This window comes from Cryptomeria japonica, chromosome 4 (genome assembly GCF_030272615.1).
Source record: "Cryptomeria japonica chromosome 4, Sugi_1.0, whole genome shotgun sequence".
Taxonomy (NCBI): domain Eukaryota; kingdom Viridiplantae; phylum Streptophyta; class Pinopsida; order Cupressales; family Cupressaceae; genus Cryptomeria; species Cryptomeria japonica.
Genome location: NC_081408.1, coordinates 452,029,180 through 452,101,268, shown reverse-complemented (window position 1 = coordinate 452,101,268; position 72,089 = coordinate 452,029,180). Strand labels below are relative to the sequence as shown.

Below are 72,089 nucleotides of genomic sequence, written 5' to 3'. Positions count from 1 at the left end.
AGGTTGATATGGAGGACTTCTCTTTGTCATCTATTCATAAATTACTTGATCTCCAATTTATTCTGGATTTTCTTGATCAACTTCTAAAGAAACATAAGAAGCGTTGCACTGACTTGGAAGATTCCATCACCAAGGCCAAGGTCATCACCGGAAGCCTTGCAAAAGTTTGAGGAATTCCAGAAGCGAGATTCAGCTTGAGGAAAATGACACTTAGTCATTTTCATGATTTTCCTATTGGCATTTTATTTTATCTATCGACACCTCAGGTGTCATTTTGTAATTGCACATGTGCATTTGTTGAGTGCACAAGTCCTAAGTCAAATCGAACTCTTCTTTTGACTTAGTCTTAGAATTAGTTATTATTCTTATTTTCATGTTGCACCCCTCTTCTATATATAGGAGAGTTATTATTGTGATAAGGATATTTTTTCCATCTTTGTTTATGCAACAAAACTTTGCCAAAGTGAAGAGCAAATTGAGAATCGGTGTTCATTTTGTAAATTTGAAATTTAATCAAGAAAGAGAGAAGCTTGACATTCAAACTTTGTTTTGAGTTCAATCTTTTATATGGTATGAACGTTCTCATGTCATTGGTGTTGTATGTTATTGAATGAGTAAAGTTGGGTATAGTCTAGGTGTTAAATATTGAAGAGTTTTTGAGTCTTTACAAGTAATCTTTGAATTACTTTAAAGTTTCAAAAATTGGAAATTAGTTGAGAGAGAATTGCTTTAAGTCTTTGAGCTTTTACAGGTTATCTCTATAAATTGTATTTGAAAGATAGAAAGTAAAGTCTTTGTGCTATACAAACTATCTGGTTAGAGTAGAATATCTTTTGATATATTGGTTAGTCTTTGAGCTAACAATACATTTGGGTTACAGTGGTTGATAGGAATTTTAGTACATAGAAAGAATCTTTGAGTTCTTAAATGTGCAAATTCTCGTCCCTAGGTCATTTTCAGAAAAGGGAAGTAATGGGATACTTTGTTCTTTCATGAACACTTTACTTTCCAAATTAGTTAGTATCATATTACTGCAAGTTTCAAGTTATTTGAGTTTAAGTAAAAATATATTCTTAAAAGAGAATTAGATGTAACTGGTTCTAAAAGAAGAGGACTAAGTTGTTATTGTACCCTGGATTAGTGTAAAGTTAGTAGGTAGGTGAAATAGAAAGTAATTGCAGTAGAAAGGAGGAGCCTTCCCTTATAACTAGGAGGGATTGTATCTTGCCTTATGAGAGATATCATCTCGTGTGTTGTTGTGAAACACACATTTTGTGAACCTTCATTAGTTTACAAAATTTTCACCCAACAAAAGCTTAGCTTATACATCAAAATTCTTGATTTTAATAGACACTATTTGATATATCAAGAAAAAACTCCATTTTTTAATAATGCAGTTTATTTTTAAAGTTTCATGAGTATTCATGGAAGGAAGATCTCTTATAGGAGGTTTCCTAATAATCACAATAAAAAAGACTTAATGAGGATATTAAGGAGAAAGAGCCAAAATAATCATTCCTTAAGAGGAAGGATAGGTCGAAGCCTAGAAAGATGAAAAGGAATGTACATTGGAAGTTCAAGGTAAAGACTCGTTAATAAATTCTAGTGATTTTTAACGAGTTATCACATGAAGAAATTGTTATTGTAACAAAGTCATTGAGAAATCAACTTTGTTGAAGATAAAGATTTAGTAATGGAAGAAAAAGTTCCATAATTTTCTAATAGTACCAAAAAAACACCTACCAAAATTCTCTATTTTGAAAAGGAGCTAGTATCATGTCAAAATGAATTAAAAGATGACCATATTAAAGGGCATAAATTCAAGAGAGGTCTTTTAGTTGTTGATCTTCATCATGATATTGGAAGTATTGCTACAAATATCTTAGGAATTACTAAATTAACAAAATGAGATAAACACCTTGATTGCCTCTATGATTATAACTCATCATAAGGGTAGAAATAATAGAAATAAATTGTTGCATCTTCATATTATTCATTACAATATTTTTCCTATTAAGAGAAGCATTCTAAAAATGATGAAAAGATGAAGGGGTCTATATGGAAGGGAGATTTGTACTCTTAAAATCAAAGTGTTTCATACATGATGGTGTGGGATTTGGGTGTTTTAGCCAAATCCAACATGCAGATTAAAGGTTAAAAAAAATTGTAATTAAAGATGTTTAATTGATTTTTAATCAATCCACGTGTCAATAAAATATTGATGAAGTCAAGAAGGAAGGGGCTTTATTTGTTACATGCAAAACTTTCAAGATGAACATGAATTATCCTCCAAAATTTTAAAGGGTGAGTTAATAATTGATTTTCAGATTAGCATGCTGGATGGATACACATTTGAAGAAGATATTTTGAGTTGTCAAGATAGAATTATTGACATGATCTACACAATTCTTATTCAACAAAAGAGAGTGTGCTCCTTGTCGGTATCTTAAGGTATGAAAAAGATGATTGTGTTTTGATTTGTTGCTTCTTTCTATGTCACTACAAAATTCTTTTCATCATAGAAAGCATGCCAAAAAGTGATAGATTAAGGGACCCAACTTGCAGTATAAAGCATGTGGATTCTTTGATTCAAGTTAAAGATTGTATTTGCAATTGGGATCCAAGGATCAATGCTCACATTTTATAAACCATTTCTTGGAGCTAAGCCCCACGATTGAAGATAAGATTTTAGGTAGTTGTCAAATGGAGATAAACATAACAAGATGTTTTTTGTGGAAAAACGTAAGATAAACATTTCATTTTGTTGCAGATTTTATGACTACACATGGAGAATTTTCAGTCCTTACATGGTTGCTCATCCATTTCAAAAAGAACAAATTGATGATTGCTACTCGAGTTGGTCATTTTTGCATGTTTTAATATGGTTGATGGACATTCGAGGAGTACATATAGATATGGTTGATGGACATTAGTTTCCATGTTTTTAGCAAAAGTTTCAAGATAATAGTTACAAGATGTAATTTATTCCTAAGCCTAAGGTAAAGAGAAGTTTGAAGGCAACTCATAACACATTTTTTATGCAGATCATAAGTAGAGAAAATAGTGCTTCTTCAACTCGAAATCAATGAGAATTTCCACAAGCACATTAGGAAAAGTATCTCTATATATTTCATCTTTGGGATTCCTCTAGTTCATGGCAAATGGACAAGATGGTTGCATTTTGGAGATTGTTGTTATAATGCTACACACTTCAAGTTCATTGATATGATTGCACTAAGGGCATTGTGTGTTTATAGCTACACAAAAGTTTTGGATCTTCGATTTATATGTGTATGCAGGAAAATGTGGTGATCAAAACAAAACAATTGAGATCAAATGACCTACATACCAATGAGACTCTTGGTGCAAGTATAAACTAAATTGGACTAGTTTAACTTCGCAAGGGGTTTCCCATTGTTCTCTATCTCACAGGATCCCTAAAGCCAATGTTTTGCTCTTAGATCACAGAGCAAATGACTTAGGAATGACAACTTCAAGAACGAGTGATATTGTGATCTATATGCATGAATGCATTCTAAGATCCATATGATATGTTCAAACTATGATGTTTAAGCTAAGATGAAGATACTGATATGATAAATATATTGCTAAATTATCCTAACATGATATACTAGCATAGATATATTATGATATGAAATGCTTCTAAATGCTTAAGTGATATTCTAACAAAGAGAGGCTAAAATGCTTAATACAATTTAGACTATAATGTAGATGCATAAAACTTGGATATGAGAATGAAGAATGAGAGCTCTATTTATAGGAAAAATAGGGCAATGGATGGTTGAGATTGAATAATCTCAACAAGGGTTAGGATCTCCTCTCAGTCCATGTTTACAATTTTCACCAATGAAATGGTGACAATTGTCAACAAGAGGTTGCTTGAGAGGAGATGTATGAGGCATTAAATGCCTGAGGAGACATGAAGGTTACCTTAGGAGGTTGGGTGAAGGTTAGGTTAGGGTCATTCATTGGATAAAGCTTTTACCCAAGGGATAAACTCATGTGCAAGGGTTAATAGGATAACTAGGGTCAAAAACATGAATGTTTGATGAGACCCTTGGGTTAGATGAGGGTTGAGTTAGAAAGAAAGTCTCTAACCATGAAGGGAGGTTGAATTAACCATTAATGGTTAGCAAGACTCTGGGGGCAAATTTGTAAAAGTCCTTCCGAATTTGGGGAACTCAACAAGTTAGCTTGTTGAAGAAATAAAGCTTTAAATGCATTTAGAAGACTTTCCTCCAAATTTGAGAAGTGACCTCCTCAAATTTAGGGAAAGGACATGATTAGGAGTTGATTAGGCTAATTGATTAGGATTAGATGGGTTCTAGAAGAATGATTAGGAGGCAAGTGAGAGAAAATGGATTTTAATTAAAATACAATTGCTTTATTTCAACTAAAATAGATGCAACTTGCATAAATACAAGTGGGGGATTTTTATAAATAAATTTGATTTATTTATGTGCAAAGGTCAATTTAATTAAATGTAAATTTAATTAAAAGGGAGAAAAGGGATTTAATTAAATAAAGTGATTTATTTAATTAAAGGCTAGAAAAGGTTTATGTGAATTTAATTAAATAAATTGAGTAATTTATTTAATCAAATAGATGAAAATGAAGAAATTAATTAAATAAAATTTAATTGATAAAGGGATGTGGTTTAAATAAATATTAAATATTTATTTAGGAAGGTGGTTAGATTTATACGTCTACATTTTGCTCCTCTTTGAAGTGATGTGTGTGCATATGTTGATTCAAAGAAAATCGTTGGATATGTTGTCAAAATTTGATCGATATGATGTCGTGTCTCAAAATGTTTGATATGATGCCCCAGATGTAGATTTGATAAATGATATTGATTATGCCCCCTCGGGAGATGAATCAAGGGTATGTGTGAAAGATTTGTCAAATTTGTCAAATTTGTGATCGTTTTGAGTTGATTGCGATATGATAATATTGACGATGTTGGATGCGCAAGTTGATTCATCTACCGAAAAAAAGATGTTGATAAGGTTAATAATGAAATAGTGGGAATAAAATACATGCCCCACTTATTAACCCTATGGTTTACCCTATTAAAAGGTAAAAAGTGATTTTGAAAAATCATTTGCACACTTGTCTTCTTGTGATTTGGACATTTGGAGCTCTGACCACAATGTCTATTCCATACCAATCTCATTGTTTCGAGCGCATCAAGCGATACCGGAGACCCACTGCATATGGCCCACCAGTAAGTGGCTCGAATCCCTGTCATTTTTTATGGATTTTGTCGATTTTCGTCACGTTTTTTATTTGTTGAGTCAAATTTCACATGTTTTAGCATGTTGAGTCATTAGTATAGCACCTGTGAAACAAAGTTTAGCACGTAACAACCCTAGGTCTAGGTTTAGCGCGTCGGTGCCAAATGTTAGCGCATTTGGTGGGTAGAATAGCGCATAGGGGTGATTTAGTGCATACAAAACATAAGATAGCACTTAGGGTAGGTAAGTTAGCGCATTGGGTGGGTTAGCGCATAGGGGGAATAGGGTAGCGCATGGGGACTCTGTTCTAGCGCATAGACCACTTTTAGCGCATAGGGATCATTTGATAGCGCGTTTAAGTAAAAGATTAGTGCATAGATGGCAGTGTGGCGCATTGAGCTTTGTTTTAGCGCATTGAGCTTTGTTTTGTTGGAAAATTGTTGGTTTTTGAAATGAGTTGTGAGTCTGGTGGATGGGATAGCTCGTGTAGATATTGATATGGGTCTTGTTTGTGTTATGATGCCTGATTTCGATATGTTGCTAGATTTTGATATGGAGTCATGTTCGATATGGGTCAAGTTGTCGATATGAGTCAAGTTTTCAATATGAGTTGCTTTTTGATATGGGTCAAGTTGTCGATATGAATCAAATTTTTTATATGAGTCAAGTTATCGATATGAGTCATTTTTCGATATGGGTCAAGTTGTAGATATGAGTCGCTTTTCGATATGGATCACTGTTTTTTTTTTACTGATATGATGTTGATATGAAATTTTTCGATATGGTACTTTGATTGATTGCGTCGATATGATGCTGATGTGGAATTCTTCGATATGGTATTTTGATTGACTTTGTCGATATGATGCTTTGTTTCGATCTGGTGCTTTGTTTTGATATGGTTCTTGATTGATTGATTTGTGATATGAGTCTTATTGATCTTTGATATGGAACTTGGTCGTTTAATATGGTACTTGATTTGTGAGATGAGTCCTGATATGATGCACTGTTATGGTTCACTGATATGCTTCTGATATGTTTCTGATTTATCACGATATGATACTGTTGATATGATTCATTTTTTAGTTGATTTGGTTTGATAAATTTGATGGAATAAAGAACTGATGGTGGATATGTTTGTGATTTGCAAGAGGATCTTGGTGTGTTACAATCTCAAGAGAGATTCCCGAAGCCATGGACACTTATCCCACGCTTGTCACAGGTTGACCAAGATGTGATTGAGGGATGTGAGTTATCATCTTTACTGGACATGCCCCGATATATCATTAATCGGGCTTTGTTGACAGCATTAGCAGAGAGGTGGCACAGTGATACACACACCTTTCATTTGGAGACCAGGGAGATGATAGTGACATCGAAGGACTGCTATCGGATCTTGCAAATTTCTGTGGTTGGGGATTTGCAACCTTATGAGCGGATCGAGGAGGGTGGTACAGAAGCTCGCGACGGATGTTCCATGATGATCATATTAGTGGCTATGAGATCCCATGGCAAGAGTTTTTGGATTTGGGTTACGCTCCTCTACCTTCAGTACTAGCAAATTTTATCGGTGGTTTCCTTTGTCCTTACCGTAGGTCGAAGGGACTGGCTGTTGGATGGGGATTGGTCCTAGAGGACATGGTGACATAGGGGCGCAGGTTTGCATGGGGGTCCTGCATGTTGGCCCACCTATACAAAGAGCTCCACCAGGTAGTGTATCTGGGATATGTTGGGGGTTGCATTATTAAAGGTGTGGGCTTGAGAGCAACTACCAGTGACACGACCGCTCGCGGATGGGGTTCAACCAGTTGGACGTGCATATGCATATGGTTACACAGGTGTAATTGTCTAGCGTAAGCTGGGCAAACTAGACCATTGGCGCAGGGCTTTGAATGATATTGATACGGTCATCTGGAGACTGTACATGGATTGTGAGGTGTGGGATGAGAATGGGCTAGAGAAGCCCTGTGTGTACATGTCCAGGTATTTGATTGGGCAGACGCCCTTTATTATTGAGAGGTTTTTGCACAGCTACATCCATAGATAGTATGGGAGACAGCAAGGGATGCCACAGGGAGCCTGTTTGTATGCTCATCGGCGGCAGGATGTGCCAGAGTGGGGACCGACCCTAGATAGTGCAACAACAGTAGCAGAGTATATGAGCATGACAAGGCAGATATGGGATTATGGGGTCGGGGTAGTAGATGAGGGGATGATGGAGGAGTTTTCGGTTTACTTCGTGGCACATGTGGTGGCATGGATATCGGATCTAGCAGAGTCGTTGCCGACATTCGATGATGATGAAGACGAGTGGCCACAGAGGCGAGGTGTGTAGAGGTGGAGAGAGGAGGATGAGGGAGAGGAGGGGGGATGAAGGAGGTAGTGGAGGAGATGGTGGAGGTGGGGATGGTGGAGGTGGAGGTGGAAGAGGTGGAGGTGGGGGTGGCAGAGGTGGAGATGATAGAGGTGGAGGTGGGCGTGGCAGAGGTGGTCTTGTGCTTGGTGCGGGTGGGAGTGTGGGCATAGGTGCGTTGTTAGCTGTTGTGGGAGGGATCGAGGGTGATGCAAAGGGTGGTCGGTGAATCGCTCAGAGGAGGAGATCCGATGTTTTGCCTCCACTAGCGCCTCAGACAGGGACAGGTGCAGCTAGGACCATGACGCAAGTCCCTATTCAGATTAGGGTGTCGACCCACGAGCAGGATGCTCAGATTAGGGTGATACAGGTCTCTGTGCAGCAGCTACAGGCACAAGTGCTAGTGCAGCAGCGACAGATTGCGTTGTTGCAGGCAGAGAGAAACACAACAGTACAGTGTCAGGGTCGAGAAGAGGCCCTTACTGATAGGTTGGACAGAGTAGCCGCAAGTGGTCCGCTCTGGGATACTTTGAGGGTGATACAGTACTCGGCCAAATTGATCCACTTGTGATGTGGTATGATGATGATTGATTCTTATACACAAATTTGATGATTTGTTGATTCTTTGATATGTGTGATGCTTATGATTTGATATGATGATGCTATGACGATTATTAGATGCTTAGATATAGATATGATGGTGTTATAATGTTCTTGTTTTGTAGATGTATTGATCATGATGATGTGAATGCATGGTTTGTGATGGTATTCTGGATATACATGTGTTTGATAATGCGATAATTTTTTTTTTAAATGATATCAGATGTATCTTAAAAATGAGATGTAAATGATAATGATAATGATAATGATAATGATGTGAGATGTATATTTAAAATGAGATGTAAATGATAATGATAATGATGTGAGATGTAGCTAAATATATGAATGCAACTAATTGATCATTTTAATTTTATCGTTGTCATTCCTGTTAGTCACTTGTTTGTGCGCATTTTGTGATCATTGAGCTTTTGATATGTTGAATGTTGATACAAGTATCATGGTATAATTGAACCATAACGATATGAGTATAAATTACATAATTTTTGTTATTGCAAGGTGACACAAGCGTCGAGGTATAATTGAACCAAGACGACCTAAGTGTTGCTTGCATAAAACAAACAAGAGTTAACCATTTTTATGTGCAAAAGAGGAAATATCTTCAATGATATGTTTCCAATCATGTCTCAAGACAAATTTGCACAGTACTAATGATCAACTTACAGATAGTAGACAAAGAAAATATCAGATTCCTTCGTTGCTTCTCTAGCTCAGTGCATCCTTGAGTAGCTCAGGAGATCTAATAGTTCAAAAATCAATATATAAACAGTCAAAACTTTATGCTATATGTAAACAAGTCATGATTCAAAATAGATCATCCATTGTGTTCTTGTTTTGCCCTAATTCCGATAGTTGATGTTGACAATCTCGATCCCAAGCCTGATGTGGAGTCTGATGTTTGACGTTGTGTTTGTTGTTCAAGGTACGTTTTGATGCTTGGTTTGACGCTTTTTTGTCCTATCACTGGTTGTCTGTGTGATGAAGCCTAAAATGGATTGCCCTTACTAAGATCAGGATTTTGCCCCCAACGTTGTCACAACCTTATACCTTGGATATATATAGTGATTACCAAGCCATGGTGGGATATGATTAAGATAACTGATTCAGAGAATCAGGGACATTGACTACGCTAAGTGTGTCCCAGATGCTGATAGGTATTTGGTAGAAAAGTTGTGATGGCCATAGACTTAGTTCAAAAAAGGATAGGAAATGAGTACATACAGATGGAAGAGTCAATCTCTCACAAATAGTGTCTGTTGTCAGGTTTTCACCAATTCTTTTTATTGCACTTTTTTATTTTTATTTTTATTTTTTTTGTCATAAGGTGCTTGTTTGCCAGGCTTTCACCCAAGTGATGATTTTTTATTGATTTTTTTTATTTTTTTGCTTTTTTGCTTGATCCGTGCATTGGACGACTCAAGTGTAGAACTTCTTCAGATGGATGTTGTTGGTGGGCCCATTAAGAACATCCCCTTCTGAAGTTGACAACTAATACGCTTTTGATCCATAAGTTGATATGATGACAAAGGGTCCCAACCAGTTGGGTTCAAATTTCCCCTTCTTTTCTCGGTCTTGCTGATTTCTAAGATTTTCTTTTAGGACTAAATCATTAATTTTGAAAGCCCTTGGGATGAACTTGTGATTATAGCTTATGCACATTCGTTGTTGATATGTCTTGAGATGGCCATAGGCACGTTGTCATCTCTCATCAAGAAGTTCTAATTCCTGCAGTGTGTTGACTCGATACTCGGAGAGATGGGATTTCTATCTCAAGCGGCAAAATTGCTTCTGAACCATACGCCAATGAATATGGTGTAGCCCCTGTAGGTGTTCGGATACTGGTCCTGTATGCCCACGGTGTTGGATTGAGTTGTACATGTCAATCTTTTCCTGCATCATTTACTATTTTCTTGAGGATCTTCAGGATTGTTTTATTTGATGCTTCTGCTTGGTCATTCCCTTGAGGATAGTATGGTGTAGAAAAGCGATGTTGGATATTGAATCACTTGCATAGCTCTTGTACATCCTGATTCTTGAAAGGACGTCCATTATTTGTGATGATGGAACTAGGAATGCCACATCTGCAAATGAGATAGTTGAGAATGAATGATGAGATATGTTTTCCAATTACGGTGGTCATTGGGACCGCTTGTATCCACTTGGTGAAGTACTTTGTGGCGGTGATAATGAACTTGTATCCATTTGAAGAGGATGGATGAATCTTGCCTACTAGATCGAGTTCCCATTGACAGAAAGGCCAAGATGTGGTAAATGGTTGTAACTCATGTGTCAGTGCATGTATGAGATTACCATTAATATGGCATTTAGAACATTTCCTAGTAAATTGATATGAATCTCTCTCCATTGTTGGCCAGTAATATCCCATTCTCAGAAATTTCTTGGCAAGAGTAGGAACACTTACAACAAAGGTTTTACGTATCTTAAAGATACTAGGGAAAAAGCTAATCGCTGAGCAAAACCGTTGGAGGGGATTTTCATCATCCTCCACATTTGATTATAGTGGGTTGGAATACTTGGCGATAAAGTCGTTTCCCACTTGGGTCGTACTCTTCACACTAGCCCCCTCAAGACTTCGAGAAGGCAGGTCCTCAAAGGTTGTAAAAAGTTCGAATGTAAAGAAAGCATTAAAGAGTGGATTTGGTTTTTTGATCACCCAATTAAGGGGAGAGCATATGCCTACCACTTTCGAGACACATAATACACACATTTTTTTAATCCAATATTGCAGTTGTTTTCTAAAAAGCTATCTAAAAGACATGTGGTTCTTTTTAACCCAATATAGCAATGTGTGAAGATAGCCAAAAAACTTTGAACCAAAGAGATCCTGGTCAACCAAAGTAAATTCGTCAAATGAACAACAACGATTTGCAATTTTGAAAGCTTTTGAAATAAAGTGAGAGTTCTTTTAATCTCCCAAATGAAATGTGAAGTTTCTTTTAATCAGCACCAAAGGAAAGTGGTGTTCAATTTTAACCCCTCTTTTGCAAAAATTGGAAAGTTGTGTTGTTCTTTTTAAAGCCCAAAGAAAGATGATCCTATCTTGCATAAAAAAAAAGATTTGAGTTTGTTGTTCTTTTTATCCATGCAAGAAAGAAATATGAGCTTTATTTTAAGCACCAAAAGAAAACATGAAGTTCATTTTAGGCATCCAAAAGAAAAGCTGAGATTCATTTTAAACTTTTGCAATAAAAGGAAAGGTGAGTTCTTTTTACCAACTTTAAAAGAAAGTAAAGAAAACTAAACTAATTCCTCCTATTCCTGCACTAAAAAATGTTAGAACCTACACACGGTTAGTCAAAAATTAAATCGTGATGGTGGGCTTCACAAGCCTAAATTTCTGACTGTTATAAAAAAATTTGCCCTTGTCAGCAGTATGTGCTAAACAGTGGCATAGATGCACTAAAGTATGGTGCAGAAGCGCTAAAAGACAGAGCCTACACGCTATTTTGAGACATGTATGCGCTAATTTGGTGCTTCTATGCATTGAAATAGAAGAGAAGAATATGTGCTAGAAAGAAAGTCAAATGCGCTAAGGTATGGTTGTTACATGCTAAACAGTGCAATGTATGCGCTAAAGTTTATCAAATATGCGTTACAGAAAGTCTTGGATGCGCTATTTTGTTATTCTGACGTGATTGTTGTCTTCTACCTACACAAAAAACTATGTTATTTTTTGGGACGTGCCCCACGATGGGCGCCAAAGATGTACACAGAAAAATGTGGTGATCAAAACAAAACAATTGAGATCAAATGACCTACATACCAATGAGACTCTTGGTGCAAGTATAAACTAAATTGGACTAGTTTAGCTTCCCAAGGGGTGTCCCATTGTTCTCTATCTCACATGATCCCTCAAGCCAATGTTTTACTCTCATATCATTGAGCAAATGACTTAGGAATGTTAACTCCAAGAATGAGTGATATTGTGATCTATATGCATGAATGCATTCTAAGATCTATATGATATGTCCAAACTATGATGTTTAAGCTAAGATGAAGATACTGATATGATAAATATATTGCCAAATTATCCTAACATGATATTCTAGCATAGATATATTATGATATGAAATGCTTCTAAATGCTTAAGTGATATTCTAACAAAGAGAGGCTAAAATGCTTAATACAATTTAGACTATAATGTAAATGCATAAAACTTGAATATGAGAATGAAGAATGAGAGCTCTATTTATAGGAATAATAGGGCAATGGATGGTTGAGATTGAATAATCTCAACAAGGGTTAGGATTGAAAGTTATCAATCCATGTTTACAATTTTCACCAATGAAATGGTGACAATTGTCAACAAGAGGTTGCTTGAAAGGAGATGTAAGAGGCATTAAATGCCTGAGGAGACATGAAGGTTACCTTAAGAGTTTGGGTGAAGGTTAGGTTAGGGTCATCCATTGGATAAAGTTTTTTTTACCCAAGGGATAAACTCGTGTGCAAGGGTTAATAGGATAACTATGGTCAAAGCCACAAATGCTTGATGAGACCCTTGGGTTAGATGAAGGTTGAGTTAGAGAGAAACTCTCTAACCATCAGAGGAGGTTGAATTAACCATTAATGGTTAGGAAGACTCTGGGGACAAATTTGTAAGAGTCCTTCCAAATTTGGGGAACTCAACAAGTTAGCTTGTTGAAGAAATAAAGCTTTAAATGCATTTAAAAGACTTTCCTCCAAATTTGAGAAGTGACCTTCTCAAATTTAAGGAAAGGACGTGATTAGGAGTTGATTAGGCTAATTGATTAGGATTAGATGGGTTCTAGAAGAATGGTTAGAAGGCAAGTGGGAAATGTAGGAAAGGGTAAGTGAGAGAAAAAGGATTTTAATTAAAACAAAATTGTCTTATTTCAATTAAAATAGATGCAACTTGCATAAATACAAGTGGGGGATTTTAATAAATAAATTTGATTTATTTATGTGCAAAGGTCAATTTAATTAAATGTAAATTTAATTAAAAGGGAGAAAAGGGATTTAATTAAATAAAGTGATTTATTTAATTAAAGGCTACAAAAGGTTTATGTGAATTTAGTTAAATAAATTGAGTAATTTATTTAATCGAATAGATGAAAATTAAAAAAATTAAATAAAATTTAATTAATAAGGGGATGTGGTTTAAATAAATATTAAATATTTGTTTAGGAAGGTGGTCAGATTTATACGTCTACAATATGATTGCTTAAATGTTTTACAACAATATTGACATACAAATTCGAGGAGAGAGGATTTGTAATGTCCGCATAGATTCGGTTGATTTCAATGCTACCAAGGTTAACATACTTCCTATAAGGGGGGATCATAGTTTCTGTTGATTTCAATGCCACCAAGGTTAACATGCTTCCTATCTAGGTTCATCTCCTAGAGCTACCTTTGGATTTTTGGGATGAAGATATCATTCAAGGTATAGCTAATGCTATTGCTCAATTTATTTCCATAGACGATGTTACTAAATCTAGAACCAACTTTCTTTTTGCTACATTTCGAATCTTGGTTGATTCTAGTTCAGAGTTAAACTATATTCCAAGTTTGGGTTCGGGAGCGTGATCTCATTATGAGACCTCGCAGTTGTACCACCTCCACAATGTTGGGCACTTCCTCTTGATCTGCCAAGATCTTCATGATAATGTTCATTCCATCAAAATCATGTTTGGTGTCGGATGTCCTCTCCCTCAAGAGGTGTTGGAAACTTTTGTGAGTTTGAAGTTGGGTGTCCTCTCCCTCAAGATGTGTTAGATACTTCTGTGAGCAACCTCATGGCCAAGGTTCCAAGTTCATCTTTGGAACAAGTTGAGTCTTACTATGAACTTGGTAGACAAGTTGTTGCAAACCTTTGTTGATGACCACACAAATGTGGGCAAAAGATGTTGCAAGTTTAAAAGGAAAATGTTGTGCTTGAGAATCCTTCAGATGACTTTTCCCTTATATGAGCAAAGTTGTTCATTCTCATCCATCACCCCTTCTGAGGCCTTGAATGATGTTTGGCTTCAAACCACCTTGACTGTCTTGGCTTTGTGATTGGTTTTGGGTTCATTCCTTAACCTCCTTTCAATTCCATCCTTAGAGCTCAAAAGCATTTTTTGTTTGTTTTTGTTGGCTTCTATCTTTCCTCTTGTGAGATACATGTTCTTTATCACTTTGACTATTATTTTTCAGCTCTTAGCTCCAACTTTTTTTTGTACTTAAGTCTAAGCCCTTTAATCCCTACCTAATCAAAACTATATATATATTTTTCTCTTAAATTTAAAAGTAATATTACTCTCATATTTTTATACATAAATAATATTAGTTTAAATCTACATTGGTAATGTATATAATAATAGTTCCTTCATTATTATGAAAGTAATATTTCATCCTGTGTAGGTTGAGAAACATACTTTGAAATTCAACTTCAAGGAAAGGAAAGCCGCAAGTTACTGTTAAATTTCATAAGTTTTCACATATACAAAGCTTAGTTAAATTTTGTTGGTTACTATTTACAAAATTGTTTAGTGCGAGGACAATCTAATTTTCTAAAAATGGTTACAAAAAAATAGCGAAATGGCAGATATCTTGTAAACATTTCATGCATACTTTAAACTTTGTTGGTTACCGTTTAGAAATTGATTCAAAAAGTCGTCGTAATTCTTCTATGATTTTCATGCTCACCAATACAAGCAGGTGAAATCTAATTTTTTATAATGATTTTTTTATAAGGCTAACAATGAAATGACCTCATAAAATTTTCTTGCTTGCCAAAAACATATGGAAGAAATGGGTTGATGGATACAGATTATTTGGGGTAAAGTAGCAGACTTTCTTGTTTCATATATGATACATTTTTTCACCCAACAGATTATGGTTGCCAATACAAGCGAGAGAGATAGATTTGATTGGATATGGATTCATTGGGGGTGCAGTAGCACATAATTTTTTATTAATTTTTACAACACAACAGACTCTATCACAGATCTAATAAACATTTTCTCATATCAGCCACAGAAAGAATTAATTAAGATTGAATCCTGGCATTAATCTCAAATACAATCATACAGTGTCTTAAATATGCAGCACAATATGCTGTCTATAATGAGTATGTATATGTATATACTATTTTATAGAGGAATTCTCGTCATGTTAAAAGTCAAAACCAACAAAATACTTTTTAGAGAGTTTATTAAAATTAAAACCTGGCATAAATCTCGAGTACAACCATATAATGTTTTAAATATGCAGCACAGTCTTACTGTGTACAATAAGCATGTCTAGATATCCATTGTTCTGTAAACGAATTTCCTTTATTTGTTGTCATATTAATACTAACCAAATAGTTCTCAAAGAGCACCAGCTTCTGACAAGAGTGGCACAAGCTGTCCATTCTTATGCTTTGCAACAGTATCTACACATAGAAAAATAGAGTTAAAGGTCTTCGAGTAATGCAATATGTCTATAGAACAGCCAAAAACAGAGTTCAAAAGGCTAACAAGCATTAAAATATATATTGTTCATATTTTGCACTCCAGGAAATCGACATCATTAGAATAAGTTGGTCTTGGTATGAGGATGAGTATGGGTTTTGGATTCCCGGTACACTGGTATGGCATTTTTTTTCTTTGGGTGGCGTTATAGGTTTGTATATATGTATGTGTATATAATACTATATATAATGCAATCTTTGTCTATTGTGAGGAGCAGCTAAAAACAGAGTTCAAAAGGCTAAGAAACATTATCTACACATAGAAAAATAGAGTTAAAGGTCTTCGAGTAATGCAATATGTCTATAGAACAGCCAAAAACAGAGTTCAAAAGGCTAACAAGCATTAAAATATATATTGTTCATATTTTGCACTCCAGGAAATCGACATCATTAGAATAAGTTGGTCTTGGTATGAGGATGAGTATGGGTTTTGGATTCCCGGTACACTGGTATGGCATTTTTTTTCTTTGGGTGGCGTTATAGGTTTGTATATATGTATGTGTATATAATACTATATATAATGCAATCTTTGTCTATTGTGAGGAGCAGCTAAAAACAGAGTTCAAAAGGCTAAGAAACATTATAATATACGTTGTTCATATTTTGTACTCCTCGAAATCGACCTCACAATAAGTCAGTCCGAGTAAGGGGATGGATTTGGGGTTCAGATACACCGATATGGCATTTTTTTTCCCTTGGGTACAATTATGGATTTGGGTATGGGTATGGACTCATATATATATATGAACTCAAAATTGCTGATAAATGAAATATTTATAAATGTCATAATTTGCAAAGATGAAAACACTTGTAAATTCACAATATGATAATTCAATGATTTGTCAAATGCCAATACAAAAGTGAAAGTTACAATCAAATATTCAATAGTTTTCGTATTGCTCTTCATCGAGAGCATCAAAGTTAGCATTTAGTTCAGTTTCATTTGAACCACAATTAACCGCAATGCCACTCCCACTAGCCATGCCATATGCAAAAGCTACCTCATCTAAAGAGAATTTGGCAAGTAGTGCAACTATGATGTTTAAATTAACACATTCAAAAGTCAGATCCCAATTCCTCATCAACCCGCCATTGTATTCAGGTCTCTTATGTGAAAAAGAAACAAGTTGGGGTGTGAAAAAAGAAACAAGTTGGAGCGCAGCGCACAGAGACCAACTTTGTAATGCCCCCTTCTTCATCCTAGGTATTTGGAGAGGACCCTTTAGCCTATTTCATTTCGGTAGGCTATTTTGAGGTTTATGAAGGGAATAATTTAATTATTTAAACAAGTGTCTTAAATTAATGTTTTACTGGCAACTTGCATTTAATTAAATGTGTTATTACATTGCATATTTTATTTTTATAAGGTGACTTTAGCTAGGGCCATAATGTAAAATAATATAAAGTAGCTTTTAAGGAGCTAAAAAAATTATTATTTAAAAAGTGATTTTAAATATCACTTTTGGAGACTCATTTCATTCATTCTGCATATATGATGTTCTCTTGAAACGCCAATTGTGGAGGTTGAACAGGCTTGCTCAACAACAATCTTAGAACAAAAACCCTGAGGCAAAAATTGGTTTCGGATGTGAAAGATCTTCCCCAGCCTATACGCCGTGATACATTCAGAATCAGTTTGTGTTGAATGTTTGAGGAGTACTAGACAAAGCTGAATTGATACGTTTCTTTCAGGTTTGCAGAGTTTGCAATTTATAAATTCATTGGGATATGCAGAGAAATAATAAATTTTAAGAGTTTGAATTATTTCTCTGGCAGATTATTTTATTTGAGTCTCCTACTAGACTCAATCGCCTCTTTTGCCAAAACTTAAGTGACATCAATTCACACATTAGAGGCCATTCTAGTTGGATATCATGATCCAATATACTGGCACACAAAAAAATGGAATAATATTGGTTGCGCAACCCGATACTTGGTAAGGGAAGTCGTGGCCATGAAATATTAATCCGGCAGGGTTTGCATACATTAGACTTGGTAAGAAGGATGGAAGAGGTATAAAAAGCCGTGGGACCTAGTTTGGTCACTAGACCCACCAAATATTAGGTGTGGAAGATATTAAGAATATTACCAGCTGCATTTTTTTATTAAGTCATTAAGAGAGAAGGAACAAAAGAACTTTGGAAGCATGAAAATTTGGGACTCTCTTAAATATGGGAGCAAAAATCCAATATTAAGTATCATCACATGAGAAGGAATTTTCTCAACAAGATAAATGAAAGGGCTTCAAAACTAAGTGGATGTTTTAACTTTTAACCAATAGAAAGGCAAATCATCGCAACATAAATGCCATAAGAGGACAAATGTAAACAAGAATTGAAGCAATGGTTTACACAAAAAAAGAAACACAAAATTTATATTGAATGTTTTGCCATTGTCTATGGCAAGTGACAATATAGACAATATCAAGGAAGCCAGCATTGGCATAGTGCGAACCTTGCCACCAAAGTTCAAACCCCATTGGGGTGCTATTGCTGAGTGTTTATTTTGGGGTTGAGGTCCCCCATTTGTGACCTCGTCAGTTCATAGCTCCAAGTCAAAAACCTTTGCCCCTCTCGACAATAAAAAAAGGTGACAACATCAAGAAGAACCATTAAAATATTGTAATGAACGACATAAATATATTTATTTAAACCTACAGAGATCACACAAAATTAATATATGGGATGGAACAATACAGAAAATATTTAACACCAAGTTATGTGAAAATTAGCTACATCTTACCCTTGTTGATATTTTGACATTCTGTGTAATGTTGAATTAACGGTCACTTAGATGGCAAAATTAATAAACTCTACAAATTATTCAAGTCTTAATACTCTGATGAGTGCTTCTGCCTTAGCTGCTCATTAATAAGTCAACATGGCATCACATGCGTCTCATCTTCAACTTGCCCATGTTTGTTGAACATATATGTTCTTCCCTTTTGATTCGTTTCTCTATTTCTAATGTAAAATGATGAGAACTTAATATTAATTGATTGACTATATGCTTTTTATGCATTGAGAATCTCTTTAAAATTACTTTGTTTTCTATAGGTGATTAATGGATTAATCTCACATAGATTGAATCTCAACTGCTAACATGATACTGCAAAAGCTTTAGTACTGTTTTTCAATACCTTGTCCCAAACAGTTGATGGCTCTTCAGGCAATCTATCTCTTCAACTCCACATTTTTTAATCTATTCAACCCATCTCGGTGCCAACCCTTCTCTTTAGTTGAAAGCATTGCTTAGCACAGTAATCTGTCGACAATTCTGAGCCTTAATTCTAACTTACCAGTACAGCCCTGCAGACTTGTCAGTTCAGTTCTGATCCATCCTAGATCTGGATCTGGGTTCGGTTCTGGCAAGGGTACAGACAGGGTTCACAAATATCCCTGGGGTTTGTCCAGTACAAACACGGCAAACCTGTGACAAATTTCCCCACTTTTTTCTACTGTTACAACAAATCCAACTGATTTCTAATATTTTTTCTATGATTTTAACTGTTTCCTGCATTCAAATTTGAGTTTAATATTGTATGTTCTTGTTTGCTAGCAGTCAAGTCTAGAGATTGACCGGGACAAGATCCAAAGATTGACCACGGCAGGATCCAGAGATTGGCCAAGGCGGTAGAGTTGGTAACAACCCACGACCAAGCATATTCTACTTGAGCTACATAGCCTCCTGGGGCACAACAATAATCTTCTGAAATTGAGGGCATTCCCATTCTGTCGGTATTGACACGGGCTGACAAGCAAGACCAAAAGAATAGGACCTTACATAGATACTCTGAATGGTTCTAGATCAGGGCACCAACAGCTAACTTGAATTGCAAGAACCATTGCATTGAGAATGATTAGGGAGAACGCATGCACTACACATATCCCTACAGGGTCATTCTGTATTCTACTACTCTACCAATAATATATATATTTTATAGTAATTATTCTTATATTGTATTTAATGGTCCTTTAGTCGTTTAGGTAGTTTCTATTTTTGTTAGTTTGTTTCTGTTTTAGAAACTTCTGTTTGTAAATCTCTATTTAAGAAGTTTAATCTCCTTTGCAATTTATAAATTTACCATTACGTGGTATCAGAGCCCAGTTAAATTTTTTGGCGCTAATTTTTAAAAAAATTGTAATTTTCCTAAAAGAATTTTCAAAAAATTCTTTTATAAGTGTTTTTGCTCAATTTAATATATATATATTATATATATATCGAGGGTTCTTTTACAGAAGCTTTTTTATTCGAAGTTTTTGCTGAAGGTTGGGTGTGTTTTTTGTGAGAAACGTGTGGATATGTTTCTGCCTGCACAGAGGGTTTTTCTGCAAAATCGCATGACGCGTTTTTCTTCTGGTGGCTGTGTTTCTGAAAATCGTGGGAGGAATTAATCATCTGAAGAATCGCGGTTTTGTTAAGAATCATGGGCGTCTTTGCAAATTGTGTTGGGTTCACGTGAAGGATTTGCAACGAATGTGTCTCATTTGTGTGGATTTAACAACATAAAAATCATACCAGAATTTGTCCGCAACAGGTCAAAGTTACTCTGCTCACGGCCTCAGGTTTCTCCTGCATGCCAGGGTTCCTATTCTATGTGCGAAGGTTTTTCGGTTTTTGTTCTGCGCAAGAGGGTTTTATCGGTTCCTGTTCCTTTTTCTGTTGTGTGACTTCCATGATTTCTTTGCATCTTTTTCCAGCTCGCAACTAGGCCTCGTTTTTCCACCTCTACTACACGCAGTCTGGGCGTATTTCTGTGGATGGTTTTCTGGCTGTTTTCTACAGGGGATTTGGTACTCTCTGCGACATGTCTGGTGATTTCTTCCAGGTCATGTTTGCCTTTTGCAAAGTTTTTTTGGCACAATGAACTAGGGTTTGTTTTTACCACGTGATGACAAGGTGTTCAACCGCATGAAGATTTTTTGGCAATGGCTTTCGAGTGCAGCAACCAGGAAGGGTTTCAGTCTAGTATTTTCAGGTTTTTTTATTTTTTCCAAAAAAAAAACCATGGTGAGTTTTTCATTTTTTGCACGATTTTTTCAAATAAAAATCATGGGTTTTCTGTTTTTCACGACTAGGGTTTCAGCATGCAAATATTTTCTATTTTTTGTACCGTGCTAAGGGCTTCTAGCCATGTCTCTATTGCCGCACGAAGTCAGTTGTTATTCTTCTGTTGCATGAAGTATGTTGTTCTGCAACATCTAGGGATTAATGCCAGCAGAGTTTGACGATTTTTCCACAAAATCGTGGTTTCTTGCAACTTATTTTGGGTCACACCTAGGGTTTCTAGGGCGATCAATGTTCTTCTACAAAAAGTTTTTCACAATTTTTTTACAAAATTGTGGTCTCACTTTTTTTTTGCCAATTTTTTATCAACAAAATCAAAGTTTTTTGAGAAGATGATCTGGATATCAGAAGGGATAGCTTTGTTACCCAACATCATGTTGAAAGGATTGTGGTTAACTTGGTCATATCTAGAAGTTTTGCCCAATAGACTCATGTCAGAGCATTATGAGAATAAGGGAGCAGCCTTCTATGCTTCCATGGCCAAATGACCTGCAGATTATGTCAAGTATTCTGTCGGGTAGTTAGTAGAACGACCATTAAGGAAAGGTATTAAAGTAATTGTTCTTATATTGTACTTAATGGTCATTTAGTCATTTAGGTAGTTTCTATTTTTGTTAGTTTGTTTCTATTTTAGAAACTCCTGTTTGTAATTTATCAATTTACCATTACAATACATATATATATACACAGAGAGAGAGAGAGAGAGAGAGAGAGAGAGAGAATTAAACGGAATTATAAACTTAAATACATTTGATAGTATGATACTTCATCATTGATCAACGCCAATGCCAATGCCAATGCCAAATGCCGAAATGGTAGTGATAAAGATAAATGTTAAATGCCAATCGATAGTTAAATATTTAATATTTATCTTTATCAGTTGGCATTTAATAGTGATAATTTTAGTTGTCCAAGTTCTTGATTTTGGTCTCTACTCCCAGAACCCCTCATTGCAATCAAATTTCTTATTATGACATGAGGTCCCAATAACTAGTGGGGGTTTGGGAGTGGAGACACTAATGGATTTGAGGGGCACCAATGATAAGCAACACAAAGTGTTAGGTGTGAGAAAATCTTGATGATAGAAGGGGTACAAGGGAACTTTCGTTCCCCCACAGGTAAAATGTGGGGGTTTAGTGACTATGCTCCCAAATAAATATTAGAGAAAATGAGAAGAGAGATTGAAGAGAGCAAAAAGATCTTTGTATTGGGTGAAATGATGCTTTTAGAGTTTTTGGATGCAATAAAAGAGTCAAAAGGTGTCTTTTTTTGTTACTTTTAGTCACTCAGCACCTCTGGGTACTCTAGGTACACCTGGGTATGTACCCAAGAGAAGTGTGGGAGGCCTTAAGGGTGTACCCAGTAATTTAGATTATATTAATACATTCTATATTCCTTATTATATTTACATAAATGGATATCAGATATATTTTTTATGTTACTAATATATATGAAATTTCATAAATATCATGTTTTTAATGCTGATATTTATACTTATTATTTATTAAAATATAATCTTATAGAAACATATCTCATATATATATATATATATATATATATGAGATATGTTTTTGTATGGATGAACCCAAAACAAACCCAGCCTGATTTTTTTATGTCACCAAATCTACGAAGCAAACCCTAACCAATGCTAGGAATGTTAACTTAAAATATGTTAGAAATAAAATCAATGTTTAAGACTAAACATTTGAGCTAATAGTTATCTCATTTGTCAAAGGCTAACTACTTATTTAATACTTATTGATAGTGAGCTTTGAAAAATAAAGCTTTTCTTGTAAATCTAATGCATGGTAGTTTCTCCTTGCTATTGTTTTACTTTGAACCCTAATCATTCATTCGGTATAAGATTCTCGTCTACTAGCATTGCTGTGCCTGCCTCTACCACAGGTACTAAGTGTTTGGCTTCTTCTCCAGGTTGGGGGCATTGATGTTGCTCCTGAATCTCTTTCTTCTCTAGAGGCATGGGATAGGACAGAGATAGCCATTTATAGTGGCATCAGTAGTGTAGTTATAGGTATTACACCTGGCAAGCCACCTCCCAAGATTTCTTTTTCTTTTTCTATGAGTTTAGGTGCAGTAGCTTCTAGGTTAGAGGGTGCAGTTTTTAAGAATAAAAAATTGTGAGCTGAAACTAAGGTAAAGTTAATTTTGTTCCCTATTTTAGTTTTTGGGGAACAAGTATTAGGAGATGAGTTCTTCTCAAAATGTGGTTTGGTCTGCCATTTTTATCACCCATGGCCCAGTGTTTCTGATATGCACAAATGGTCGTCAAGCTCAGCAAACATACATGGAAATCCATCTTGAAAATTACCCATGTGGTCAGGGTTTTTTTATTGCAATGTTTGAAATACCCAAACATAGAGACTTTATTCTTGATGATTGGATTTGGGCATGGAGGAAGCATTTGCTCCTCGTGAGGCCATAGTTCCCAAATTTCAATTCTTTAATGGAATCTCTTAATGTCATGCCAATTTGAATTAGGCTTCCTAACCTCCCTCTTCGATTTTGGATTCATTCTTGTCTTGTAGCACTTGGTAACTCCTTGGGAAGGTTACCATCTACAAATTTTGCCCATATTTGATTAAGCTAGATGTTTTGAAAGATCTCCCACCAGATATTGTGGTAAAAGTTGCAAATTGATCTGGAAGCAGCTTTTAAATTATGAGAGACTCCCATGCCATTGCCACAAGTGCTTTGCAACAAGACATGCTGCCGCTGACTGTTCTAGCCTTAACCATAAATCTGCCAAACAAGCTTCATGATGAAAGAAGCTCTTTCCCACCATTTTCATGTCATGAATGCTTCAAAGGAGGCTCTATCCCTTCAAAGACCCCACAATTATCTCTGATGTTTTAAAGCCTCGTTAGGGAGATCCTTTAATTCCTTCTTTGTCTTCTAAGAAGTCTTAGGAGAAGGCTTCTTTGATGGATGTTGTTTCTGCACATGCAGCACCATCCCTGGCAATCCTTCTTTCTCTTCTAAGAGGTTAAATTTGAAAGCTCCATTGGAAGATAAAGTTTTTCCTTAAATCCCCTTTAGAATATAGGGTGGAGGCAACAATTAAGCCTCCAATAGATTCTGTAGAGGCTCTCGTTCATTTAAATAAGGAATGTACTCCATGTGAGGAGAAACCTCTTATGTCAATGGAGCAGCATGATTTGGAATTTCCAGGAGGTGTGGATTGGACTATGGTTTCCAATCAAAATCCAGTGGAAACAACAAAAATTACCTCTAATGTGCTTAGATGTTGTAGTAAGAGTTCAAAAGGCTTGCTGTGATAGATCTTATCCAGCTTTAAGTTTTATCGTCATTTCACAGGAGAGAGCCCCAATAGAACCCTCACTAATATATCTAAAACAAAAAATCAAGCTTTAGTTTAGTACATTTTGGAGGCTTTACAATTCTCTTTCCAAAAGTTGCACATGTGCAATTATATTAGACACATCCCTACAAGAAATCTTACACACAGCAATAAAGTGACATGAAAAAAAATTCAGCCATCAAAGGAAAGAAAGATATGAAATTGAATAAAAATAATTGAAATGAAACTTCATATCAATGTAAATTATATACTATAAACCAAACAATTGTTGAGATACGTTTCTTTGAATTACTAACCATCACAGCCACCAATGTGTGTGCCTCCAATGAATACATTTGGGACAGTACGTTGTCCTGTCCATTCTTTCAAAGCTGCCTGTACATCTGGTCCATCACCTGTATGAGTGAAATCCATAAAACAGTGGCATACAATCAAACATGTATCACCAGAGCTCAAGAGAAATTATTTAACAGAGATCTACAAGAATACATTCAATGAGTTTTAATATTTTAAAATGGAAATACTTCAACACATTCACAAGTAGCTAGATCAATGGCAGCAAAACAAGGTTTAAATTACAAAGCATTGCCAACACTGAAAACAATTTATTACAATGTTAAGATTCCAAAAGTCATGCAAGTTGCAATATGAAAAAACACATTATGTAACCAATCAATGCCACACTTCCACTAAATGGAGATATTCTTTTATTATAACCATCAACTATAGAAACAATGACAACATTACTATGGAAACACATGGATCTCCAATGAAATTTGCAAACAATTTTCAAAATAAGTATAACAATCAATTTTGCTCACCCTAAAACCCAAAGCTAACAGAATCTATCCAATATGTCTGTTAGATAAAACTCAAAATTAAAAAAACATATTGAATGGAAATTAATCCTAATGTAAGACGCTCGTACTAATCTAAAATCCCTTTTTATATTACCTTAATTAATAAAATCAACATCTTACTAATCTACTCATCACAAAACAAGCGCTCACACAATACACAAAATGTAAGTGGGTATTTCAAGCCTCAAAAGTTCTGTTCAACTTCTTATGGCTCTCTGCAGTGAACTCTTCTCATGATCTTGTTTCCCTGGCTTTTAATAATCTTAAAATGTCATTGCAAGTTGATTCCATGACATTCAAGGCACTTACCCCGCTTATAGAGCAAGGTAATAGATGCTAAACACCAATTTCATTACCTCATGGGTGCTGCTCAGATCAGTGAGGATCAAAACATTCTTCTATTCACCTTTCTATTTACCATCATGACCAGTATTGACTGAAACATCCTTCTCCTTACTTATTCTCTTTACCATCAATGGTTGGTTCAACTGATTCCTACCATGGAAGCAAGGGAAACAAATAATCTCTCTTTTCATTCTTGGTTTTTCTCCTCAATTTTTTACTTCATCTTCATGATTTTTCTAAATTACTTCCTCATGGTCTTCATGTGAACACTATACCATGTACTTGTGTACCTGAGACCAAACCTATTTGCAGGCGAGAAAAGCTGTTTTGAGTGTTAATCATCAACCTTAGCAGTGTCCTCTATCTTCCTTCTGACTGTCAAGCAGTAGAAATAAGAGATGTATTACATTTTACATTGTCTTTTATCCATTGTTTCTGATGGACTGTTCTTAGAGAGCAGCTTTCTCAAGAGGTGACTCTTAACAACCTCTACATATGTTTTGCATGGAATTGCACTGATCTCTAAATGGCATGGATATTTTATTGCACGATTCACCAATATGAATCTTACATTCATTACTTTGTTATTCCCTATTTCCATGCTACAATTGAGTAACATAGAATGCTTAAAGTATGAGCTTCTTATGCTTTATGACAGATTCATAAACATCACACTGAAAACTAATGAGAGAAATTTAATTTCATATTATCCATATCCACTTGAGCTCTAGGTATTATCAACTTGCAAGAATAAGCATGAAGTGAGTAAATGATAACAACAACACAAGCAAAATAACACAAGATTAACCCTAGATAGATTCAATATGGGGGAAAACTTTAGCAAAGTATCCACTATCAATCAATTGTACAAGCTGGCTCCCTTCATGAAGGCCACTCTAGCATCCTCCCACCTGCACCTAATGTAGTCAACTACAATGGCTAAATACAATCTTAAGGAACATGGTGATGGACTTCCACCTTTAATTGCTAATAAATTAATAATCCTAGGACTAGTAATGCTAGAATGCAATTCTTAAGAAAACTCTCTTCAATCCTTCCTTGCCTTCCCATGAAGAAAGAATCTCCTCGCAGGTACCTCGATGGATGAATTTATGCTAAAAGCTGGATATATGAATTGACCAAAAGGTAATGGAATGTCCCTCATGCGAAAAGACGGAAGGAGAACCAATACAACTCCCCACACAAGACTTCAATTATATTGTTTTTGTCTTCCGAAAAAAGCAATACCAATCTCTTTGCTCTGTTGGAGTCTTCAATTTTAAATTTGAAAATTCAGTCATGCTGCAATCATGACTTTGTGCATACATCAATTCAAAATACATGCTAGTCTACAAATCACTCTCAAAGGAAACTACAAGATTTATCCCTAAACAATGGCTCATTGAGAATACAGACAATAAACATACATACTTAGTAAATTTCTCGGAACACCAATGATGCTGAAAACCAGACTAACCATGCTACATTGTATTGCCCAAAATGCATTCTACCTTAGTTGATAGTCCACTGCAATCTATACATGCATGGAAAAACGAGAAACAGCTCAAGACAACCTTTGTGGCACACTGCTAGACGTCTCCAATGTGGAAAATCATACCTTGCTATACTGAGAAACTGCAAAGTCTCCATTCTGCTACATCATCTAGACAATTTCAACCCCAATAGAATACGTGTTTAGATATTTTTCACAGCTAATTCTGTCATTGTTAAGAATTTAATGTATATTTTGTTACAAGTGTGGTTGTTGTTGCACCCAAAGGTCGACCTGTTAATGCCCGATACAACCGCTAGACTTATAGAATCCACATGAGGCGGTTAAGCCATGTCACAAACCCGAACGTTGCGCTGCACAACACAAAGAGACCAAGGGCGCACACCTTGCAACAACAACCCCCCCAGCTCAAGCGAGGGGTTTGAACCTGTGACCAAGCTCTAATACCACTTGTTACAAGTGTGGTTGTTGTTGCACCAAAAGATCAACCTGTTAATGCCCAATACAACCACTAGGCTTATAGAATCCACAGGAGGCGGTTAAGCCGTGTCACAAACCCGAATGTTGCACTGCACAGCACAAGGAGACCAAGGGTGCACACCTTGCAACATATTTTGCATATTTTTAATGCAGAATCATCTGGACCCATAAGCAATCCTGCATTGCCCAAAAATACTGGCTGATTAATCTAGGTTGGTTTTGGCTTTCTGTATTTTGCAGGAGCTATTTTTCTCCTTTTGTTGGTTGAAATTTATAGATAAAGCTGGACGCAGATGTTAACAGATTTATTTATTATTAAGGTTGGTTTGTTATCTCTGCTGATTCCATTAGGCCCGCATTTCTTTTGTCTTGGAATAGGCATCCCTGCTGGGACCCAACAGATCTCCCTTAGACATGAGGATTCCTTTATGCTGAGTTGTTGATTTATTCTTTGATGAGACCCACTTAGAACAGGATGTCAGAGCCAACAACATCTAAAACTCCTTCCAGTTTCCTTGTCTGTTGATTTGTCTCACTGCACCCCATGAATTTTTCTTCTTTGACTGGTTTTTAAATATCTTGTTGTACACTACATTAAGGACACTACTATTTGCATTCCAGCTGTTACTCTGTGCTGGGCATAAAAATCAGTTCCCATAAACCCAGTCGTGAGTCGAAAAGGACAGCAGTATAGGTCTTTTGTATTGCCGGGCCTTCCAACATGACAGGTAAATTTAAGTCTTGGCTAATCTTGGCTTGCAGCGAACTGCTGGGCAGTTATGTTATTAACTTATTAACCCTTGCCATTCCAATCATCCTCACCGCAAAGTCTGACATTTAAATTTTGGGCCATTACTCTTGAAGGTGGACTTGCATTTAGCAGTTCCAAGGTGTCTAACTGGAGCCAACAACATCAACTTCTATATCCAATGGCCCCACCCAATTGTGACCTTTGTTTTTACCTTTAAGGCAATATGCCTGTAAATTATTTGAAAGGCAAAACCAATGCATAAAAGTTCTGAGTTGAGTTCACTGTCTTAACTCTAGCTACATTGAGAGTAGTGTTTATGTGGAGCTAAAAGATTTTTCTGCCCTTCACTGCAATCCAGAGTTTAGTCTGCATTAGTCTTGCACCGCTAATAAACCGCACACTTCTCCACAATATTGGGGTTTGGGGCATTGTCCCCCAATGTGGGCTTTCGGGGCCAGCAGCCTTCAAGAAAAAAAATTGGGCCCTTTTTCAAGGAAGTTAATTGACCCATGATTTTAGGCTCCTTACTTTGTGATACCACTAAATTGTGTCCTATTGGGATGTGGCCATAAATATGGGCAAGGAATATCTTATTGTGAGTGAGTTCAAAGCAAAGTTTAACTGCCAAATTGACTCAACAAGACACAGTTAAAGATCTCCTATATCTCCTATTGAGAGAACTATAACTCTGCAGTTAATTGTAATCCTGTTATTGAGATTAATACATTGAGTGTGCTCTAGAGGCGGACTTTTTCCCAAAAGAATTTGCCCAGGGCGTATCTAAAGTTATCTCTTGATGTTATTCTGCTGAAATTTGTATACATTTATTCTTATTTGCATTGTTTCACTCATAGGATTAGTGTGGATCTAGTCTATTTTCCTTTCAATCATCTGCGACTTTTTTTCTTCTAATTTTTTATACTTTTTTTTCTGCAACCCTCTGCTATTTCAACCTCATAGAATATACAAGATTTTGTATGCAGACAAATTTATCAGCTGTAATTCTAGTTCCTCTATTTTCCATGCTTCCTTCCAGAACCTTCTATTGCCTACTTCTTGCACTATAGACTCTCTGCAGCGAGTGTTACTCTTCCACCCTCATTGCCATATAGAACAAGTGGCAAGGAATTAAAACACCAGACATGGATCAAAATTATAATTATAGATCCTATAGGTGCAAGGAAAACCGATTCTGATATTAATTTGCATGGGAATTTCATTTGCTCAATTCACCAATATGAATCTTACATTCATTATTTTGTTGCTCGCTGCTTCAATGCTTCAATTGAGCAACATGGAAAGCTTATAGTATGATGTTCTTATGCTTTATGATTTATTCATAAAAATCATACCATTAATGAAAGAAAGTTCACATTATGAATATCCACTTGTGCTCTATGTGTTAGCAACTCACAAGAAGATGTCCTGAAGCAATTTTATGAGAAAAACACGAAATTTATATTGGAGATTCACAATATAGAAGAAAAACTCCAGCACAACATCCACTATCAATCAATTGTACATCCTTGCACTGTTCATGAGGGCCACTAAGAACCACACCCTAGATTAATCTCACTTGCACCTAATTTAGTTAACTTACCCTGACTACATAAAATCTCAATAAAAGTGGCAATGGACTTCTACCTTTGATTGTCAATAACCCTAAAACTAGTAATGGACTTCTACCTTTGATTGTCAATAACCCTAAAACTAGTATGACTGGAATGTACTTCTCAAGAGAACTCTATCTTTCCAATTCTTACTTGCCTTCCCATGATGGAAGAATCTCCTTGCATATACCCTAGTGGGTGTATTTATGCTAAAGGATGGGTAAAGGAGTCAACCAAGAGATAATAGAATGTTACCCATGCAAAGAGACAAAAGGAGAACTGATTAAACTTCCCAAGCAAGACTACAAGTAATGTCCCCTTTTAGAATATACCTGACTTCTGCCCAAAAATAACAATACCAATAATACAATTTATTTACAAGAGTATTCTTTCACTAAATTACACTATAGCAATTGCATTTAGGAAAATAATCAATTAACATGAAGCAAAATAATAATGACAACTCTTATTGTAAATATGCACATTATAACTTATTCCTATGTATTTGAGGGGAAAGCACGATAGGGTGCCTAGACAACTACCCTCCTCAACTAAACCCAATGGTGCTGAACATCCAACTAAGACAGTTCAGCCCCTTGGCCCACAAATACCAACTCAATAGATGGACCACTTAATTGAGGGGGCCCGTACTCCTACACCTCCCTATTATGTTCCCTTGAGATTTCTTAAAATGATTGCCTTAGAAAAATCAAATTTGCATAATTACTTAATGTAATGTCCCCTACCGGTACAGTGCCTTAACCTGTAGCTGAAAGCTTGATTATGGATAACCCTGCAATCACAAGAATGTGCACACACAATACCTACAGCATATAAGTATTTCGAATCAGCCTAATTTAATAATACTAACATGCAGACAGAAGAAAGTATCATGGACTAAAGGGAAAGCAAAGGGCTGCTTGCCTACCAAATCCAAGGGCTGGTTGCTTCAAACCCCCTTGCTAGATGGGGGTAGTCTCCCTATGCTTCCTCTTAATCCTTAATACCTTCAGACACTCAGTCTTAATCTTGGTCTTGGGCAGACTGGCAGGGAGATTGTAACTGGCTCCTTGACTCCATGGGTCTCTGACCACATGACAGCCCCTCGTTGCCACTGGTTACTATCTCCAGTGCTCTCCCCAGGATAGAGGTGAACTTAAGGTCCGAACAACTCTATAAGGTATTCAGACTTTAATTTAAATGTATCATTCATATAACTCCTAGCAATTTAGTTACATACGGTATAGTTAAACAATGTACAAGTAATTGGATTGTATTAGTCTTTTTAGTGCAACATAATTACAGTGTGTAGGCAGAATTAAATCTATTATAAATGGACCATATAAATATTTTCAGAATCATATTAAATACTGATATAAACTTCAAGATATCTACCCAATACTGTTGGCAATAGTTACGATTCCTGTTATGAGGCGTTAATATCTGCTAATGGTCTTATGGGACCATACGTGGGTCTGAGAATATTGTCTTACGGTTACCAGTGCGTGGTGTAATTAAACACAGACTACTCGTGGGTATGCCAGTTTCTTTTGGCAGCATGTGCTGAGGTGGAAGTGATGATGCCCGATGCTGATTTCTGGGCAATATTTTTATTTCTTACTTCTCGTGTATTTTCTTCCTCTTATACCCTGCTAGATAGAAGGGATGCACCTCTTGAATTATGAAAGGACATATCCCTTCCTAATTACATCTCTTCACAACATAAACAAATCGCATCTCTTCGTACTTTTGGTCAAACTTAACTAACACAACGTTCCATATTGCTAACGTAACCATCAATTAGTCTTTTCCCTAATTGCTGTCCTCATGAATTGATCACCGTCATTGACTATTATTACCGTTGATATTCTTCTCATAACAAACACTGACTATAGTATTATTCATCCTTAGTAATCATCGTTATCCGTTTATTACTCCTGGCCTTGATAATTTTTGATGAGAAATCAACGTAATGATGTCAATCATTTTTGTATATGTCGTCTTCAGGTATGTTCACTGATTTCAAACTTAAGTTGCTTCCCATCGATGAATAATTGTTCGGGCCTGGGTAGTATCGCTCCAATATAATAAATCTGTGTCGATGATTTTTTTGTATAGAACCCAAGCCTATGACTACTTGTGTGGGCAACTATTTCTGAAGATTATTATATTGGCAGCATGGGAAATGATATGCCTGTGAATGGAGAGAAGAGGTGATGTGGCTCATTGAGGGGTTCGTATTTCACCTTTAGAAGAGTTTGGGAGGACTTAATATGGTTGCAAGGGAGACCATTCTGACATACGTCAGATCTGGTCTGCCACAAAGACCACCATTTGATCAGCAGCCATCAAGCTCAAGGAACCGGTGAGGAGAAATTTTCAAGTGTGTTTTCTTGGGTCCTTCCCCTATCTTCAGCCACTAGTCATTAAGAAAGGAGAAGTGGGGCCCGCAAGGACTTGGGCAAAGGCCCTCAAAGGTAAATATCAGCTCAAGGATTAAAAACAGAAATAATATTGTAAAATTTATATTATCATTTGATAAATATGAAATTAATATTAATCAGAGTAGCCAGAAACTCCTTTGTCCCTCCCTGGGCACGCATATCCCCATATCCGTTCCCGTATCTGAAACGGATACGTATCCGATACAGCCCGGATACACGTCGAATACTGTACCCACACATGCACAAAAAACCTTAATTTCCAATCATGTTAGATACTATGTGATCTGATTCTTTTAAAATTTGACGTAAATCTTCCTAAATTTAATTTTTAAAAACTTCATTCATGCATTTTTAAAAAAAAAATTGGTATAAACAAAATCTACACCAAATGAGAAAGACAAATGAAATGTTTTTCTATTTCAGTAACCCATTTTTTGGGTTATCTTCCAATGCAACTCTACTTTTCTTGCATATTGTAAAATGTTAAATCAACTTATCATTATTTATGTAGCAATTATGTGACCATATTGCTTTTGAAGTAATGAAGATCTCCTCGAATAACTTAGAAAGTTGTGTTAAATATGTGTATGTGTTTTTAATAAATGACGTATCCAGCCGTATCCATATTGGGGGTCTTAAAAAATGGCCGTATCTGTATCCGATACCGTATCAGTATCCGTATTTGTATCCATATCCGTTTCCATGCAACTTTGATTGATATTAATATTTAATTAATATAAATTACATATTAAATCTTGTTTATTATTATTATTAAGATTTTATTTAGTTTATTCTATTCATTTATTTGGTTATATATATATATATTTTTATATTTTAATTGTATTATTATTTATTATTAAATTCTATTTTAAAGCAGGCATCATCCTGCTTCGATTGTTTAGATGGGGACATCACACTTAAACAAATATATGTCACTAAATTCACAAACTAAAAAACATGGGATTCAACATATAGCATACCAATTGCTTCAGGAATATAATATTTTTCTGCTATATCTGACTGTTATATAGTTTCAGATTGTTACTGCTTATAAGTCCAATTACTTGTTGTCTTTCAATTTCAGATCAGATCTCACTTGCTTGATCAATGCCTTCTCTCTCTCTCTCTCTCTCTCTCTCTCTCTCTCTCATATCCTCCACGAATGAAGGGTTGCATCCCTTAATCTTCGATCGCTGCTGTTCTTTGGCAACTGCTGCCTTTTCCTTTGATCACTGTAATTAAAGATAACAACCTTTTCTTATCACTGTTTGTTAAGGGTAAATAGGGTCGTTGCTTATAATAATTTCTACCACTAAATTAATGTCTCCAAGAACCTCTAGTAGTAAGTGATTGATGCATTTGCCTTCCTTACAGAGTCAATCCAATATAGATGTTATTTCATATTTATATTATTCTTGTTTCCTTACGGTGGGGGGCATGACACTAAACTTCTGATGTTTGTCCTAAATGGGTCAACTCCGACAATGGCAAAAACCATGAGTTGCACTATGTTAGCCTAATGACAAATTTGTCAATGATTGAAACCTTAGGAATTTTCACATGTGCTCTAACATTTGTAGATCAACATGTCTTTTCAGTCTAAATCTGTTCAAGAAACCCCACAATATGATTTCTCTTTCAACCACTTGGCTATGGGTGCTTATCCAAACATTTTTGGATTAAGATACATCAAGAGGAGATACCTTCCAAGCATTGTTACACCTCCAAATGGAATCTTCCCAGTACACATGAATAGACTATATTTATTATCAACAAGTCAGTTGAACACCCTTAAATGATGTGCCATAGTGCCTTGTTTTAGTTATTCAGTCCTTAAAGTAGTCTTCCTAAGCATGAGGCCTAAGGCTATAGTAGCATGTTTTGCCCACTTGATTTCATGTGGTCATTAATGGCAAGTTCTCCTCTTCCCACCCTTGTTCAATCATTTGTAGCCAATCAAATGCAGCCCCTTCAAGATGCAAATAATGACACTAAAAATTGCGTTACTCCATAGAGTTGAATAAGAAATAACAAGAAAGAGCCAACCCCTCAACTTAATAACAAGCTCAAAAATCAAAATCTTCTCCATTTGTCACCAATCAAATGTTTTCAAAGTTGTGAAGCCATAAACCACAAATATTGCAACCTAGTTAATTAAAGATTTTAAAATTTCACAATCAAACATAATATCATGTATCTTGATAACCAATGTTACCAAGTCCAATCAAAGGCTTGTCCAAGTTCACCTAGAGTCCCACCAAAGGCTAGTCTAGGTTCAAATCTAGGGCCAATTATCCACAAGGATCACCTAGGGTCCTACTTGGGCACGCTAGGCAAATCTTGGGGATAACCACCCTAGATGGGACCCAAACCAGTATAGGGGAGTTCCTAAGGGACCTAATAACATTGGTTATAAAGCCCAAGTGAGAACCTAGGCGATGTGAAAGACCCATTGGAAACCCAAGGTGCTAGGCAAGACCCTAGGTGAACTTGAACCAAACCCAAGCAAACCTAGGGGTACATAAAGGCCACCCAAAGAAGAAACAAAACAAAACAATATTTACCATTTTTATCAACAAAAAAGTATTTGCGTACCTAATTTTGCCCTTGAGTGATAAAAGTGTGAAAATGGCTTTGCCCCCCAAAACCCCCACAAGGAGCATTGCCCCTAGATCCCCGGGAGGGACACTGCCCCTCAACCCCATTAGGGTTCCACTCATAGACCTCACTAGTTACTAGGATCTCTTATCACAAAAGAAACTTGATTAGAATGAGGGTGTGATGAAGTATTGGGATCTAACTCTTAATTGTGTTGACTTAGGTGTTATTGTTGCACAACTTGCCAAAAATCTTTTTAGATGAGGCAACTTGTACATATGGCTAGTGGAAGTGGCATCGTAACTAATTATGGTTCAAATGAAATTGAACCGAGTGTTGATTTTGATGCTCTTGATGAGTAACAATATGAAGATTATTGAAAATCCATTGTAATTTTCATTGTGTAGTGACATTTGACAAGACAACGAATTATGAATGTGTCTTTTCTTTTGTACAAATTATGAGGTATTTAAATATTTTGTTCATTAGCTTTAAAATTTTATAATTTTATTATTATATATATAAAAATTTTAATATATATAGCCGAACTTGAACTCATACCCATACCCAAGGGGGAAAAAATCCTATATTGTTGTACACCTACATAACCTAGAACCGAAAACTTAATTGGTAACAATGCGCATTGTTTCTAGTTCGAATCTTCTTGGAGACCCCTTTACTAGGAAATTACAAGACCAATAATATGTTTATTCAGAAATAATAAAAAGATCCAAGCCCTCAATAATATCACAACCATAGAACTTAGAAGTGAGATTTTCTCCATTAGTCTATGGAATTCCCTTCTCAATTATCTTAGTTACCTTGATAGTGTCCAATATTTTATTTTAATTTTGAAGAAATGCAACATCACATAGTAAAGAATATTAGAACCATATAAGACAAGAAACATGATGAAAAGAAAGATCCCATCATATAAAAGATTGGATATGCTAACCTGTGAGCATTTGCTTGTCTCTCTCTTTCTAAAAATTGTACTCTCTTTCAAAACTAAGAAATACCTTGCATTTACTCTTGTAGTCTTGGACAAATAGTGTACTTCCTCCTCAGTTAGTTGTCATCCTTCCATTGAGACTTTTCTTCCATTTAAGCTGGTGTAACACTATCTTCTACTCCATGGAAACATATCTATTGTTTAGAGTCTTCATTAATTCATTATATTCACAAAAGGAATAATGCCATTACCTTGCTTAGGCTGATTTAGCCAAGATAGTGGCTTAAACTTCTTGTATTTTCATGGTTCTCTCCCTTCAGCTGCTTTAAAGCATTTTCCAGCTTCTTTGCCACCAAAGTATTATCAAGCCTAAATGTTGAGGTTGTTTCTCAACCTTTATAAAGAATTCCATTCCTTGATATTCTTTCCAAAACCCTTCCATCACAATTCATCTTGAACAACTACTTAAAGAATTTGAAAAGGCTCTATTTTCTGGTATTGCTTTTCTTTCTTGTTTGAAATAGGTAAAACGGGAACCAACATAATTGTCAAGGCAAAACTGCCTTGACACTCATGAAACTGCCATGCCACTACAAAACAGCCATTGCAAATGTGTAACTACTGCCACCATGTGTACCTGGTAGCTTTGTCATTGACAAAACCCGTTCTCTATTTTTTGCTCTATTCTGATTGAGGTCCTTTGTTTATTAATGAAGCAATTATTTCTGGGTTCTCGTGGACCATCCAACAATAATACAATTTCCAATTCCAAATCATTTTGTTAAAGCAATTGAAATATATAATCATCCATGTTGTATGTTATCAAGGCCAAAGAATTTCGGCTCTAACATCACTACCATGAGTTCACTATACATGGAGGTGAAGAAAACTCCCCATAAACAGACGGCATACCCACTTCTGTAAATTTTCAGACCATGGTAAGCAGATTCTGCACTAAGGAAATTAACCCTAACTACAGAGTAGCTTAAAACAAAAAACTCCAAACAAAGCAGCAGATCTGAATATGCAAAACTATGAACATATACTGCTGGAAATATAAACGGCAACTACTCACAGATCTGAAATCTTGAAACTGCATCTACCTTCTATTAAAGAAGAAAGAAGAATTACATTCCACTTGCTCAAAACTCAAATATGCTCTCTCTGTTTCAGTGGTGTGCCTGGTTATCTTTTGTAGAATGAAATAAATCTATGGTTTACAATTATAAATCCCCATCTCAGTAAAGCACCCAGGCTAGAAGAAGAGAAACCCTAAGCTAATTTTTTTTAAAATGAAAGTTATACAAGCAACTTGTTCTAAAATAAGAACATCAGCTAATTGGCAGAATTCAAACCCAATCTAAAAATAAGAGAAACAAGTCCTGCATGAATATAAAAGCATTCTAAAAAAACAGAACAGCTGCACCCAGCTTAGAAAAAAAAAAAGCTTATATGTTAAGTGCTGTGCTGAATTTGGTAAGTGAGCCCCACTGAAGGAGAACAAGTGACAAAACTGCCGTTCCATGCCGATGCTGCTCTGGAATGTGCTTTCAACCCACCTGCACACAGACCAAGGCTGCTGCTAGGTGCGCTTCTCTGCTCAGTGCAAACTACAGCGTACTGCTGTATTTTGCTGTATTTGGCAATCAGCAAAATACTAGTATGAACATGAGAATTTCGCCATTAATCATCCACATTAACTTCCATCCATCTAATCAACATGGAAATAAATGAGAAGTAGAGACCATGAAAATGTTGAATCAACACATGAAATTCACTATATCTTCAATGAAAATAATATGCTTCTTGCAACAAATTATTGGCAACAATCTCCTTTTCTCCCACTATACTCTAGCTATCTGCTCTTAACCTTTACAAATGAGGAGAGCAAGCCTTATATAGTGCTCTTAATACAATTGAATGGCTTGGATCAAATTCAAATCAATGGCCAAGATTGAAAGATAGAAACCCTAATTAGGGTTTGTTACACCCATTGCATAGCATTTAATGCTTGACCAATGATAAAATTACAAAAAAATAGGGCACATGTCCTTACTTGAACACCGACCAATGAATGGTGAGGTTAGATAGGATAATAAATATTTGATGAAGTGACATGTGTCACTTGTTTCACCTTTAAATGAGCTAGGTTCACTGAACTTGGACATGTTCACCTTGATTGATGAATAAAGATGAGTCAGCACCACCTCTAACTCATCACCAATGTTTGTGATTCAGGTAATATCTCTTGATACTCAACATTTCCAAGTGACTGATGTGATGATGGTGGGAGATATACCCAAATTGCATCATCTTTTAACTTTGATTAACTCCTTTGGAACAATCTACTGCCTTGATCACATTTGCATTCACTTTCTCTTGTGTGGAAACTCCTTCCTTATGATATCTAGAACTCGGTCATGCACTGCATCCTAGCCTTGAACTTGGAACACTTCCCCAACTTGGTGAAATTCCTTTTGATGTATAAGTATCTTTTGGTTATACTGGCTTAGAATCTTGGATTTTCGAAGGAAATTCAAGATGTTGCAATTGTCCTTCAGCTTCACTACACTTCTCTTGGTGAGACATCCTTGAATTTCTTTGCCTTGATGTGCTTGAGCAATCCCTCATGACATTGATGTAATAGTGAAGTCAAGCTAATCTCCTTCTTTGTGTTATTGAGTGTGATTTTGATGTTGTAAATGAGCCGATGAGCCTTCACTTTTCCTTCCTTTTCATATGCTTTGTCGGCTTGAACCTGAAAAGAGCACGAATACAAATCAAGAACAATGTGAATAAAGTACTTCATACTGTCCTAAATCTTGCCTTCAAACCTTTACTTAGATCAAGATATGACTGATTTTTACTTGGGAAATGATATTCTCGGTTCTGATCCATGTCTGATTTTACTGATTGCAGGTCTGACTTCACCTATTAAGGGTCTGATTTTTATCTATTTGCCCTCGGTCGTGGATCTTAACACGTCAGGACTTGTTGCTTAAGATGTGACCGGGCATTTGAAGGTGTGGAGACATAACCTGGTCAGGCTTTTAGGTCAGTGAGGACATAACCTAGTCAAGCTTTTGGGGAGGTACCGCCATGTTGTGTACTTGATCGGAAATTTGAGGTAGTGCCACCATGTATGGAATGGTGGTTGGGGTTTTTGAGGTGAGTGGCCATATTATGGTCAAAGTTTTTGACTTGTGCCGCCATGATGTGAGGGTGGAGATTTGGAGAGGTGCTGCCATGAAGCATAATGGTTGGGGAATTCAAGGGGTGTGGCCATGTTGCGAGGTCGGAGATTTTAAGTGGTGAGGCCATGAAATGAGAAGTGGCAGGGACTTTGAGTGGCCAGGCCTTTTGATTGGTAAAGACATGAAATGTGAGTAGCGAGGTTGGGGATTAGATGGGTGAAGGGAGCTACTTGTTGACTTCACTGAGTTAATGATTGTCTCAATCAGATTCACTTTCTCACCAAACTAGCCTTTTGTTTGGCCCGATATCCTTTTGCTGCTCGTTCCTTTGCCAAGTCATGAATTCATCAGCCTTTTGAGGTAGGTCGGACTTTTAGGTGGATGAGGACATTTGCCAAGTCATGGTCGAGGTTTTTGAGAGGCAAGGACATGAAGTGGACGGGCTTTTGGAGGGTGCCACCATGAAGTGAGGGGTGGTCGGAGATTTGGAGGGGTGAGGACAAAACGTGGAAGTTACCTCCTCAACATCAGCATTGAAATCACCTCACTTATCTTCAAAATGTTTGCATTGTCATTCTCCAAGGCAAATTCAAAGATTCTAACATGTTGATCTTAGCAACTCAAGGGAAAATCGTTGTCCATCATCTTAACCATGGATTTGAGGGTGGCAGGACGAAGTCTTCCCTTACCACATCAACTTCATCACTCAACAATTTCATCAAGTACAAAGTAGTTCACTCGTAAGGCTGACTTGGTGTTTCTCTCCTTTCCTCGCCACTTAGACTTTGTTTAATCTCTATCGAACACTCCATCTCGGTTGATTGCCTATCACTCCTAAAACTCATATCCTCACCTAACATGAAGCTTATCCTATGAAGCACCACGTAATGGTTATCCTAACCCTATGGCACTACATTTCCTCACAAGCAAAAGGTTAGTAACACTAAAACTACAGCCAAGCTAGACAACCAAACTAAGACAACAACTCTAGAAAGCAAAAAGTGGGCGTCTCCATTTGCAATGGAGCGATGTATGAACACATCACAACACCAACCACACACCCTCATTAGCATTTTGCAAGTAAACATAAAGAGAGTAAGAAATTTTGTCCTTAATTCCTAAAGTGGACCAAACCCACTTCTCAAATAGTTCATATTAGTTTTAAGATGTGACATGATGCTTGTATTACCACAAAAGTTGTGCAATGATACATAACTTAATATTTTCTGGGATGTACTCTACCAAAAAATGTCAATGAATTCTTGTGTGAATGAACTAAAAAAGCTTAAGGTCAACAAGCTAGCTTTCATGATATTATGGAAGGCTATATTGTGTTTTCTCTCTACTAACAAAGGCAAGCCTTTTCTCATCATACCCACTATACTAAAGAAGGTTAATATTCACGTTTTATAGCATCAAAGCTTTTCTGCAAACTGGATTGGAACCGTCGTTTCTCTATGTTAGCTCAAGTTGTTCAAATAATTCAACATTTGATATTAAACAAAGGAGACGAAGGCTCCTTAAATAGAGATTACATGACAATGTTTCTAAAAAGAAACAATCGGTTAACTGAAGCCAACAAGCTATTCTAACTCTAAGACTCTAAAAATAACTTAAGATGACCATTATAGATAAAATATTATATTAATACCCTCCTTTAATAGTCATTGTACTCATTACACTACAGAAGACAAGTCTTTTGATCACAAACGCAAAGAAGGCTGCCCCTTCTCTTCAGAACACTCTGTTGCTACTGAGACCCTCCTTGGATCTACGAAATGTTAATGACCAAGAGTACCAAAATCCTTCCAACCTAATGTTGGGAAACAAAATTGTCCCTCCCTATAGCCAAAGATGTTGAGAACAACTTCTCAAACTAAAACCACGATTTTGAGGAAAAATCGGCAAACCCTCCAGGGAGCAATAGACACGATTTTAGCAAAAACCGCCAAAAAATTTGCAGATGTTCACCCCAACCCCATGTGCGACCCAAAATAGACTACAAGAAACCACTATTGCAGATGTTCGCCCCAACTCCTCCAAGTGTGACCCAAAATAGACTGCAACAAACCACGATTTTTGTGGAAAAAATTGTCAAACCTGAAAACTGAAGTTACAATCATTGTTTTTTCGGAAAAAAACAGTAAAAACCCAGAATTTTTTAAGAGAAAAATTGTAAACCCCACGAATAATTTTTTAAGGACAAAAAATTTAAAAAAAAACACAATTAATTTTTTAAGGACAAAAATTATAAAAAAACCTCTTGCACAGCACAGAAACCCTTCCCATTGCGCACAAAAAAGCCACCCAACAAGAAAAACCATGACCCAAACCAGGTTGTGAAAAAACAAACAGAGCACATACAGAAAATCGTGCGCGCAAGGTCGTGAATTCTCAAAAACCCGTCGGAAAATATAGACGTAGGTAAAAAAAAATGTCAACCTGGAAAATCTCGACACAGGTCAAAAAAAAACCCTAACACACGAATGCAGAGAACAAACAACCCAAGTTGCATAGGTTGGAAAACGCAAAGATCGCGTGCAAAAAGAAGACAAGCCCATTGCAGATCCAGGACGCGGGAGAAGTAAACACAAAGGGGAGGAGGTCGTTGTGTGAAGTAAAACGGAGTCTCACGTGAGGGAAAACGCAGATTACAGTGTCACAGACCCACTAATTTACATAAACCCTCAAAAATCCAGAGGTGATTCAAGGTCGCGAAAAAACAAACCCTTAAAATTGCCCGCAAAACAAATTGCGAAATACATGACCCACAAAAAATCCACCTCAAACCAAAACCTTCACAAAGGCAAATCGCAGAACTGGAAAACCCTCCCAAAATCTTGGGCCCCTCGTGAGGGAGTCAAACCCAAACTGGCTCCTGCTCTGATACCATATTTAGATAATTAAATATTTGATATTAAATAGAGGAGATGAAGCCTCTTTAAATAGATATTACATGACGATGTTTCTAAAAAGAAACAATCGGTTAACTGAAGCTAAATAGAAGCTAAAAATAGTGACATGCTATTCTAACTCTAGGACTCTAAAAATAACTTAAGATGACCATTATAGATATAATATTATATTAATACAAGTTTTTGGGAATGGGGGAAGGGGAATCTAGTTTCCAAGACAGTCTTTTTCCTTTTTTGCCATTTTAAGAGAGGGGGGGACGACAAAGGGGTCTACTATATAAAAAATGGGGAAAATTTAAAATATATAGGGAAATTTCAAATATATTCATATGATAACAATGTAACATTGATAAATCTAAAATATAAATCATTCATCATATACATTATACATAGCAATTGAGTTAAAATGAGAGTTGAAATTCATAAATTCATAAATATAATTCATTGAATCTGGAATCACTGTCAATATGCATGCAATTATATCAATATCAAAATGCCCAAAGGCTGCAAGTTTTAACAAAACATTTCAATCTACAGGTGTTTCAATTCCTCTTATATCAATCTGGAATCACAGTCAATATGCATGTAATTATATCAATATGAATTGTATCCTTTAAGAAGTGATTGCATCATAATGTCAAAAGTCTCAAAAGAGTCAAAGAATCAAAACTAAAACAAACAAAGTATGCTGCTGCCCTTAATCTTCATCAAATCCAGACTCAAAAGTAAAACAAAAAAACTAAGACTATTTTTTTTTTGAAGTTGCACACCCAAGGGAGACGGCCAGCCGTCCCCAAGACAACCGGGGTTGTCTAAGACGTCCCCTGCCATCCCCCAGGCATCCCCACTGTTTCCAACAATTGGAAACATTTCTTGCAAAAACAAAATTTTGGAGACGACATGGGGACGTTTTCTGCCATATCCACGTCCCCGGGCCATCCCCTTTTCCAAAATGCCTCAAAAAATAGATGAAACACATCCTTGGGTAACATGGACATTCCTTTCTAGCTCAAGTTCTCTAACCACCTTCTCTTATGTTATTGTTAGGGTAAGGTCCCATGGAGGGAGGCTATTTCAATGGTTGCTACTGAGCTTTTTTAGGAATATTTTAAAGCTGATGATCCCATGCTTTAGCAGTACAGTTTAGCTTAAAAGTTTAAGCTCTAAAATTTTGGGAAGCTGGTGATCTCTTGAAGAATGTTGCAAATAAAAAATTAATAAATAAACACTATTTTCTTTCTATTTCTTTTCTGCCAGGAATATAATATATTAGCTAATTGACAAGTGGCAGAAAAAATTCCTAAGTTAGTTGGGCAATTTCTAGCCCCATCACTATTCCACCCACTGAAATATGCAGTCCTAAAAAGTAGGGGCTGCTATTTTTCAGGAAAGGATTTCAAATAATCCTGTAGCATAAAAAAATTTAATCATGGGACCTCTTGCTCCATGAAAATAGATCCCGGAGCCCCCCAATGGGACCTTGCCCTTAGAGGATGGTTTGCAAGTCCGTAGGCCAATCTCTATGTCTATAGACTAAAACTCTAAAATGATGCTAATTTATTCATATTTATCAAGATAGAAAAGTGAGGACACTAGTTGAAATGCAATCTGTGTTGAGTTTATGATTATCAAAGTCAAAATTGATGATTCCTGGTCAAACGTAGTTTATATTGACCTCCCAAATACAATGGCATCATGTCATAACACTGGCCAAGTGGATCTGAGCTCTATGTGCCAAGTGTGGATAGAAAAAACAAGGCAACTAAGAGATCATCAAGGAAGATAGGTTGAGAAACATGCGTTATGGTTGACAAAACAGATCTAAGAATCGAAAACCTATTATCAGCTACTTGTGAAACAGTGGAACGAAATCTCTTTAACCAAAACCCTGAACCCAAAATCAATTTGAGAAAACAAATTATTTCCTAGGCTGCTCACCCAAGATCCATGTGGGAGTAACTGATGGAGGCACTTTCCCGAAATGCCCATGACACTCTTCCAATTAAGAAAAACCATCAAATGTCAAACTTTCCAATTACTCTATGGTGCAAGGTATCATTGACCACAACTGCTTAAAACCTGATCAACAGATTCATTGGCTGTAAAGAATGACGAAACTGGTGCAATATACTAAAGAGGCCTAAAATTGGGGAACTCAGCTAGCAAATTGCAAAAAAAACATTGGAAAAAATTTGAGGGCTTCAGGATAATACTAACTTGTAGTATCAAGCTCAACGACCTCTGTCTTTGCGCGCAACGTTGCCAACAGTTGCTTGACTTGTTTGCAATACGGGCAGGATGTCTTGCTGCGATACAGAAACCCACATAAGCCCACACTATTTGTTATTTTGATTTATCAAATAAAGCATTAAAAAGATAAAAATGGAACCTGAAAACAACTACTGGGTGGGAGGAAACGATAGACTTGGCCTTCTCCATTGCCGTTGCCATTAATTCAGGATTCTCTCTGCTGGACAAACTAATTCCCCCCCCGCTCCGCTCTTATATCAAACCAGAGGAAAACTCAATTCGGGTACGTTTCAAAAAAACGTGTTTACATCATGCAATCTAAATTGCGCCATCTGTCATTTTTCCACTTAACAAATTATTTTCCTTTATTTTAAAAATATTTTAAGGATTATTTTATTTATATTTTTTTATTTTATTTGAATAGATATTTAATAATTTAATTTTTCATGTTTTGTTTTTTCTTATGGACATTGTAATAATTTGAGATTCATTCAAATGTCAATATAAAATGTCTATAAGTAATAATAAGTGTAGATCATAATTTAAAAAATATGTCATTAATATATAAAAATGTGTACAAATATTCTATCATAAAATATATAATATTTATATTATTTATTTTATCTTTCTTTGAATGAGTATTTTATAATTTAAGTTTTCTTAAATATATGTTGTTTTGTTTGTGTTCTTATGTACATTGTAAGAATTTGAGATTCATTCAAATGTCAATATAAAATGTCTATAAGTAATAATAAAGTGTCAATCATAATTTAAATAATATTTGTCATCAATATATAAAAATGTGTATAACTATTGTTTCATAAAATATATAAATAATGGTAGTCAAAATCTAGTCAATATTGACATGGTGTGATTAATAAGTTGTGGTGTTGCTATTCTTGCATCAAGGTTCAAACCTAGTTGGGTTGATATTGTTCAATGTTTATATTGGGGATGAGGTCTTCCAATTTTGGCCTCAATCAGTCGTTCATAGCTTTGGATTAAAGTATTGACCTCTTTTTAAAAAAATGGCAATCAAAATCTAGCTTTACATTAGACATCCAGTCAATCAAATTTATTGCATACAAGCATTACATAATCATAACACTTGAATGGGGAGGAGGTTCAATGGTTGTGTCAATTGTAATTTATATATAATATTTTTTAAAATTTGAAATTAACATTGGGTCAATAAAGAAGCCCAATATTTTATAAGAAGTTTTATGACAATGTATGTTTACTGACTTGCTAGTATAAATAAACTCTTAAAATTATATAATTATATTTGAATAACCATTGGAAAAGGATACTCAATAAAGCATAAATGTTATTTATCATTTAACAATAAAATCATTTATCATGAGTAATTGTTCTTCTACTTTTATGGCTAGATGTAAGGACCTCCATATTATTAAATAAACACAATCCACAAAATACACATAAATATACAATCATTTAAATCAATTTGCTCAAGAGTACTAGAATAAAGACATGATGTCATGATCATTATTATTTTAAAATTATTATTTAATAAAATTTAAATTTATTATGTATTTTTATTAATATATTAATTAAATATTTATTGATTTTTCCTTTAAATTCTAAATTAATAAAATAAGAACTTATATTAGTAACTATATTTATTAATATTATTATAAAAAAAATTATTTATGAACTTAAGTAAAGTTATATAAAAGGAGAAAGCTCTTACCTTATTAAAAGCTAAACTTTATAAAGAAAATCTATCGAATATTTTAAGGAAAAGCTAACATTTAACAAGGGATGCAATGTGTCATGTTCCTATCAATAGTTAGATGGGAAAGTAGAGAAATGTAAATGGAGATCTAGAAATAGAGAACAAGAGAAAGATATGAAGAGAGAAAAAGAGATGGCAAAGGGATGGAAAGAGATGAAAGAGATTAAGTTAGGGTCTTGATACATGATAACAATATTCAAAAACTAAAAAAGGAGGGTAAATACACTTAGCTTTGGGCACAACGATGAAGAGACACTACTAATTCAAAGCCAAAATCATTTGCAAGAAGATCATTAATGCTCTCCATTTGGAGGATGACACAAGCTCTATCGAAATCTCAAGACTTGTTGTGGTCCATATTTGAATCTCTTGGGTTTGAACTCACCAATAGATATGTAAACGGAGAGGAAGACGTAGAGAGATAAAGAGATATAGATGGTGAGATAGATTAAAGATATAGAAATAAATATGGAGAGGGACAAAGAGAAGGAGAGAGAAATAGGGGGAGATAGAGATATATAGAGTTGACTTTAGGAAGATCCAAAGGAAGGTTGTAATGTTGGTTTTACTAGTTGGGAACTTGTTGAGGACAATAAGGTTTTTTTTGGATGACAAGTAAGATAAACATAATGAACAAGGCCATTCAAAAACTGAGATGGAGATGGAGATGGAGATGGAGATGGAGATAGAGAATAAGAGGGAGTTATGGAGAGAGAGAGAGAGAGAGAGAGAGAGAGAGAGAGAGAGAGAGAGAGAGAGAGAGAGAGAGAGAGAGAGAGAGAGAGAGAGAGAGAGAGAGAGATGTAAGAGATTAAGTAAGGATCAATACATGATACCAATTTATCCTGACCAGGCTGAAAATTTATAGCTCTTGACTCAAGAATATTGATCAGCACTTTATTTTCACTAGTAAGGATATCAATGTTATCAAAGGATTTTCATCTCCAACTTTTAGTTGTGCTACCCTCTATATATTCGATATAATTTCTGACATATTTCCCCCACCTTTATTCCAAGAGGGTTTGGGAGTGCTTGAAGTTGGTCATCTTGTTAATTACCGAATATCCACCCCAAGAGTCAGATGAAAACAGGGTTTGGTCACCATCTCCCAGATTCCATGTCAGTTTTTCTATAATAATGCTTCTACAATCTAACATGAAGTTCCAGATGCGAAGACCTCTTGGGGGGTTAGCAGTTATAAAGATGCTTATAGAGTTATTGTTATTCAAGTATTTATGACAAAGGATTTTGACCCATTTTAGGTTGGGGAATTTGTACATTCGCACTATTAATTTCGCTCCTAAGGATTTACTTTGTTCTTTGATATTCTTAATTCCAGCCCCACCATCCTCCTTAGGTCTACACACTTTATCCCAAGCCAATAGTGTCAATCTATTTTTATCCCTTGACCCTTGCTAGAAGAAATTTCTGAGGAGTTTATTTAGCTACTCCTTTTTAACTGTCGGGAGATCAATGCAAGAGAGTCGGTAGATTGGCATGGTAGAGAGGATTGATTTTATCATTTTAGCCCTACCAGCAGAGGAGAGTCATTTTCCTTTCTAGGATTCCATTTTGTTTTTTATTTTGGTAACTATATGATCCCAAATTTTTGAAGATCTATAACTTCTAGCAAGGGATAAACCCAAGTATTTACATGGGAGTTCCCCCACCTTGAATTTCAGAGTATTATAGATTGCATATTCCTCATTTCTATCAGTATTAAAAAAGAAGATTTTAGATTTTTATGTGTTAATTTCCTGTCCTGAGGCTTTGGTGTAGGAGAAAAGAATTAATTTGAATGATTGTGCCTCATGTCTATTGCCTAGGTCATACAACATTGTATCGTCAACAAACCAATGGTGAGTGATGGGATCTAGATCATTGGTTAGTCTAATGCCTTAAGGAACTCCCTTTTCCTAACCCTAAAGATGGATCTACCCAAAGATTATGCCATGATGATAAAAAGAAAGGGGGATATAGGGTCCCCTTGCCTCAAACCTCTAGAAATGTTGAAGAAGCCCTCTGGGGTGCCATTCACTAGGATGGAGATTCTAGGAGAGGAGATACATTCAAAGATAAGTTTAATCTAGTACTTGGCAAAACTAAAGGCTTCCAAGCATTTACATAGGAAATGCCAATCCACTTTGCCATAAGCTTTCTTAATATCTAACTCAATAATCATACTTGACTCCTTGTTTTGTTGGATAGAATGGATGGTCACTTGGGCAATGATGATACCATCATAAATGGATCTGTCTGGGACAAAACCTATTTGGTCTTTGCTAATATGCAGAGGGGGCAATTTTTGCAGTCTGTTTACAATAGTTTTGGTGAGCATTTTATAGATAGTATTGCATAGAGCTATTGCTCTGAAATCCCCAAAGTTGTCTACATTATCCTTCTTGGGAATAAGGGTGATAAAAGTATTATTGATTTCTTTGAGCATATTACCTGAATTCCTAACTCCCTCCAATGTTGTTGTTACATCATCCCCAATAAAATGCCAGCATTTCTAGAAAAAGGCGGTTGGGAAGCCATCAAGCCCCAGTGCCTTGTCAGGGTTCATTTGCATTAGTGTTGTTTCCACCTCTTCTTTAGAGAATCTCACTCCTAGATTTTTGTTCTTCTCTTCAGTGACTATTTTAGGGATGTTGGCTTGGATTTCAGCTCGACCCTCCCAATTATTTAGGATATTCTCATAATACTTTACAGCCTCAGATGCGATTAGGATAAGATCTTCAGTGATTTAATTATTCTATTAACAATCCTTCTCTGTCTAGTGTTATTGTGGAAGAACTTAGTATTTCTATCTCTATCTCTTAACCACAACTCTCTAGACTTTTGGCACCAGAAAACTTCTTCCTTAGCCAAGATATCCTCATAATTCGCTAATAACCTCTTTTCTTCCAAGAAAAGAGCCTTATCCATCCCTTTTTCCATAACTATCTTATTAATCACACTCATTTCTTCTTCGATTCTAGCCTTAGTCTCAAAAATGTTGCCAAAGTGCATTTTATTCCACCTTAGCAAATTACACTTAAATGCTTTTAGCTTGCTAACAACTCCAAACACCCTCGAGACTATTGTCTCATTCCACCATTGCTCAATGAGTCCCATGACCTTGTCCTCTTTCAGCCACATCAATTCAAACTTAAAAGGACACCTAAATTGGGTCTGGATTCCTCTGTAATAGATAAATGAATGAGATAATGGTTAGAGCCTGAGATAGGGAGGATTTTTACAGATAGGGAATTAGGGAAGTCGATCAGGCTACCCCTAAGAAAAAACCTATCTATTTTTTCCGCTATGAAGTTGAAGCCTAACCTTCTATTGTTCCAAGTGTAAGTTTCCTCTATTGTCTTAATCTTCATAAGGTTGGTTCTATGGACCCATTCACAAAACTCTTTTTCTAATTGAGACTGTTCTATTCCCACCCCATTTCTCCTTTGGGTTCAAAATGGCATTAAAATCTCCCCTATGATACAAATCTAGTTGGGGATTGCCTTCATAAATAGCTCAAGTCGTTCTAGATCCATCTTTTATCCTTATTTTGTATTGGTCCATATACGTTTATAAGAAGGAAACGAAGGTTGTTTTTTATACCTATTACCCAACCACTCATCTAATGTGCCTGGCTACTAACTACTTCAAAGGAAACCACTCTAGGATCCCATATTACAGCCAAACCCCCTGAAGCTCCATTGGTCGGGTGACCAACCATCCCCTTGAAACCTAGTTTTTTCTTGAAGGTCTCAATATCAGCTGAATTAAGTTTAGTTTCCTGAATCATTATTATCTTAGAGGTAGTTGTTGTAATGCAACATTTTATGATTTGTTGCTTGTTAGAGGCATTCCATGAAAGGGGCTTCATGGCTCCTTGTGAAGGTACTTACCCTTCCCTACATCAAACATAGAGGCTAATTTTACCTGGCCTTGTGTAGACCCATCCAGATTTCTCAATTCTGATAGAGATCTCCTGCCCCTTCTTTTAATCTGCTTAGCACAGTCCAGGGTTTCCTTACCACATTCGTTATAATCAATCCCAAGAATTTCCTCCCTGAACTTTCTGACCTCCTCATCTTTGTTTCTCAGCCCTTCCAACAGCTCAACATCTTTTCTCAGCTCCTCTCTCTCATCCCCTTGCTCCATTATCCCCGCAATTAGGGCCTATTTCTGAAGGATCAGTTCATCTTCATCAATAATTTCCTCTATAAACCTATCCATGAGATCATTTATGACACCGTTGCAAGCTTGGTTGAGTAATGATTCCTTCTTATCCTCATTTGTATTACCTCTTTATGATGGAGGCATCATGTCACCGTTGTCCAACAACTCAGGATGGATAATTGTCGACTGTACTACACAAGCCTCCTCTCCAGATTATTGTTCTTCCCAATAACCTTTGAGGGATTCAAAGGGAAGGGCTCATGAGTCTCACTAACCTTCCCTATGGTCTCTAACCCCGTACTGAAACCATTCAGATTCTCATCCCTGTTTCCACACAACCTATGAATATTTTCACCCTTCGAGACTGTATGATATGAAGGTGGAAACGTATTATCATGAGTTGGGTTCATCAAACTTGGTGATACAATCCCCAGCTCAGAAATATTGCATATGAAGTTTCAATCGTGTTGTTACCTGATAAGTTCTTAAATTCCGGAGGGGTAGTAAGGGGAGGAGATAAGGAAAGTTGTTTATCCAACACACATTCTCCCTCTTCAATCTCAGGGGGGGTTTTAGGATGATGTCATTCTCAGTGAGCCTAGATGGATCCCCAACGTCCCCAGAGCCACTCGACACATTGTTTGGATTGGCTATATTCAGATTCTCTCTAATAGGGGATTTAGGGGTAGTATTTTTCTTTTTCAAAAGAGAGGAGGGTGATAATCTAAAGGTAATGTGTTCCAACACCAGGCCGTCATAAAGTTCAAGTTCTAGATGATATTTGCAGTTGCCCATTGTGAAGATGATTGGTTTAAGTAGGGATGTGTTGGGATCCAGATTGATAAACATTTTAAGATCCGAGGATCGACCATTCCCTTTCTAGGCCCACAAAAACTCTGAGGCAATCACCAATTTTAAATAAAATTTGTTCTACCAGGATGTATTTAAATCTAACCCATTTCAATTTTTTTCTGAAACTATTAGTGCTAGGGCAGAAATTAGGTTGCCAATCTATGAAATTAAAATTAAAGCTCTGATAAAATACATATTTCCCATTTAACAATTCCAATTTTAATGATTCTCTTCTACAATCAATATAAAGAAAGACATCAGGGAGAATTGTGATACTTACCTAGCCCGCATAGGTCTTTTCCATCCAGTGAGCAATGGAATCAACAAATTGCCCTTCCCCACACCATTTGGCAAATAGACCATACTTTCTACAGTGGTCCCTCAAACCTTTGGAAAAAATTTCTTCAAAGACTTGCAAAAAATCATCCTTGGTCTAGGGTTTACAACTTTAGATCTGTTTGGCCTCTCTCGTGCTATGGGAGTGGACAATTTTGAAGATTGCTTCGTCGGGTTAGGAATTGTGATTAGGGGCCCATGATTCCTGAAGTTATTACTTGATCTGAATTGGGCATCTCCTCTAGGAAGATCAGGTTTACCATGTGGGTTGGAGAAACCTCGCCCTCTAGTAGTACCAACCTTTGATCGGGTCTGAGGCACACGACGATGGGAAGAGGAGGCACCAGAGGTAGGGTTTCAACTTTCCCCTAGGGGGAATGAATTGGCACCTGAAGCAAATCTCAATGTGAATGAGGATATGAGGGTGATCCAAACCCTGTCTCCAAGATTTTCACGGATGAAATTATCAAGGATATTGCCATGGTCCCCCTTGGTTTGATCATGTTCCGCCCTACAAGATTTCCTGCTTAAAACATGTTGCCATTCCTTAGAATTTTGCCCAATGTTTGCATTTTTGAGATGTTGAATTTGACGCTACCATTCCCCTGCAGGATTAACCAAAGCAGGGCGAGATATGCGGTCTGCACCTATGTTAGAGAGAGGATGACGACCCAAAATCTCAAACCTATTCTCAGGAAACCCACGGGCAGGTAAACATGGGAGAGGGATTTGCGCTCTGCTCTGCTTTACTGTACAGGATTTTGCATCTTACGAACCATTTTTTAAAATTTAAAAAATAGAATATATATTATCTACTTGGATATATTACATAAAATAAAAAGTAATTTTGTTTTAATATATATTCCTACATAATATAACTAAGTAGATTTATGCACTTAGTAAATAAAATAATATATTTCATATATATAATATTTATTTTAATTTATTATATATATATATAATAAATTAGTGCATATATGTTAAATATTAAGAAAACTAAGACAACTCTTAAAGAGAACTAAGACAATTCTTTGATAAACAAATCCATTCTTATACAAAATTTAAAACAATTCAATAACAAATAATTATTATTTTTTTAAACATAATGAATTAAATTTTGAAATCATCTTCATCTAAAATTAATTAAATGAACCTATTTGTATTATTTTTATTTACTTTATCTCAGCTAATCTTAAAGAAACTTTATTTTTAATGTATGTACCTTTGCAACAAAGAAAATACACTAAATAAGTGAAGGCTCAAATGTAATTTAGGAAAGAATGTTGTTAATATATAACAGACATTGCTATCATACATTAAAAAAACAAATTGAACATTCAATTAAAATTTGTGCATAGGCATGGTATATGATCAATTTCTATCATTGTTGAAATTTGTCAAAACTATGTCATTAATTGCAGAGAAGTAAATGCCACAAGTTTCTATTTCCACCTTATGTCGACATTGTTGTACTTGCATGGTAATTATATTTGGTGGGCATTCATGGGCATTGATGGTAATTATTTCGTTGAGATGGCGTATACAATTGTCATTATTTTTGGTGTTAAACTGTCAAATTGTCAATGTTTTTCATATTAAACTATTTATCGTACCCAGGCAGTGGTTATTCGGACTCCAAAAATGCACTAACGTATCAGGGAAAGTCACATAACATACAATTACAAGTACATTACAGACTGTTGATCGCGAAAGCCACGACTATGATTTTTCGGGGGTGTAAATAACATGAACGTTTTTTAAGCCAAAATAGTTGCGTCCTCATACCTGTACTACATGGAGGAGCGTATTTAGACAATGAATATTCAAGAAATATTTTATTGGGAAAAATGATTTTTTCACTTACTCCAACCAATAAGAAGAAAGAAAAATGGGAAGAATTAATCATGTAAAATAAAAATTAGACATAGACTTTAGAATATTTGTCCAAAAAAATTAATTCTATGTATTCATTGGTTGAATTAAGTTGAGAAGAAAGAAAAATGGGAAGAATTAATCATGTAAAATAAAAATTAAACATAGATTTAAGAATATATGTCCAAAACAATTTAATTCTATGTATTCCTTGATTGAATTAATTAAAGAAAAAAATTCAATGAATACAATAATATCTTGACTTTAGGAAGAACCAATAATAAGAAAAGTTTTAGGGGGGAATTTCACGCAGATTAAAAAAAATAGAAACTTAACTTAGAAGGAAATTTGTGTTATGCAAAGCCCAAAATAGGGCTAAATGGAATGCAACATATTCGAAACTTAAGTGGGCAGCGAAAACAAATAAATGCAGGTAACAATGATTATTCTTGGGGGGAAATATTTTGTAGTATGGGAATGATTCAATCGCTTGGATCTTGGGATCTCTTGCTATAAACAATTGTCAGACATGTCAGATTAAAAAATGGAGATTTATTGAAGGATAAGATTTGATTAGGAAGTGATCTGATGTTGGATCTATGACATTTATTTGCTTAAGTGCATGCTCTTAAATGTGAACAAAATTCAATGCCTTAAACTTAATTTAAAGTTCATAAAAAGACATTAAATAATGGAGCAACAAGAACAATAAAGAGAGATAATTATGACACTAAACAAAGAGAGAGGAGAGGAAACAAGATTGATTACAGAGTTCGTCTGAGTGGACTATGTCTCCGAGTCTATCTCAACCGAGTGACCAATCTATTAAAAATGCTCCAAATGCAATACAATCTCTAAAAAGAGCCTCTTGGGAACTGCTTTATGATCTTTTGTAGCATGTCCACAAAGTCGTGATACAAAATTCCTCACTCAAATCACCTCGCATAAAGGCTCTCAAAGCCACAAGGCTGATTTACAAAGAGTGGGAAGGCAACTTTGACTCAAAGGTACTACTACAGAAAGATGAGCATCATTACATCTAAGAGAGAAAAATAATCTCCCTTCTTGAGAACTCTCCACAAGGAATTCCTTTATAAAATTCCCTCTCCAATGCTTCCCATTCGAGAGAAAGTAATCTCCTCCTGTTCTCTATTTCAAACTCACAACTTACCCCCTTTTATACAATTTTACATACTAAAATAGGGTTAACAATAATATTTTACAATATTCCCCATATCCACTATATTAGGCCATTGAACTTTTATGATAAGCTTTGTTTATAGGGGTTAACTCGAGCCCTCGTTTTATGGCTCACCACCTATGTGTTAACAAAATGCGTTAACTGTTGCGCTATTGTTGAAAGATTCATGTGGCATGTTGGTGGTCGGGCACATTTGTAGGAAGGGAGGATGGTGGTTCAAAATTTCCAACCCTTAAATTTTGGGATTGCAATCCTTAAATAAAACCAGCATCACATGTTAACATAAATACACTGCTAGCTCATGTGCTGGGGAATGAGAATAGAAACAAGATGATCAAGGGTTTGAACCTTACCCCTAATATATTTTTTTTGTTTTTGTTTTTAGAGCTTTCGAGGATCCACCTGGATCAATCCTCCCCACTAAAGAACTTTTGGACCTCCAAAAGTTGTCTTTTAGAACCTTTGACTTCCTCGGCTCAGATTAAATTTGTCCTCACCTTCGAAGCTTCATAGAAATGCTACTGCTAGCTCCACCTTCGACAACTAATTTTGATTCTGGTCCTAGTTCCACCATGGTACGAAAATTACATTTTCCCTCCATGAATCTTACACTTGGGCTATGCCTTGATACTATACAATCTGCCCTCTAGGGGTCTTAGACTTTGACAATATCAAGAAAGAATACATTGCCACATCCACCTGCTGGGGTCTTACACTTCAACAATGCCTATTGTAATGCCTACCAAAATACCCTAGAGAAATAATCTAAAATCTACTAACAAATGGAGATAATTTATTTTTTCTAAAACATTAACTACCCCATGTTAACATTAACATGCATCAATGCAATATTAACCATTTGCAATATCACATAAACCAACATGTACATAATCATAGAACTATATTACACAAGCGGATTAAATCTTTCTAAATATCAATATATCTTCAAATATGCTCTTGCAAACATATCCATAACACTTAACACCTAGAACATCATCACCCCTTTGCATTCAACTATTTATTTGCATTCCATGCAACTAGGAAAACATTAATTCATATGCACAACTCATCACATCACAATTTCTTTAGCACAACCATCACATTACTCATCAATAATATTCTTCATATTCATATGTAAGGTTAAAATAGCAAATACTTATCACCTTCCAACTAGGATACCATGTTACTGACAATTTCAAGAATCATATTTAATACTATAAACCATAACCCAAACATTTCATTAACATAGTATCTCAATTCCATCATAATTAACATTTCTTTATCATGAACCAAAGATTAATGCATCGTTTTATTACAAGACCATTGTTTTCATTTCATCAAGACCTAATACATAGGGGTACATAGAACAAGCACATTGTCTCTACTGCTATTCCACATCCTAATGGCTTAATATTACAAGTATCATAAGTATGTAATCTTATTTATTTTTATCATATTGCATCATAGATTTTACTTAACCATACATTCCTCATAAATTCTTCACTACTCAAGTAAAGCTTCAATGCAACTATTCTTTTCATCATCATCCTAAGGCATAACTTAACTCAATCCCCATTCATGATATAAATACAACTCAAACTCATATGACTACTCCATTTCACAATCACATTAAACCCATAAGCATATTTTACATATTAATCATTCTATACATCAAGAAACATCGAGTATTTTTCCTAACCTCTACATCATATTACTTCTTCATTTCATTTACATACCTAGCACAAAGATGCTTAATATTTTACTTAGTCAAGTCATCATTTCCTACTATGCAAATTTACAAACACACATTATACTTAATTGGAGCATTAAACAAATAATTTAACCTTTAGTGTCAATGAACACCTAGATACTCAAGTATAGGTTAAAGCTAATCCATCCCATTTTACTATCATTCATTCTATAGCATAATATAATACTATCCACCACATGAATGTAATACAAACAAAGTACAAGTGAACTATTCCATTCACATGATTACTTTAACTTGTAACAATCATCTTTTACATCATGAAATAACCACAGCTCTATGCCTAACTCTAAAATCAAGTCATATTACAACTTCCTTCTCAAATACATGATAGTACAATATATAAGAATACATCATTTCTTTTACATACATATTTCATTAAGATACAATGTCTTCTTTTCACTAGCATAGGAAATCAATAGTGTAATCTCATGAGGAATCCAATCCACACACGCAACACCAAGGAGAGTATCCCAATGGAAGAAGTCAATCAACCACCCAACCATGTGGAACCAATCAAGGAACCATCCCCCATGCTAGGGGATGACAAAGGTTCCAACTCACACTCATGACCTAAGATGACACCCATAATCCAAAGGGTACATCAAGACTCCAATCAAGAGATCACAACACAAAGTGGCAACACAATGCTGAAATCATCAAGAGACCCTTTAGAGGCACAATCAATAAATCAAAGCATATAGACAATAGACTCATGTAAGGCACGAGTGTCATCACATGCTATCCTCGCAATGTAAGGGGAAAAGCCTCACCATGATAGACATGTGGAACCATTTCAACCTTGGAGCCATTCAAGGGAGATCAGTTTACTGCTACAACGGTCTTCCCAAGCTTATCCCAAGCACGCACGCTTCTAGGGAAATGAGGAGGGGAACACAATCAATTATTATCTTGTTTAGTGAATTCCTATTACCCAAACCCACTAATCAATTTTTTTAGTTATCACTTGCAATTACAACAAACTCTTCATGTGGTTCCAATAAGTCTAGACCCCCTCCTAGAGTCCAAATGCTTAAGACCCTTGTCCAGACATGCAAGAGCCCACTCTCCCTACCATGAACCATTACCATAGAGTGGAAACACATATCAAATAAATATATATCATCAACATGAAGGCCAACAAGCGTACAATAACAATCTCCACAAACCAAGCACTAACTCAGCAAAGAGTACTCATGAATCAAACTCAAAGAAGGAGGCCTTCACAAATACAACATCAAAGATGAGACAATCATTAATACAAACCATAAAAGAGATCCAAATAGCATAATATCCTTAGTAGTGATGTATACACATCCTACTAGAGTCACATAAAACAATCCCTCAACAACGACGCATTCTCCCTCTCACTGGAGCGTCAAATTGCATAGGAACACCTCAATGGTAAGGCACGAACCCTCTTATCGGAGAACATGAAAAATCATAAGAGATAAAAATACATCATAACCACATCCAAAAATGCCAATACATACTGCACAAGCCTTTAGAGTACTCACACAGCCTAAAGATGCACTCAAACAGGCTAAAAACTGAGTTTTGAAGACCCCCGGGACAACTCAGCGCCCTTGAAACCTAGGATGGCATTCTGGTAGGTATGGTAACTTTTTTGGCATGTATGACAACATTTATGGTTAGTATGATTGTGTTTTTGGTCTTTAGGTTGGTGTTTCTGGTCATTTTGTTTGAATATGCAAATCAAGACCTCAACTATCATGGTAAGTTTGTCAGAGCATATGGTATGTACAGTGGCATTCTTGGCATGTATGGTGGCATTCTTGGTATGTAGGGTGGCATTTTTGGTAGTTTCTATGGAATTCCTGAGTGTTTCCATGGCGTTTCTGGGAGAAGTGAGGGAAACAAAACATATAGGAGTCTTGTAGCTAAGGAAGGAGCATAGAGGGTCTCAGGACTCAAAAATGGTCCTCCTAATGTAGACAGAGGGTCCAAAACACTCAAATGACATCAAGGACAACCAACATCCTCAATACATACTTCCTGGTAAAAAGATGCAAAAGAAAATCTCTCTCCTACTGAGCATAAATTGAGAAATAGGATCCAAAATCACAAGGGAGAGAGAAAGAGGAAAGTAACAATCAACCAAGAGAGACTCAAGAAAGTTAGGTGGAGTCCAAATGCAACAAAAATAGGTGGAAGGAAGAGTCCACACTCCCACAAGACATTCACAGAAAGATTACATAGTACACAACAAAGATATAGAGACAAATCGACATTTTCCCAAATTTGCACAACAAACTGAGATCCATCAAGGAAAATCATCCCATAGTCATTCAATCTCCTCAAAGAAATAAAAATTCAAACTTGCAGACACGGAGAAGACAATCTTTTCCAAAAATGAAATGCAAAAGTAGAGCCACCAACCTACAAATCACAAAACCAAAATTGAAGAAGAAATATGAGATTGTCAAGCCTTCCCAAATCCAAATTGCAATCCCAAGTTCAAATCCAATTCGAAAATCCTCTTGCAATGATTTGCCGGATGATTAACCCGTGCACAGACCAACAAGCCAAAATAAGTAAAAAAAATGAAATTTAAGACTATAGTTTCCTCGACCAATAGAAAAATTCTAAAAACCATATATCTTACTTACCTTTACAAAGTTCAAAAAAGGCATAATATAAATATATATTTCTCACAAACCCAATCAAGTCGATCAATCAAAAATAAAGGTAGGTAAAAATAAATCAAACTCAATTACTTTAGTATAAATATGACAATTAATTGGGAAATACAAATATTTCCTCAAAATTAGACAGTAGGTAAAAATAATATTATTTGCAAATAACATTCCATATTTTAATTAAATAATTCCCATACAATACTTTATAATTAATTACCATTATTCATAATAATGCCAATAAATAAAAATAAAAAGAGCTCAAATAAATAACTAAACTAAAATCAATAAATAAAAGTCAATTAAATAAAAAGTCAACAATAATTAACAATTAAATAAAGCTCAACAACAATAAATAAATAAATAAATAATAAATAGATTGCTCATCAATAAATCAAAATAAAATACCAAATAATTGATAATCCTCAAATAAATAAATAAATAAATAAATAAATATTCATCACAAATAAATAATAAATCAATAATAGATTAATCATCAAATAATAAATAATCAAATTATTAAAATAATTAAATCTCGTCAATCATCAATTAAATAAATAACCACTAATAAATAGATAATTGATGATTAAAAATACACCATGATAAATCAACAAGCCAATTAAATAAATCCTAATTGGATAGATACAATCTCACAATAAAATCACGACCCAAAGAAGATATAATAACAATTACACATTAATCACATAAACATAGACTATAATTCACTTACGCCAAGGGGACAAACATAAAACAAGACCTCAACTTGCGACATGGCACAATCGACAAGGTACACATCTTAGACCTAGAGTGAGTGAGGGAAACTATGTCATCTCCGACAACTTGCCATTGGGATAAAGACACACTTAGACCTATGAAGACGGGTGGAGTTGATGTCTGGTGTGTGTGTATATATATATATATATATATATATATATATATATATATATATATATATATATATATAAGTGATAGAGAATTGTGACGACATATCCTGCTCGTAATGAGTGATATGGTATCATCTCTACTCACGAAGACAGTCACACAATATGATAACAAGACATCACATAGAATCGTCATCATGAAATATGATTAGTATCATCATTAGTCATATAATTCATGTAAACAATAATCATATAGAATTCCATGAGTCATATAAATCCATCCATATAGGAGATACTATATATTAACATCCATAAGAATCAAATATCATATAATAAGTCTTGCATCATTAATCATTAAACTCTCCAATCATAATGAGTCGTAACAGATAACATGAATCCACATAAAGTCCTAGTATCAATGATACCATCTAATATAACAGAAGAGTCATAAATAACCATCCAAGTAACCATCATATGTCTACATAAGTCTATCAGGATGCAAATCAAAATGCAAGTCTAGGAGGGGCACTACATCCTCCCCCCTTAGGCTCGACTTACTCCTGGAAGTCGCCAAGGGTTAAGTTGAAAACATACACACATCAACACAAAACTTCTTAAACGAAACAACTTCTAACTCAATGTAAGGTAATGATTACAAAAAGTTTCCTTTCTACACTTTAATTATCCAAGAAAATATGTTAGATAAGAGATAAAAACAAGTTGGAAAACTCTTACTAGTTACAACGAGCATGATAAATCATTGAAATATCTTCAAGAGGACTTTATTTAATCACATTTTGAAACACTAAACTGTATTTTTTGTATCTCAGTTAACATCTATAAGCAAAAATTACAGTAACTCGCACAATTCAAGCATGGCAACACTTCCTTTAACATCTAACCGAATGCAATTAAGAAGAAAAGTATAAATTTTACACATTACTTCACACATAGGCACATTCTTAAGAAGCCACATGTCATATTCCTATATGAGGAAAGTTGAATAAAATCCCTTCAAGACTGGATAGAATCAAGAGAATCTCACAATTACCAAAAATCTATGCTCTATAATTCTCAAGGAGAACAAAATTTGCAATATTCAAACTTCTCAATCCCTACCACACTTCCGCTACGCTACTCTGATTCAAGCATCTACACATCTATCATCCAATCAGTTATTGCAAGGTTTTCTAATTTATTCAGTTTGCATGATATATATACATAAACATTCAATGAAGATATGAAAGCAATGATTTCTTTTGCATTTATCAACTTCACATATTACAAATAATTCAAATTCTACTGCACTTCTATTAAACATTTCATGAGCTTTAGAAGATTCCAATTCATGTCATCCTACAAACATGTTTCATTACTCCACTAATATCATCATTATTCATTTATTCACTAAGGCTAGTGTGCTTCTCCGCGATGTCCTCCCTTGCACACACTATCAGAGGTTCAAAGTGAACATGATAGGGACTACACTCAACACAAAATGAGGGCCCACGACTCAACATATAGAATGACCACCATGGACAACAAAGAGGAAATTGAAAGGAAAAATCATCTAATCAATCATTAACACAAAAAGAAAGAAAATTTGCCAGCGGAATCCATTAAGAAAATAAACTATGACAAGTGCCACCACATGACCAAAATAAATGAAAGAAGAAATTAGTGGTCATTCCAAAGCAAGAGGTCCAAAATTGAATTAACCCCAATGATACTTCACAAAATCACAAAATCACTCAAACTAAATGACAAAATCATCCAAATCCACATCACGAGGTGACCAATATCAGTCACGCCAAGAGGGAGTAACCGCTACACAACATCGAAGGGTACAATGCCCTAAATGTGTTAGAGAGTGCATGCTAAACATTTAAAATCTTAAATTTGTTCATATACCCCAAATTTCTTTTATCATTTTTATTGCAATACAATTCTTTACAATAATCTAGGCAACTATCTTTCATGAAGGATAACATATACAAGAAGAAAATAAGGTGTCTCATACATACCAAAGGAATACACCCATTCATGAGTAATGTTCAAGATATCTAATATATAAAATGTTCACCTTTACCAAGCTATAATAGAAACAAATATTATAACTTCATTTATTCACTTGATGATATACTTTAACATACATACACCATTTCTAGATCAATACTCAATAAATAGTAAAAGAAAATTAGAATTCTCTACATGATGTTATTTACACATTTGGTCATTCATGTATTTACTCAAATTATTGACTCTTAACAAATAAATCTCATTACTTGAAGCAAGATTTAATATTAGATTTTCACTTCAACCACCTATGATCATTTTCCTACATATCATCAGTCAGTCAATTGCCTATATTAAGCATGAAACTTGATATCCTAGCCATACTTGCCACCACTTAATTTTCATTTAATGTCACACACAAATTCAACCACAAGCATATATTACTTATTCAATCTTGTCTCCTACCATCACCTGATTATAATCATTTGCAAACTAAGCATTCCTAGCAAACAAGAAGCATAGCCATATAGAACACAATACAACTTCACTCAATGCATTGCCAATTAATCTTACTAAAATTCATGAAACAAATGCTTTCTCAAAAAAAATTGAATCTAGTCTCAATCCATCCATTGATCAAATAGACCATTTCATCAAACCACATAGCTCCTACTCAAGACTAAGGATTTTATCTTGCCAAACCAAGTAAAGACATAATGGTATGATTTCAAATTTTCTATATATGCAATGTACCAAGTTTTTACTTCGTTCTACATACATATTATAACACTGTCTTTTAACTTGTGAGTTTATAATAACTTCCTACATTATCTATGCAAGAGATATTCTATCTAATCATTTTTATCCATAAAATAAATCATGGATACAATGCACAAATCTCAATCTTCAAACAATTTCATTTTATCCAACTTCTTTAATATATGCAGTACCTGACTTTATCAATGAATATCCAATGTTTCTACTCATTATCAATATACTCCTGAGCACTATGATTATTTTACCCAAATAAGAGGAGAGGAAGAAAGAACACTGCCAATCAACCAATGTATGCGCACAACATTATGCATGAATAACTTTGAAATTCCTAAGCATGTCTCATTTATCATTCTATGCAACTATTAACATCATTTTCTAAGATATGCAAATTCAACTTCCCATAAGGTCTCCTAATATTACAAATGCAGCTAGAAATCTCAAGTCCTTATTGAAAGATATGATTTATTCAAACAATCTTTTCTTAAATACAAAATCGCACACGTATATAAGCACCTGATTGTCACAACCCTCCTTTATCACTTTTTGATTTGATGCAATTCTATTATATTTTTGGTTGAGCTATTAAAAATGGTTGAATAAATATTATTAAAGAATAAAAATGGACACACACACACACACACTTGAAGAATATAATTCAAAAGGCATTATTTTTATTTTATTTCCCCACTCCCAATTATGGCACATGTTGTAGGAGGAATTAGAAGCTTCTAGAGGAATCTGCAATGCCTTGCATGTAACTCCCCCAGTAGGTTTTAATCAATTTGCATGAGTCCAATATTGAAAAAGAATCTCATTTTTAATCAATTTCTCTCGATAGTGGAATTTAGGGATTTTCCCTATATATTGTATGCAAGTTTTCAAAAAAGGGAGTTGATTATATTTTGAAGAAATTTCCCAAGTTTTAGTAGTAGGATCTTCTTTGGTAGTCTCATTTTTCGTTGTAGGATTGTTAAGTTGTTCTTGAAGATTTCTCTCAAATTGCAAGGAAGGATCTAAAAAGGATAGTTAGAAGATTGGAGAGGATTCAACATTGAGCTTCGATAAGCCAGGTTTTCTTCTTTTGTCATCTTTCATTTACATGTGAAAAAAAAATTATATTATCAAAAAATATAGCTTCTAGATCTTCCTTTATATAAATTAGATTGCAAATCTTTCTTCTTATTTAGGGATAAATATTGATAAAAGTACTTTTCATATAATGCATGTAAAAGATAGCTTTATTGTTTATTTAATATATATATATATATATATATATATATCAGATCTTGCTTTTGCTTTTCCAAAGATTTTTAGATCTGTGCAAAAATCATATTTCCCTTATTTAAATTTTTTTTTTTCTGAGATTAAAAATCTTCTCTATGTGATTAAATGATAACCATTTGTGTATGAATCTTGTCCTTGTTATTCTTCTCTTAAATTCATTACTGGATTGGAAATCTGAATGTAAATCTCATTTCTTTAATTAAATCTTACTTCCTTGTGAATAATCTTACCTCTATGCGAATACAAGTTTGATCTTCTGCATATAAAGTTATTTAAATATTTTTCTTTTTCCTGTGAGTAAAAATTCATTTCTCTCTTTGAATGTAGATTTAATCATAAATCTTAATTCCTTAAGAGCAGTCTTACTTCTCTGTGAACAAAAAAATGTTTGGAAATAAAATATAAACTTCACTGTATCCATTATTCTCTGTGGAAATAAAATATAAATCCCTCTTTGTGAATATTAGCTCCTGAAAATCTTCTTTGAAAGCTTTGTTTTTCTCAACATAATCATCTACCTATCTCTGTGATAAATTGGTTATCTGTACATCGCTGAAACAAATTATTTCTTTGTTTTATTTCATCCCTGTGATTAAATTATTATTCTCATTTTTTTACATTAACATTGTTCCTCTTATACATATATCTCTTTTTATATTCCTCTTTTATGCTATTAAATAAACTGGAATGAAAAACTACACACACACACACACACACACACACATATATATATATATATAGTATTATTAAAATTTATGCAAAATAAAATATATTCGAAATAGTGCACGAAACGGTACGAAGAAAATTTGTAGATGTAACTTCGTCCGTTGCACAGAATAACGAATTGTCGCAGGAGAGGGGAGCGAAGTTATTACCTCCGCAGGGGAGCGGTACCCTCCACTAACTTGCGGTCACTATTACGGCAGTGGCCGCAGGGTAGTGGAGGGGACCACGGCGGTCCCCTCATCACTGTGGGCCTGTACCCGCAGGTCTGCAGTGGTGATGGGACCCGTGGGCCCCATTCCCACTTGCCTTTTTAAAAGCCATTTCAAAAAAAAAAATCAAACTCACGGCAACTTGTTTTTTTGTTAATTTTTTTAATCCAAATTATAGTTTAATAAAATTTAACTTAGGTAAATTTAAAATTTAATCATCCTTAGTAAATTTATAATTAATTTATCTTTAGCAAATTTATAATTTGTAAATTAAATTATACCAAAATTTATAATTAGATTTTTACAAACTATTTAAGATTCACTTAGCAATTAATTCATATTAATATGATTTGAACCAAATGTCTAAGCTAAATTCTATTTTTGGGACTAGTGACTTTATAAGCGATTATTCTCATGGTAGAAATCAACACATTGCTTAACCTTGCATGTAACTTACACTATCCTTGCTTCATGCGAATTTCTCGTACATTACTTGCATTTGTTGATGACAAAGTTACATTTTCTTCATCTTCATGCAAGTTACACATTCAATTATTAATATGCAAGTTTCATAATTATCATTATTGTGCAAGTTATATTTCAAGTTTTGAATATTAAATAACTTAGTTATAGTTTTTATTCCACGTGGTCCATCAAGTAGTTGTTCAATTAGATAAGCTTTGCAATGTCTAATTATACACGTTCAATTCATAATTGTTTTCAAGCATGATGTTTTTCATAAGCTTCTTAGTTAAAAAACTAAATAAAGGAAGTCGGAAAACCAAAGCCTAGTAGCGTTCGGTATATACAGTGCCTCTGGGTCTCTTTTACGGGTAATGTTGTCGTGTTGAACTACTGCACTTAACGCCTAATAAAGCTGCATCAATGACGTCTGTGGCATTGTCCCTATAAATCATTAGGGAGTAATAAGGGACACTTGGAAGTTAAAATCCAAGGGGCGGGTAATCCCCCTTGGATCAATAATCTAATAAGATAACCCTTAAATGATTTTACATCCGCTGAGTTAAACCATAGTAAACCCCCTTAAGGTTGATTGAGTGAAATACTTTTATGAAATCGATTTAATCTCGAAGAGTTGTTGATGTTTGACAATTTGGTCAAGGGTGACGCTTATGATAGGTATTAGGATCTAGTTGTTTTAGGCCACAAGCAATAGGCCATCTTGAGCCTTTTCTTAAGTGCTACCACCGTGGGTAGCAACCGCAGAGAAACTATTTGGGACATTGACCCTAGAAAGGGTTGCATACCCACTAATCAGTTTACATAGAACCATAGAGTAGAAAATAGAACTACATACTTTACACCTTGATCTCGTGTCGAAACGGGTATGTAGGCAGTCTAGGGATGGAGTTGTCCCTAGTACTTAGGCATTTGTGGGTGGGGTCTAGGCTTGGTAAGAAGAAGGATTGAGTAGAATCCTAATTTGAAAGATAAGTATAATAAAAAGGAAAATTCAATGCATACTCGGAAGGAATCTTGAATGGATTTGCTTGATTTCCCGAGGCCTTAAGCCAAATTTTGAGTCAGAATTCAAGCTTGTATCATGTTATTTTTATTACTCCTAAGGACGGTGACCTTGGTGCACTCCTATTAGAGGAGTGTAGTACTTAGTGAGTGACTCAGGACCCGAATGGTCCCGTTGAGTCTAAGTCTCTAGCCAGAGCACCTCCTATCCTAATTAGATAGATGCCTACTTTGTATGGGTAGATACATATCCCGTATTGGATAGATGAAACCTCCTACCCCGTATGGATAGATGCCTAACCCATATGGTTAGATGCTCATCCTAGATGGATGAATGCCTAATCCTAATGGATGGATGTCCAGAGTATGTGATTGAATCAAACACAAATGATTAAATTAAACAAACAAACAAAAAAAGAATGGTCAAATTTTGTTGGGTTAAAGAAGGTGGGTTAATATCAAGGCAAAGGTTCAAATCTAGGCCTTGTGCTCACTTCAATTTACACAAATAAGGGAATGTTTTGCAATGGTAGAAAATAAATTTTAAAATCTTAAATCAAGAACTAACTACATAATTTAATTTTCAGGTAAAACCCTAGAATGTCTAGAGGAAGAGGAAGAGGAAGGGGTAATGGAAGACGTACTACCACTAGGAGACAAAGGGAAGCTAACCATGAGGAAAATCATGAAGAAAACCATGAAGAAAACCATGAGGAAGACCATGAAGGGGATCAACATAACCCAGGAAATAATGAAGATGGGGTCGAGGCTATAATCAACCTTCTAACTGAGCAAAGGGATAAAATCAACTTCTTGGAACAATCAATGTAGGACTTTAGGGCAAGGTAGAATGACATTGAAAATCGAAGTGGAACTGAAAATGGAAACCCTGGTAGCAATCAGGGGAATATGATGGGCAATAGAAAAGAAAATAACATATTGGAACTTTCTAAGGATTTGAAGAAAATCACCTCTCCTAAGTTCGATGGGAGGCAAATTGGTGAAGGAGATGAGAATTGGTTAAATGAAATGGAAAAGTATTTCGAGCTAAGAGATTTTAGCGAAACAACCAAGGCCTTATGGGGTTCCTATCAACTCACAGGGGAGGCAACTAGTTGGTGGACCAACACCAAGGAGCAAAATGGGTATAACAGGGATACGATCACATGGGATCAATTTGTTCACCACTTCCAAAAAAGGTGGCTCCCTCAATTGTTCTTTGATGAGAAGGTGACAAAATTCTATAATCTACGTCAAGGACCCCTATCAGTCCAACAATACATGGATAAGTTCGCCAAATTGCTTAAGTATGTACCTATGTACCAGAAAGATGAAGAAGGCCAAGCGAGGAAGTTCATTTTGGGACTAAATACCAACATAGGGGCAGAGGTTGACATGCATGGACCCAAAAAAATGAAAGAAGCACTTGAAAAGTCCCTAAGGCAAGAAAGGAAGATTCAAACACTAGCAGGGTAGAACTATAATGGGAACCACTCTTTTAAAAGGAAGCAGGAATTCAAGGGGAACACTAACTTCAACAAAGGTCAAAGGAATAATTCTTCCGAAAGAAGGCCACCCCCTAATCAATATCAAAGGAATGGAAATAATAATAATAACAGGGGCAATAATAACAGAGGAAACTATAACAGGAATGACCACCAGAACAGGATAACTTATCCACCCAGGGCCAATGAAACAAGGAATGATCCCCCTAGGAATCAAGGCAGGAGGGGTCCTCCAGGTGGATGCTTTATGTGTGGGGGAAACCATTTTGCTAGAGAGTGTCCCAGGATGCAAGGTCAGATTAGGGCCAATCAACCCCAACAAGGGCCCCAACAAAGGATTCATGCAACAGTTAGGAACTGAAGAGCAAGATTCCAAAATGTTCCCGTGGAAACTACAGGTACACTATTTGAACAACCAATTTCAATTCTAATTGACACTGGGTCATCTAAATGTTTCATCTCACCTGAATTAGTAAGCAAATATGCATTAAAAGTAAATCAAATGGAGTCATCATGGACGTTTCAATATGGGGATAAGGTGACTAGGGAAGTAACTAAGTGTTTGTCGAGGGCAAGGGTACAATTTCCTGAGTTTGAAACAAGGGTAGATCTCTATGTGGCACCCCTAAGATTATATGATGTAATTATTGGAATGAGTTGGTTAACAGATCATCAAACTAATGTAGATTGCTATAACAAAGTTGTTGAATGCTTGGATGATGGGGGGAAAGGGTCAAAATCCAAGGAAAGTTTAATCCCATTAATATAGAAACCATACCAGCCATGCAATTAAAGAAGGAAAGAAGAAGAGGAGGCCTAATCTATATGGTTGAAATTGATGAAGGAAAAGAGGAAAATACCCCAACCTTTAAAAAATACCCCTTTCTTAAAAGAATTCAAGGATGTATTTCTAGAAGAATTACCCGGCTTACCCCCTAAAAGTAAGTTTGACTTTTCTATCGACGTACTACCGAGAGCTGAACCAGTATCAAGGGCACCTTACCGAATGAACACAATTGAATTACAAGAGCTCAAAATGCAATTAGAGGAACTCTTAGCTAAGGGATTAATAAGGCCGAGTGTATCACCATGGGGAGCGCCAGTCTTATTCGTTAAAAAGAAGGATGGAACCTTAAGGCTATGCATTGACTATAGGATGTTGAAAAAGGTCACAATAAAGAATAGGTATCCTTTACCTGGAATAGAGGATCTTTTTGACCAAATGAAAGGAGCAGCAATTTTCTCAAAGATAGACCTCCAATCAGGATATCATCAACTCAGAATTAAGGAGGAGGACATTCTGAAGACAACTTTCAGGACTAGATATGGGCATTATGAATTCACAGTAGTTCCTTTTGGTGTAACCAATGCCCCAGCTGCATTTATGAACCTAATTAATAGTGTACTCCATGACTACTTGGACAAATTTGTTTTGGCATTTTTGGATGACATATTGATTTACTCTAGGAATGAGGAGGAACATTTAGTACACCTACAAATTGTTTTGCAAAGGTTGAGGGAACATAAGTTATATTGGAAACTATCAAAATGTGTCTTCTTAGAGGAAAAGATTCACTACCTTGGGCATATAATATCAAAGGAAGGAATAGTAGTTGATCCAAATAAGATAAATGCAATAGTAGAATGGTCGATCCCTAAAAATGTTTCAGAAGTAAGAAGCTTTATGGGGCTAGCAGGGTACTATAGGAGGTTTGTGGAAGGATTCTCTAAGATAGAAAACCCCATCACCTCATTACAGAGGAAGGGTAAAAGGTTTGTGTGGATAGAACAAAGTGATAAGGCATTCCAAATTTTGAAGGGGAAACTAACTTCAACACCCATTCTAAAGGTACCAGATCCGAATGGACACTTCATAGTCGTAACTGACGCTCTATCGAAGGTTTAGGAGGAGTACTTGTCTAGGATGAAGGGGTAGTAGCTTACGAATCCAGGAAGCTAAAGACTCAAGAAGTTAATTATGCACCCCACGACTTAGAGTTAGTAGCGATTGTGCATGCCCTACAAAAATGGAGACACTTCTTACTAGGGAAGCCCTTTGAGTTAAAGTCAGATAACCAAGGACTAAAGTACATCTTTACCCAACCCCACTTAAATGCTAGACAAAGAAGGTGGTTAGAGTTTCTAAGTGAATATGATTTTGAAATTGAATATATTAAGGGGAAGGAAAATAGGGTGGCAGATGCTTTAAGTAGGAGGAGACACTTGATGACTATAACAACATTCAAAACTTATTTCAAAAGGGAAGTAATGGACGAGAAGGGACATGACCCATGGTATGAGCAAGTCAAATTGACTTTAGAACATGACCCAACCGATCCTATGGTTGAAGGGTATGCATTAGACGAAGATGGGTTGCTCAGATACAATAATAGAATCTATATTCCTAATTCAGGAGATTTAAGGGAAGTAGTCTTGTCAGAGGCTCATAAGGCCCCTTATTTAGGGCACTTGGGAGTTAACAAACTTTATGCAGACCTAAAGAAGTTATACTTTTGGCAAGGGATGAAGAATGACATAGTCAAGTATGTGGCTAAATGTTTGGAGTGTCAAAGAGTAAAGGCAGAACATAGACATCTAGCTGGACTATTACAGTTACATGATGTACCTCAACACAAGTGACAAGTTATTAGCATGGATTTTGTGCAAGGGTTGCCTGTGTCACCTTCTAGGCATGATACAATAATGGTGGTAATTGACAAACTCACTAAGGTGGCACACTTTATACCAGGGAATTTGACGGATGATGCACCTACCTTGGCAAGGTGGTTTGTTAAGGAAATATTTAGGTTGCATGGAATGCCAGAGAAAATCATATCAGATAGAGATGCTAGATTCACTTCAAGGTTTTGGACAACTCTTCAATCAACTCTGGGAACTCAACTAAACTTTAGCACTACACACCATCCTGAAACTGACGGTCAAACAGAAAGGACAAATCAGATTTTGGAAGACCTACTTCACATGTACTGCATGGACCAATGGAAGAAATGGGAAGATTACCTACCCCTAGTAGAGTTTGCTTACAATAATACATATCAAACATCTTTGGGAATGACACCTTTCGAAGCATTGTATGGTAGGCCATGTCGAACACCTTTGAGTTGGGATAGCCTTGAAGATAGAGTGATTGTTTGACCAGATATGTTGAAAGAAATGGAAAGGAAAACTAAGGAAATTAGGAAAAGATTGAAGGAAGCCTCAGATAGGCAGAAAAGTTATACAGACAAGAATAGGACACCAAGGGAGTTTGAGGTGGGAGAGAAGGTCTTCCTAAGGGTTAGGCCACACAAGAGTTCCATAAGGTTTGGGAAAAAGACCAAGCTTGCACCTCGTTATGTTGGACCTTTTGAAATATTGGAAAGGATTAATCCAGTTGCATACTGGTTGGCCTTACCTCCCTAGTTGAGCCGAATCCATGATGTCTTCCATGAATCTCTTCTTAAAAAGTATGTACCTGATGAGAAACATATTTTGAATTGGGATGCTTTACAAGTCCAGGAAATGGGAGGAATAATGATAGAGCCATTCAAAATCTTGGAGAGGCGCCAGTGCCAATTACGCAACAAAGAGGTTGATCAATGCAAAGTACAACGGAACCAGTATGATGAAAAGAATGCCACGTGAGAAGATACTAGGAAAATGCAACAATTGTTTCCTTTTTTGTTTTAAACTAATCATGAACTATAGACTCTTTTGGATACATTCAATAAGTGCATGGAGACGATGCGAAAATTAAGGGGCGGATGATGTCACAACCCTCCTTTATCACTTTTTGATTTGATGCAATTCTATTATATTTTTGGTTGAGCTATTAAAAATGGTTGAATAAATATTATAAAAGAATAAAAATGGACACACATACACACACACTTGGAGAATATAATTCAAAAGGCATTATTTTTATTTTATTTTCCCACTCCCAATTATGGCACATGTTGTAGGAGGAATTAGAAGCTTCTAGAGGAATCTTCAATGCCTTGCATGTAACTCCCCCACTAGGTTATAATCAATTTGCATGAGTCCAATATTGGAAAAGAATCTCATTTTTAATTAATTTCTCTCGACAGTGGAATTTAGGGATTTTCCCTATATATTGTATGCAAGTTTTCAAAAAAGGCAGTTGATTATGTTTTGAAGAAATTTCCCAAGTTTTAGTAGTAGGATCTTCTTTGGTAGTCTCATTTTTCGTTGTAGGATTGTTAAGTTGTTCTTGAAGATTTCTCTCAAGTTTCAAGGAAGGATCTAAAAAGGATAGTTAGAAGATTAGAGAGGATTCAACATTAAGCTTTGATAAGCCAGATTCTCTTCTTTTGTCATCTTTCATTTACATGTGAAAAAAAAATTATATTATCAAAAAATATAGCTTCTAGATCCTCCTTTATATAAATTAGATTGCAAATCTTTCTTCTTATTTAGGGATAAATATTGATAAAAGTACTTTTCATATAATGCATGTAAAAGATAGCTTTATTGTTTATTTAATTTTCTTTAGAAAAAAATAAAAAATAAATAAAAAAATTATATATATATATATATCAGATCTTGCTTTTGCTT

The 72,089-nt window shown here is 35.5% G+C and overlaps 1 protein-coding gene across 1 annotated transcript; it reads right to left on the bottom strand.

The window, feature by feature from the left end:
* Positions 1–15,234: 15,234 nt before the first annotated feature.
* Positions 15,235–44,322, bottom strand: LOC131077390 (glutaredoxin). The gene is made up of 4 exons (XM_058014884.2): positions 44,162–44,322; positions 43,990–44,078; positions 24,407–24,505; positions 15,235–15,625 (listed from the first exon to the last, which is right to left on the bottom strand). The coding sequence occupies exons 1-4, from the start codon at positions 44,221–44,223 to the stop codon at positions 15,561–15,563; spliced, it is 315 nt and encodes a 104-aa protein (XP_057870867.1). The 5' UTR covers positions 44,224–44,322; the 3' UTR covers positions 15,235–15,560.
* Positions 44,323–72,089: the final 27,767 nt, after the last annotated feature.

Coding starts and splice junctions, on each gene's coding strand:
- LOC131077390 (XM_058014884.2), bottom strand. CDS start 44,223: ATGGCAACGGCAATGGAGAAGGCCAAGTCTATCGTTTCCTCCCACCCA. Junction 44,079..44,161: donor CACCCAGTAGTTGTTTTCAG/GTTCCATTTTTA, acceptor TCTGTATCGCAG/CAAGACATCCTGCCCGTATT. Junction 15,626..24,406: donor ACACATTGGTGGCTGTGATG/GTTAGTAATTCA, acceptor TTCTATGTGTAG/ATACTGTTGCAAAGCATAAG.